We start from the raw sequence: 72,089 nt of genomic DNA, 5'->3' as shown, positions 1-72,089 counted from the left end.
TTCTTGACCTGCATCTTCACACACATCATCTGTTGCAGCTGCAACGTTATCCTCTGTGTCATGGTGTATTTCATCCTCTTTTACTTCTCTCACAGCTTTGACAATAACGTTTCCTACAAGTGTTTCTGCTGCTTTTGTTTCAGAATCATTTTCTGAGTGAGATGTACAGTTGATTGCCTGTGTATTACCTTTCATCATTAGAACCCTCTTTAGGTCAAAGTCCATGATAACAGGTGCAATATTGATAACTTCTGCAGGCCTAGATGTAATTTTTTTCTTAATGCATGTTTCACATGGACAGCCTTCATCATCGTTTTCATTGCGCTGGTCACTGTAAGATGTGCCTGTTGCTGAATCATCACTTTGTTCTGCTTGGAGATCAGTTGATTTTTTGAGCATACTCTGCAGCCTTTGTCTTCTCTCTTCGATTTGTGTTGTTGAAGCACGGGACATCCCTTCTTTAGGAGGTCTTGGTAGGCCCACTCGACCTTGAATTCTCCTCATTTCTTTGTCTATGCTCTTTTGGATTCTTTTGTGGACCTCAGTTTTGAGTTCACTTATCATCATATCAAGCTGCTCGTTATCATCCAAGCTCCATCGAACTTTGAACTCTCTCATGGCATTGATATAATGTGTCATAAACTGCTTTTCTATTTTAGTTAATAAAGTTAAGACCCAAACAGGATCAGGATCTTGAGAAGTGCTTTTAGCTATGTTTTCTCTTTGAATGAGGGGAGGACTCTCGGAACTGGTGTGCTCGTGACATTCTGTTTCAAGTTTTTGGCCGTTGCTGTCATTTCCTGAACTATTGTTTGAGGAGGGCGGTGTTTCAAGGAGTTCTCTTGGACTATCACTGCTTCTAATTGTTTCATCTGTAGCTGGATCATCTTCCTTTTGTTTTTCCTCATACACTCCTACTTCTATGTCACGTGTCCATTGAGCATCTGCTTCTGCTTCACCTTCACCAACTTCTTGTACTTTCTTTAACGTATCTTCATTGTTATGTGGTTGAGACGCATCACCATTCACACCATCACTGCTCTTCCCGGAGCCAGTGGAGCCACTGTTGACATCTACACCGGAGGATGATGTATGAATGAACTCATCATTTACAGAATGGTGATCATCTTTCTTTAACACATTTTGTGAAGGATCACAAAGCCAAAGAGACTGAAGAATATTCATTAGCTCTTGGTATCTTTCATTCTTTTCATTTGCATTTTTAGGATTGTGGTCTATTAATTGCAACTTCACAAGGCAATCCAGAAGACCTGAAGCTGAAGTGCTTAATTTCCGTCCATAGACTGGAGAAACTTCCGGTAAACTATTACATCTGTCAAGCTTTGGATTTAAAAGTACTTTCATTACTTGGACGGAGGAGTTAAATATTTTTGAGGCATCATCTCTCTGAGTGCAGGTGTTATCTGCATTTGGTGCTTCTGTGCTTGTTTGGCAGTCATTAGGGACAGTGGTCATCCCAACTCCTTCATTTGTGTCTTCTGTATTTTCAACAGCAGAGTGTTCATTGTTATTATCCTCCATTCGATTAATTTCCTCTGTTGTGTGGCCAATTTTTTGTCCATCACAGTTTTCATTCATTTCCTCCATGTCATACATATCACCGTCTGCTGGTATTGTTTTCAGCCATTCATTCACAACCTCAGTAGGGGATGCATTTGGTAGGCTAGATGGGACCAGCTCAGAGTCATCAGCATTCGAGCTTTTGCTTCTGCGTTTGCTGCTATTGTCACTTTTGTTATCAGTGACACTACCAATGTCTGTAGCTTCCAGTGGACCATGTGTTATCCTCTTAGACACACTGGATGTTGATTCTCCAGTGGCTTGAGTCTCACACATCTCTTTGACAATATCTGAACTGGACAGTGTTTGTGACAAATCGCTTTCATTTGACTCTGTATGATGAATCACATGACGTTTATTTCCTTTTGGTTGTGCATTCTGACAGAATTCTGACCCAGCAGAATTTTCAGCAGACTTTATTTTGATAACAACCTCTGCGGTTGCATTTTTTGTGCCTTGCCTGCTAGACTTGCTTGTATTAGAGTTACAACTTCTCTTATCAGCTGGATCTCGCTTCACATCTTCCCCTGCATTTACTGGGGAGACGCTGCTCTTCTGCTCACCAGGAACATCAATGGCTGTGGACGTCTTTAACTCCTCTTTATTTTCCACATATTGATCTGTTAAAATATCAGCTACTTTAGATTTTCGAGATTTTATAGACATGTTTGATTTGACCGATAAAGAACTTGGTATCTGCCCTTCACTTTTCTTTTCTTTGCCCTTTGATGTTGTTGACGACTTTGACCGTGCTGAAACCTTAGACTTTGATGACATGTTTGTAGGTGGCCTGTCTTCACTTTCTTCAACTGTCACAGTAGGTACTTCAGGCGTACCTAACATTTCAGATCGATTGCATTTTGCTGACACAGGGCTAAGTGCTCTCTCCTCCTTTTCGTGAGTATTTTCATCAGCAGGAACATCGGATACTTTTGATTTCTTTGCTTTAGCTGATATATTTGACTTTTCTGACATGGCACTTGGTGCTCTCTCAGATTTCTCTTCAGCATTTCCTTCAGGAGGAGTGTCCGGACTTTCTACAGTAGGAATTTCAGGCGTTATCGATTTGTTTGATTTTGTTGAATGATGTGATTTTGCTGATTTAGTTGACATTGCACTACATTGCACATGGCCAGTCCTTTCACTAGGGGTAATTCCAGATATGTTGGATTTCATGGTTCTTGCAGAAATGTTTGACTTCACTGACAAAACACTTGGAGTCTTCTCTGTTTGATCTGCCTCTTCAGTATGTGTGTCAGCTGTCTGTTCAGAAACGTTTGATTTCCTCGACCTCAGAGACAGATCTGACTTTAATGATTTAATTGATATGGCGCTTGGTGCTCTCTCTTCATTTTCTTCACAATCAGTGGCATTTTCTTCAGCTGATATTTTAGTGGTTTTTGAAGTACATGATTTTCCAGTAGACTTTAATGACATATTTGACATGGCACTTAGTGCTCTCTTTTCAGGTTCATTACCACCATTCCCTTCATTGTTTACATTTTGAGGACCATGAGAAGTTTTTGATTTTGTAGATAGTGATGTTACATTCGACCTCACTGATTTGGCAGATACGGAACTCATTGGTCTCGTCTCTTCTTCAGTGTTTTCGTCTAGATTAATGTTGGCACCATCTTCGGCAGGGATCTCAGAAGCTTTTGATTTCTTTGATACTGCTGAAGCATTTGACTTTCTTGCTGATTTGATGGAGGTACTGCTTGGTGCTCGCTCCATAGCCTCCTCTTGATTTACTTCCTCTGGAGTATTAGAGGCTTTTGATTTACTAGACTTTGCAGAAATATTTGATTTGGCTGATTTAGCTGACAGGGTGCTTGCTGGTCTTAGTACAGTTTCCTCATCATTTGCAGTGTTGTCTTCTGAAGGAATTTCACATTCTACTGTACTCCTTAATGAAACAGAAATATTTGACTTGGTTGATTTGGCTGACACAGTGTCTGGTGCTGACATAGCACTGGCTGCTCTGTCTACAGTTTTGTCATGTTCTGCAACATATTCTTCAGTCTGGACATCCGTGACTTTTGACTTGCTTGATTTTACAGATTTGGATGACATTGCACTCTGTGCTCTTTCTTGAGTTTCTCCTTCACCATTCCCTTCATCTGAAATGCTAGTAGCTTTGGAACAGACTTCAGAACAATTAGATTTAGTAGATTTTGCTGATTTAGCATGTGACTTTGCTGATTTAGCTGACAAGGTGCTTGGGGCTCTCTCTGTAGTTTCCTCATTTCCAGCCACATCGTCAGTAGTAACACAAATATGAGACTGAACTGATTTTGCTGACATGCAGCTTGCTGCTCTTTCTTCAGTTTGCTCTTTGTCATTTTCTTTATTGGGGTTCTCAAAGCTTTTGTCAGCTGGAACATCAGAACATTTTGTCTTGACTGACTGAGCTGACATTGAGCTGATTCTTCCTTCATTCTCAGCATCAGCGATTTCGGATCCATGTTCAGGGGGGATGTTAGAAGCTTTAGATTTTTTAGATATTTTGGAAACATTTGACTTTGCTGATTTGATGGAAATATTGCTAGAAGCTCTTTCCACATGATCAGAATCATAAGCATTTTCTTCAGCTGGGGCAGATAACACTTTTGTCTTATTTGATTTTGCAGAAATAGTTGACTTTGCAGACTCTGTACTCTCTGCTCTCTCTAGAGTTTTTTCCTCATCATTTGTCCACTCAGGGGTATCAGTATCAGGAGGAACTTCAGAAGCATTTGATTTCACAGATACTGTAGAAGCATGTGACCTAGGTCTGCCGATGCTCTCTTCAACTGGAACATCAGCTGGACGTTTTGACCGACTCGATCTTGCAGAAACATTTGACTTGACTGAATGGACAGACATTGAACTTATTGATCTGCTTTCATTGTGCTCCGCCTCATTTGCCTTTTCAGGAGAATCAGCAGTATGATCAGTCGGAATGTCAGAAGCTTTTGAATTCTTCGATACTACTGAAATATTTGACTTTTCTGATTTTGCTGATCTGGCTGACATATTGCTTGGAGCTCTGTGGTCCTCATGATGAAATGTATATTCTTCAGCTGGTCCATCCAGTGCTTTTGACTTTGTAGATTTGACAGAAATCGTTGACCTGGCAGTTTTGGCTGACATTGCACTCTGTGCTCTCTCTTGACTTTCATCTTTACTTTCTCCTTCATCAGGAGTCCCAGTAGTTTTGCCTGAACAAACTTCAGAAGCATTTGATTTGATTGATTTTATAGAAGCATGTGACTTAGCAGATTTAGCTGACATGCAGCTTGCTGCTCTTTCTTCAGTTTGCTTGTTGTAATTTTCTTCATCAGGACTCTCAGCGCTTTCTTCAGCTCGAGCATCAGCTGAACATTTTGACTTTTTTGATTTGGCAGAAATATTTGACTGAACTGACTGGGCAGACATTGAGCTCATTGCTCTCCCTTCACTCGCCCCTTCAACAATTCTTTCCTCAGGATTGTGAACACCATCTTCCAAGGCAACTTCAGAAGCTTTCGATCTTTTAGAAATCGTAGAAACATTTGTCTTAGCTGACTTTCTAGATCTGGCTGACATATTGCTTGGAGCTCGCTCTACATGTTCCCCGTAATCAGCCGTATTTTCTTCAGCTGAACCATTTAGTCGTTTAGACTTAGTAGATTTTGCAGAAATAGTTGACTTTGACGTTTTTGCTGACAAAGCACTTGGTGCTCTCTCTGTGGATTTAATAGATATTTCAGAAACATGTGACTGTACTGATTTAGCTGACATGCTGCTTGCTGCTCTTTCTTCAGTTTGATTATCATTTTCTTCATCAGGACTCTCAATGCTTTGTTCATGTGGAACACGAGCAGAACATTGTGACTTATTTGACCTTGTAGAAAAATTTGATTGAACTGACTGAGCTGACATTGAGCTCATTGCTCTCCCTTCACTCTCCCCTTCAACAATTCTTTCCTCTGGATTGTCAACAGCATCTTCTAAGGGAACTTCAGAAGCTTTTGATCTTTTAGATATTGTAGAAACATTTGACTTTGCAGATTTTCCCGATCTGGCTGACATATTGCTGGGTGCTCTCTCTGCATGTTCGCTGTGATCAGACATATTTTCTTCACCTGGACCATCTAGTTCTTCAGACTTTGCAGATTTGATAGAAATAGTTGACTTTGCAGTTTTGGCTGACATTACACTTTGTGCTCTCTCTTGAGTTACATCTTCACCTTCTCCTTCATCACGAGTGCCAGCAGTTTTGCCAGAGCGAAATTCAGAAGCATTTGATTTGATTGATTTGGTAGAAGCGTGTGACTTTGCGGATTTAGCTGACAAAGCACTTGGTGCTCTTCCTGCAGACTTAATTGATATTTCAGAAACATCTGACTGAACTGATTTTGCAGACATGCAGCTTGCTGCTCTTTCTTCTGTTTGCTCTTCATCATCATCGTCATCAGAGGACTCAGAGCTGTCTTTAGCTCGAGCAGAACATTTTGACTTATCTGATCTTGCAGAAATATTTGACTGAACTGACCGAGCAGACATTGAACTTGTTGCTCTCCCTTCACTTTCCCCTTCAACAATTCTTGCCTTAGGATTGTCAACACTGTGTTCTAAGGGAACTTCAGAAATGTTTGATCTTTTAGATACCGTAGAAACATTTGACTTTGCTGACTTTCCTGATCTGACTGACAAATTGCTAGGAGCCCTCTCTACTTGTTCCTTCTGATCAGATATATTTTCTTCAGCTGGACCATCCATTCCTTTTGACTTTGCAGATTTGGTAGAAATAGCTGACTTTGCAGATTTGGTAGAAATAGCTGACTTTGCAGATTTGGTAGAAATAGCTGACTTTGCAGATTTGGCTGACAAAGCACTAGATGCTCTCTCTGCAGACTTAATAGATATTTCAGATACATGTGACTGGACTGATTTGGTTGACATGCAGCTTGCTGCTCTTTCTTCAGTTTGCTCGTTGTCATTTTCTTCATCAGGACTTTCAACACTTTCTTCAGCTGGAACACGAGCAGAACATTTTGACTTATTTGATCTTGTAGAAATATTTGACTGAATTGACTGTACTGACATTGAGCTCACTGATCTCCTTTCAGTCTCCCCTTCAGTAACAATATCTTCAGAAACATCACCACAGTTTTCAGAAGGAATGGCAGAACCTCTTGATTTCCTAGACATTGCTGAAGCATTTGACTTTGCAGATGTAGCGGATGTAGCTGACATACTGCTTGGAGCTCTTTCTCCATGTTCTGTAGCATTTTCTTCAGCTGAAACATCATTGTGCTTTGACATATTTGATTTGGCAGAAATGTTTGACTGTGCTGATTTCACTGACAATGCACTAGGTCCCCTCTCTTCCTCATTTTCAGTAGTATTTTCTCTATCTGAACCATCACAGCGTTTTGACTTACTTGATCTTGCTGAAATGTTTGACTTGCAGGATTTATCTGACATGCAGCTTGGTGATCTCACACTGGTTTCCTGTTCAGCATCTTCTGCATCACAAATATCATCATCATCATGTTTGAGAAGAACGTGAGAAGCTTTTGATATTGTAGATACTGCAGAGGCATTTGACTTTGCAGATATTGCTGACATTGCACTCTGTGCTCTTTCTGCCATTTCATCATCATCATTGTTTCCCTCCGACCTACCTTTAGAGACTTTTGACTTACTGGATATTACAGATGATTTTGACTTGACTGATTTTTGTGACCTGGCACTAGATGCTCTTGTGTCAGGTTCATCATGTATGACAGGATTTTCCTGAGGTGAAACATAGGAGGAGCGTTGCGTGTCCGCAGCTTCATCCTTGCAGCTTTCTGCTCTTTCTTCAGTTTGCTTTCCATCATTTCCGTCCTCATGACTTTCTTCACTTTCTTTGCTATGAATTGAAAATGGTTTAGATTTGTTAGAGTTTGCAGAAATATTTGACTTCACCGACTTTGCTGATTTGACTGATATTGTGCTTTGTGGTCTCCCTTCACTTTCCTCTTCAGCGTTTCCATCATCTGAAATGTCAACAACACTTTCTCTAGCATGGAGGTCAGACCCATTTGATTCTGTAGATCTTGCAGATGCCTTCGACTTAGCTGACATAGCGCTAAATGCTCTCTCCATTGGTCCTTCTACATCTTCAGCATCTACTTTATTCATTTCTTCACTGCATTTTGACTTTCTAGATGTTGCAGACACACCTGACTTGATGGAACTAGCGGACATTGCACTCAATGCTCGTTCACTTTCTTTATTTTCAGCCTGTTTTCCCACAGCTGATAAATCAGACACCATTGACTGTTCAGATACATTAGATTTTTCAGATTTTCTGGACCTTGCAGATGCATTTGACTTAATGGATTTTACTGACATTGTACTTGGAGCTCTCTCCACTGTTTCCACCACATCCTCCTCACTGTCAGCTTTATTTGATGTCACTTCTGGTAAAGCACTAGGTGTTCTTGTGTCTGTATCTTGCACTTCATCCTCAATTTCAGAGGTTTTAGACTTTGCTGATTTTGCTGAGATGGCACTAGGTGCTCTCTCTTCTTCATTAGCATTTCCCTCATCTTGAAACATAGATGCTTTGGAATGTGTGGAACTTGCAGAGGTTTTTGATTTGGATGACATGACGCTTGTCACTCTCTCTTGATCTTCTCCAGCCTCTTCAGTTCCCTCTTCTTCCTCAAGATTCTCATCAGCAGTTTGTGACTTCACTGACACAGGAGAATGTACACTCTCCTCAGATTTGTCATCGGAATTTTCTATGGGTGGAGCTTCAGAGGTTTTTGATATTTTAGATGTTGCAGAAACATTTGACTTAACTGACATTGCGCTTTGTGCTCTCTGTCCAGTTTCATTCTGATTTTCTTCAGCTGGATTTTGAATACTTTCCTCTGCCGATGCGTCTGATTTTGATTCTGCAGAGGCGTTTGATGTAGCTGACATGGCACTGGGTGTCCTTTGCTCCGTTTCCTCCTCAGCTTGTTCTTTATCTGGGAGAGAAGAGACTCTTGATCCCTTTGATTTCACAGAGGCTTTGGATTTTGATGACATGGAACTTAATGCTCGTTCCTTGTCCACGTCCTCCTCTGATTTATGCTGTTCAGCTGCCACTTCTGACTTTATTGATTTTTCAGATTTAGAGGATTTAACAGACACACTACTTAATGGTCTTTCTTGTGTTTCTTCGTCAGCACAGGGTTGTATTTCTTCAACTGTACCATCTAAAACATCAGATTTGGATTTTGCCGAAGCATTTGAATGAACTGACATGGCACTTTTGGATCTTTTCTCCTCTACATCTTCAGACTCTGTATTCTGTATTTCTTCAGGCGTATTTGATCTGCCAGAGGCATTTGATTTGACATACATGGCACTTGATTGATATCTTTGCGTCTTACCTTCTTCAGGATGGGCCTTGATTTGTCCTTTTGTGTCATCCTCAGGATTATTAGACACTCTGCAATTACAGGTGTATGATTTTTTGGATTTTCTTGATTTTCCTGAGTCCCCTGAATCATTTGATGCTCTAATTGTAGGGCTCAGGGATAAATGTTGCATAGTTGGTCCTGTATCCAACACTACACTTCCAGTGGTCTCTTCCTTTTCAGGTTTACTATTCTGAGAGGATGCTCTTGAAGCACTCGGTGGGACATCATCATCCTCATCATTTTGATCCTCCTCATGGTCTGTTAATACTTCAGAGGAAGCACTAGGACAATTGTCAACATACAGATCACAGTTGTCCAGTGCAGAGGATTGCACATAGCACTTTGGTGAGCAACTCCTGATGGTGCAGTACTCTACAGTTTCAGCTGCCTCAAGAGTCTGCTTCACACAGGTTTCTCTCTCCACCACTTGTTCTGTATGCTCATCGCTTGATCTAGACATAGTTGTCGTTTCAACCACCGTCTTTCTAGAGACCATTGTATGTGAAGATGCACTTGAACTGGAAGTTTGAATGCGGCGACTTGCTCCATGTGTCCCCGGGCCATTTTTCCAGATGTCATAATCCTGACAGTGACTGCAGCAGTGAGGACAGTGAGGCTCCTCTGTATGTCTTTGATAATGCCTGGTGATGTAAGCCTCCTCTTGCTCACCAGCAGAGATGTTTTCAGATTCTGAATAGTTTCTATCACTAACCTGTGCCAAGTAGGGATTATTGTGTCCTTGGAGGTACTCATGTGTCCCGCCTGTAGTCTTTTTTACCTCTGTCGACCAATGTAATGTTTCATCATTTTGTAGCCGGAAGCGCACTTTCATTTCCATAGACAAGCTGCCGTCTTTATTAACGCGAACTCGTTTCTCTATATCATCATCTCTCATTCCATCACCAGAGTGGTGGTAGGAATCCACATTATCTGGAGAGTCGGTTCCATCTGGTAAGGACTTGTCAGGGGACACTGACTGCCTGGAGGTTTTGTTGTCAGATTCCAGTTTTGGATTGATGACACTTTTCTTTGTTGGAAGTCCTTGGTTTACCATAAAGACACGGAAAAAGACAGAAGAAACAACTCTTAGTCTCTTTTGTATACAGAACAGTTATAATGTATATTGCAGATCCTTTGGCAAAGAAACAGTGCTTAGAATGCATTTTATAATGTATGTTAAAAAACACAAAAATGAAGTCTGACTGTTTCTCGTACCCTCATGTCCTTCATTGCAGCGACTGGAGCGTGACTTCACACTCAGCTTCGGAAGTTTGTCATCCGATGTTTTCCAAAAATTCTCCACGATGGAAGGGTGAGAGGGCTCACGTCCCATACAGACAAGGACACTGGGGCACTGCACAAGACTCTGAACATTGTCAATCTGAAACAGAAGAACAGAAAGTGTTAGCTAAGAGTGAGTCAGTCTGAATGTTACTGAATGAAGTTTATAGCAAAAAAAAAGATAATAGGCGGAGGGATTACAAGCCCTTTGCATTAAATCCCATGGCCATGCAATGATTTGAAGTAGATGGGGAATTTTACCTGGTAGATTTCTGCCGTATTGATGCAAAATTGCAAATTTAAAACGTACCCAACCTCTCACCATATTTTATACTAGATGCATTCTCTTTCTTACAAAGAGATTTCGCTGGACCACTTTTTAAAAATTGTTTGGCTATCAGTCCATGTCAACCTTTCTAGGCATTTACTACCTATTATGTTCTAAATTATAGAGGTCTGTTCTTTTGTCACACTTACCAATCAACTAAAATCTAACATAAATTTGGCCTTTAAGAAGCCTGCTGTATTCATGGGGACAACTTATTTACTGTTGTCTCGTGTTTCTGCTGTTCGGTGGACAGTTGTAACCTACAGCTGAGTTCACATTTTTTAAACTGTTGTCATGGTGGGGGTTAAACGCTGCAGTGTTGGTGCTGTTCTACCCACCGAGCTACAGAACCTCCTTTTAATGTAGTTATTATTTGACCAAGATTGAAGCTGCTGTGGCCACTTTTCATATGACTTTAGTTACTCAAATAGAACCAAGTATGGGTTTTAGGTATCTAATATAGTTTTACATTAAACAATATCCACTAGATACTCCTCATTTTAAATTGTCCAGTATACAAGTTTTAAAACTCTAATGTGTTAGTCTGATGGTAGTTTGTTGTAATGATTTAAGTAAATGGTCTGTTCTTTGAGTAAACATATACTGCAGTAGCAAATTGACAGTATTCATTGGGAAATATTTAAGAAAAAACTGTATTTTGTGCAACTGAATGCTCTAAATCCCTGCAAAAAAGGCTGTGTCAAGCAGTGAGTCAAGACAAGATAAATATCCTAATCCTAATCCATGATATGAAACTTCACCAGATGACGGCGCATTCTTGCAATGGTGAGCTGCCACTGTCAGCTGCAAGAGTGGGAATTGCTCTGCAGTATTTCAAGCTTGCTGGTATAGTGGTCTGAGCATTCATTAACACAATACTACTAGATTTATTCTTTGTTTTAGAGCACCTTGTACTCCTAAAATGTATAATGCAACAGAAATACTAAGTCTGTCTTTATGCCTGTTAGTGTTGCAAGGTTATTAACAATAGTGGATGGCTAACACCATGCAAGCTAATTATCATCATCATCATCATCAAGTATTTTGTCTCATAGGTGATTAGCCTGAATGTTTGAATGCTAATCTAGAGGGTGAGTGTGTACTGACCTGTTTTCTCCATACAAATGCTGAATAAAAGTAGCTATATTATTTAGCTTCCATACTGACAGACACATATTGTCGTCAGATAAAAACATGTATCTCCAAGTTTGGTAATTTATTTTAATTTTTTTACATTTTCAGAGCATGTCACTATCCAGGTTTTAGGATGAAACTCTTTTTTTCTCTCTTGTTTTTTTTGCTAATTATTGCTCATTACTGCTTTGTTTAACATGGTCACTGAGGCTAAAAAGACAGTTTGAAGATACAGGGTTTACCGAGACCGTGACAATAATGCTATTAACTACTTCTACATCTTAAAATAACAAGGAAACACAGATAATACGATATGAAATCAATATGTATATTTTCTATTGCATATTTTTATTCTTTATGTGGTGAGGTAGTCTGTAGAGCAAATAGATTATATAAAATACTGTTATTACATTTTCACGACACTTTAATATTGAATACATTCACTATTGACAATTATGAAACTCAGAGAAATATGTAGACTAAAATAGTGAGAGCTTTGTTGATTTAATTTTGTTGAAGAGCAGCCAGTTTTGATGAAAGTGCAGTTTTGAATTTTGAATCCAGTGTCGGTAAAGGCAGATGAATGGCTTCATCCGTGGTCACACGAAGCCCAGGTGAAGATAATTAATTGCCACTGTGGAAGACACATTTCTGAGACACCTCTAGTATCAGAGTAGAGGGAGTGGAGTTTCAACGTTGACCTGTTTTTCCTCTCTCAAAAATAGCTCTGATTTGACCAAGATTAATGGGGTTTGGAGAGATACCCACAATCTAAATGTGTGAGTGTGTGTGTGTAAGGGAATATCCCTGTTTCATTCCCTCATGCACACACTCAAATTGTTATCCCAATAGACTGTAGATTAATTGCAAACTAAGTGAAACCGTGTGTATTTGTTGTGTAAATGTTGAAATTTAAACTGCACATATCAAGTTACAGTGGTGTTTCCTACTAGACAGAATAAACTTTCCTGTTTCAGAAAATGCTTTGGCAAAGTATGGAATAATTATGTATAGATGGCAAAGGATTCTGTAGTAAGCATGAATCATCTTGTTATTGTGAAAATAAAGAGGGTGGACCTTTTTTTCCCAGAGGGTTTTAACAATCCAATGTCCATATATATTTCTATGACAAAAGATGCAGTGCTTTAAAATCAATGTTTAGTGTACTGAGGAAGAGTATGTCGTTCATAATACAGCCAATAATGCACTACTTAGATGGCATGCATATTATGAAAATCCACCCAGGACATACTAATCTCAATTATTAATAAAAAACAGTATAAATACTAGTAGTATTGTGATCCTTTCACCCTGTTGTTTTTTGTCTTTGACAATTGCATTCCATATTGCCATTTGTTCATGTTCAGTGAGCTACAATAACATATTCTAAGGTTCAAGGATCTACCATCATAGTCATAAAATAACTTTTTGAAGTTGTGTGTTTGCTGGTAGATGACAAAGCTCTTTACCGGCATTTAGTAGGGAATCAGTCTGGTCACTTAAGGCCTCCCTTTCACTGTGGTTTTCAATCTAAGCCATCTATAACAGCATGTGTAACAACACTTTAAACATACTTTTTAGAGCACTTTTTAAAAGCCAAGTTAATGTAGACAACAGCTCATAGTACTATTGTTCATTTCAGATTCGGCCATCCTTTTCAATTCATTAAAACACAAAGGAAGGTATTTAGTTAGGGTCAAGCACAGACACTTCCTCCTGGAAAAAGAAGTTTCCTGAACACATAATAGAATAAAATCTCAAACAACCCGGGTACTCCCAAACTTTGTGCAGGTTGTGTAAGAGAAAAAAAGTTACATTAAAACTAAACATAACTTTACACACTCTTCTTGTCCCAGGTGTTTATGACCTCACCTTGCGGCCCTCCGGAGTGTACAACTTCCTGATGTGGTACTGCATGAGCTCCGAAACTTCCTCTAAGAAAAGCCCAAAACTGCGTAGACTCTTGCTGTGCAAGACGATGGTCTTCCTGAATGAGGGGTCGCTGTTCTTCACCAGCACCACCTTCTTATTGTACCTGTGGTGATGTTGAACGTGCCTGTTGTGGCTTGAATATGCCACAGGGTGCTCCTCGGGCCTGGTCGGTCTCCTGAGGACATACTGGTGTGGATGATGGTGCTGATATGGTGTGTGAGTGTGACACAAAGTTTCTAACGCCTCCAAGGCATGCGCATGTCTATACTCTGAGCAAAGGTAGCATTCCTCCAGAGGTTCATGGTGGGTCACCATGCCATGTTGGGGGATCCTGGGAAGCACGCTGTTGTGTCGCTCATAGGAGAGAGCAGACTTGTGACCTTCACCATCTACAGCATTAAAACACTGGAAGTTGCGTTTGTGGGACGACATTTTGGTGATGGTCTATCTGCTCTGGATGAAGGATGGTGTCAGGTCAGCACAGGCAAACGGGTAAAGGGGGTTGTCATGTTTCTCCTGCGCAGCCTAGGAGAAGGTGCTGCATCACACATCTGCATGGCTCCCACTCCGCACAGGCTGAACGAGAAATTAAAATGGTGAAAGAGGTGAAAAAACAGAACGGCTAGAAGACTAGAACACAGCTTAAAGTGATTAGTTAAATGTTCAAGGCAAAGCAAAAGAAACAAAAACATGACAGAAATAATCCTAGGCTTTGTGCAGACAGTGAACTTGCACTTTTATGCACATTTTAGCTTTTAAAACCCAACCTGGCTCCTCAGCATCTTCTTTTAGGTACTTAAGTCTATAGTAGTACCTTAACATGTTTGATGAGGGCTGACATAAAGCTCACCTAAAAGAGAAAATCCGTACAAAGGGATGCCTTTAAGGCCGTAGGTGTAACCAGCACAATACTGTTTTACATTTATCTTGAAGTACTAAGTCAGAGGCAACTGGATTCATTTCTTGAACTCATTACCCTTACTGGACATTGGGCTTTTGTTGACATTATAGGTCAGAGACTCTCTTACACTTTTTATTATACTTTTCATACTTATGAATAGACAAATGTATCCAGACTAAGAATAGATTTGTTCACATTTTAGCAGCTGTTGAAGACACTGGCCATTGCAAATATTTTAAACAGCTAATACATACTGTATGTACAGACTGCTGAGAAGATCAAAGGGTAAATCAAGACGGGGATAATGAGGACACAGCCACAAATAAATCCTCCAAGTGACTTTAAATAACGAGCTTAAGTCTCTGCAAGCAGTGAAAGTGGACATTACCTCTGTTATTATCACTGAAGAAAACACATTCTTAGCCAGTTTTTACTCCAATCAATAATGCAAGGATTACCTATAAAAAGCGGCAATATCTGCAGTAAGCACAACGCATTCTTACTGTAACAATACTTGGAGGTAACGATAATTCATTGTAGCCTGATGGAAAGGGATGCAAGCCCACTAAGAAATGCAAATAAAAAAAGAGTCAAATTCTGTGATTCAAAAATAGGCTAAGCTTGACTGACACATATAAAGAACAGGTTTGGCTGTTGTCCTTGTTCTTGTATTAGCAGTGTTGTAGACACGCAAGTAAAGCAGCAAGTGTTTCCTCTAGCTTAACATTTTGGCAGAGAAAAGAAAAGTAATGGATTGCTGTAAATACCCTTATATGTCATGTTGCCAACCTCGGCCTTTAAGTCTTGAGGTTGAACCAACAGTATACCCATTTATAGCTTATTTGATTGTCTTATCTTACTAGCAGAAAAGGTCCCCTTGTCCTCCATAATCCATGATTATGAATTCTATTTCAGTGAATTCAGAGTTTTGAATACGTGCTTCTGTCAATGATTTTATAATATCAATCATATCATTTGTGTCCTACAGTAAAGTAGCCCTGTGCAGCCACACTGGATGCTGACATTGGCCAAGGCAAAGCACAACATCAAATTGAAAATTTCAGAAATGCAAACCTATTGATAGAAATGAAAAAAACAATAATAAAGTCTGTTTGGGTCATTTGAGAGATGCTTCTTTTGCAGGATGCCAACATTACAGGTGCCACAGCAGGGTTTGTGTTAATAATAAAGGTACAGGGAAGGTATATAGTTACATTTACTCATTTGACAGATGCTTTTATCCAAAGTGACTTACATTTGATAGACTGTAACATATCGTACTGTATGGCAGTATTGTCTACTCCAGTTTGCAAATTTGCAGAATGTGGTAATTTAAAAAAACATTACAGAGACAATTACTCTAAACTCAAACTAGCTATTTCTACTCAGTGGAGTGCAAATGCAAGTATTTCTCTTTTTCTTTATTCACCATGACCAGGAAACATATGTGGCCTTTGATCCCTAGAATAATGCCATTTATCCCTAAGGTGTCATGTTTGCCAACTGAGGCTCCTAAAAGGGTTCAAACAAGGAAAATAAAAATCACATCCTGCATACACACCAGCCTGAGTTCATCCAGTTCAACATGGATTGTTGCATCCTTTCTTTGTGCTAATCACACAAACAAACTACTACCCAACATGACTAAATTCTAATTTAATTTGATCTCTGTTAAGTGCAAGTGCAGTTTCCAGTGTCACTGTTGATTTAGTTACTAATGCATATTGCAGTTGCTTTGCAAATAACATTGAATGGACAAGCAATCCAGCCACAATGCAGTGGTTAGAGTAATAACGACTTAAGTATGAATACTCACATGATCCACAATCATAATCCAGACAATGAAAGAACAAAACTGAAAATGAATAGTTCCACAGCATGCGGCTTCCAAATAAACACCAGAGCTATTGCAAGCGGAGAAACGAGAAAGCAGTTCAAAAGCCTTCCTCCAGACGCGGGCCTACTTGCTAATCAGATACATGGGAAGCTAAGGATAGAATGAAAAGCCTTGCTAATCACTCTGAGATTGGACTGAAATCTGCTGAGGCTTTGGACACATGACTTGGACTTCACCATTGCATAAAGGGAGTTAACCACGCTTTTAGAAAGCAGTTGAAGGCTCAGCCACAATCTATGACTCGGCATAATATCCCTTCAGCCATCATTATATGACTGTAGTTTTTGCCGCGTTTTGTCTCCAGCACTATATATTGGTTCGGATTCTTGTTTATGTGGTATACCTGAGCAAAATACTACAACATGCACATTATGAAACAATCTTATCACATATCAACTTTTCTTGTCATAATGTGGAAAGATTCTTGTTAAAATAAATTGGTATACAAATGAAAAATAAGTGAGTACGTCAATAATGAGGAAAAAATGTTATAATTAACAACTTCTTAAAAAGCCTTTCAAGGAAAATTTGTGATTTCGACTATACAAATAAAATTGAATTAACTTATAAATGACAAGGATTGCTATTGGAAGCACAGATTTCAAAATTGTTTGTATTTTTTATTTTTCCATTACTTCCTACTCCAACAACATCCGCAAACCTCACCTGCATTTTTTGCTTTGTATGTTTTCTGCTGCTGAAGAGAATTCTAACCATTAGCATGTGTCACAGTGACACACAAGATAGCAACACTTTCAAGCCAATGAAAAAGCAAATTCAACCTATCACTGTCAGAACACTTGCTGTGGGTTTGTCACCTATTGTCAAAAAGAGCTAAAGTGATACCTCTGCCTCTTTTATGATAGATTTCTCTCTGTGTGGCTCTTGACATACTTCACTTTCCATTCTCAAGAGCACAAAACCTGACATGTTGTATCTTCATACATGTTGTATGTGTCAGTGAGTATAAATGTGCTGTGTTCTAGTATTCTGTTGTTTTATTTATTATTTATTATTATTATTTATTTATTATAATTTTATATTAATTTTTCATGCTCTTATCTTGTTTTTTTGTATTATTCTTTACACTTGTTAAAGCACTTTGTAACTTTTTTTTGAAAAGTGCTCTACAAATAAGGATTATTATTATTATTATTATTATTATTATTATTATTTAGCATCTCTGAATATCTTGCAAAACGTACATTTTTCTTAGATTTTTGTTATTAAACAAAATAAGTTGATATTTCTTTTCTCCTTCTTTCCTGTTGCCGGAGTTCATGTTGTGTTTCAGTTTTGCTTAATAAAACCTGCTATCTTGTTTTGTGTTACATTTAGCATAGCCATCATCCAAGGTGCCACCAGCTCTCCTAATTGCTGTGTCATGCCGTGTAATCATCACCACGAAAACCAGGCAGATACAAATTTACATATAACAAACAACCAACAGAAAACAAGAGCTGTCTCAAGGGTCATATCAAGATAAATGGGCAAAGCTGGCAGCTTTTAAATTAGCTATTTATTTTCCAGGGCACTGTGATACTAATAAGAGAGGCTAATTAGCCATGTCAACCCAGCTGCCTGGTTGGCAAAATCTCCTCAAGACAGATTGTTGTTACTGAACATGTGAAATACTCACAAGGCCAAAAACATCTATTCACGTTTCACCTGCATTTTTGTTTATATGTGAGGAAGAGTGCATAGAAGCTATTTTAGAGAAGGTGCTTTCTTGTTCAAATATCACTCAGGGTTGGCTCGCTTTTTTCAAGGACAAAGGAATTGCCACAGTTTATGTGAGGGGTTACCCTTATCAGAGTCTCACAGGCGGCATGCCGATCCCTCCCTATGATGCCAGGAGTTTCAAGAAGTGCTTCATCACAGGAGCACCCACTCCCACAAAGTCTACAAACACACACACAATGGGGTAAGCCCTCGTCCTGCCATCTCCCTTTAGTCTTAAGGAGCTTCATGGGTCATGGTGGGGTGGAGTTGACTCGAGGTGGGCAGATTTATGTGTCCTGACTCATGAGAGAGAATAGCAGCGAGATCCCCCTGCTGAGTCATGACGGTGAGAGTGACTCAAGTGACTGTGGTGATGGTGATGGTGATGGTGAAGGTCAGTGACTGTGGGCTCTCCTGTGGGAGGAAGGCACCTCCCCTCACTCCTTATAGTCAAATGAAAGAGGTTACAATCAGTTTGAGTCATCACAAAGAGACTTTATTTTTTTTCTAAATTCTGTGTGAAACAAACTACTCCACCAACCACAAAGCCACAAAGAAATGAATTCCCAGAGCCTGTAGTCTGCATTAATGTGCATTAATGAATTAAATATGATTAGCAGGCATTTCAGTCTCCTGTCAGCTGCCTAGCCTCCACCATGTGAATCGCACTGTCACAGCAGGACGCCATGAAGCTCAGCATCCGTCAAGCTCAGACGCCTGCGCTGATGCTCAGGCTTAGCACCCCCCTCTCCTGGCTGCAGTTAAAATATCAGGGCTAATTAGCGTGCAACCTGCTGTGCAGCAGGACTCCTGCTATGTTAGTCACATTCCTGCTGAAGCTTTACACGGGAAGTTGAAGCCTTGATAAATGGCTGCAGTTAAAGGAGATTTTAACCCAAGTTGAAAGTTTGATGGGATAGGCTGCATAGCAATCAAAAATGTCAACTTTTGCCACCAAAAATAATAAAGTAATTACAGTTAACCTTTTTTTGATGAGGTATTAAATAATCAATAAAATTATGGCATGCAAGTATACAATAAATAGAAGCAAAATATGCGATTAAATACCAACAATACAAAGTTCTAGGATTATTATTATTCATTGCAAGTGCCTATCTTAAGTTCATGAAGTGATTAAAAAACCTGAGGAAGAACAAGAGAGCACCTGAATAGATCACCTGCATGTTAAATAAAAGATGATCAATAAAGTTATAGATTGTTAAATTGAAGATATAGCCTAAATGAAAAATGTATGTCACTAGAATTTAATCTATACAATAAAGAGCCAGTCTCATAATGATGCCAGATAGGCTTTTACCTCTGCCCAGTCTTTAACCTTTACCTGTCTGTGAGGTCACAGTGAGGATCACAGGGAAGCAGTATAAATATAACCAAGAGAAGGAGCCACATTTACACAATCCCACTACAGCAGCAGGCCCAAGCTCTGGATAAATCTGACTGTATTTACAGTCTCCTTTGGAGAATTTTAATTGAAATGTCCTGTTACATTTATACATTTGCAGTTTTGTTTGATCTAGGCCTATTTAGTTGTAAGTGGGGTTTACCCAAGCAGTATTTTACTTTCATCTTGGTAATGAGGTTGATGTCACATCAGAGGTTAAAACACAGTATTATTTGTGTTGTGTTGTTGTTATGTGTTTAACGTGACCACACTAAATTCAGACTGCAGTGCATTAACAAATGCAACAATTCATACCTACATTTCAGGAAAAAAAGTCACTCTTTTTGCAACCTGCCAACATAAGACATGAGGGTTGGCAATCCTATTAGTGAGATCTAAAAGTACTCAAGCAGCCTCTTGGCATTACGTATGACTACATGTAGCCTAAATATCTCCATAACAGGAAGTGTAATCATTATGCTGTGTTTAATATTATTCATTGAAATTTCAATGCCTCTAGCTGCATAAACAATGTAAGTGCAAGTCTATAACACATGTCTGAGATAAGGCAATCAGTCTTTAACGTTGGACTGTATAGGTAGACACATGCCGAAATTGTGTATCTGGCAGAAGTGGGATTCAATCTTGCGCCTCCAGAGAAGATTGCAACCTGAACATAGCGACAACACGATGCAGGCCAATCGCGCCGCAGGATGTTTTATGTGGACTTGGATTGAGGCCAATCACGGCGCTTCTTCCCAGTCACTCCGCCACTGAATGACTATGGACATCAGTAGAGCACGAGGCAATTTGTCAAAGTAAGTAACGTCAAGCAAGACAACTCCTTTTATTTCGTAAATAATCATACATAGGCATAAACGTTATATTGCCATCTGTCACACAAAGCCATTTAATCATGTTGTCACATAACGTTATAACGTTATTGCAACTACACTCAGCATAGCTAGCAACTGCTAACACTAATGTTGCTAACTCCTACATGTAAGGTGTATTAAGATGAGCTGAAACGGTGAGTACTTAACAGAAACATTAACTATCTGTTTAAGACAGCAGTGATCATACAGCTGCTGTAAGTCATTATTATGATTGCTATTGTAAACAGCAATTGTTATATTAGGAAATGAAACACATGTCCTTCTTGTCTCAGAAGAAGGTGACTGATCAGTCACGCAGTCCTGCTTGTTATAAGCAGAAAATAAAGTTTGTCAGAAGTGGGATTCGAACCCACGCCTCCAGAGGAGACTGCGACCTGAACGCAGCGCCTTAGACCGCTCGGCCATCCTGACATTGGAGATACACGGTTCCCATAAGATGAGAAAACTTCGACAAACCTGCATAGTGTGTTTATAAATGTGAAAATCTGACGACAATAATTCATACATAAGTTAAAATATAGATTAAAGGGGTAATGATTCGTCTTTTAGCTTGGCATGGATGTAGCTAAAGGAAACTAACATCCAGCATTAATTCCTTTGGAACGATAGGAAACCGACAGACTTGGAATAACTACAATATAGGACCGGGGATTTCTGCCTCGTGGGTGGACCAGAGTGGACCGAAGTCAGGAACACATGTAGTCCTACCTCTGCCGTCGCTTCGTGGTGATTTTTAGGCTGCGGCTGCAGTACCTCTCATGACCACTAGATGCTAACACCTAGAAAACTGCATCAAACATGAGGAGGAATTCCAACTTCTCTTCTGAAATCAAACCAAAAGCCAGTTATGCACTTTTCTAGTGTAATTCCTTGTGTGTTTGTCGTCATCCCCTTGGCACACTTGCCATTTTTGTGAATGACAGAAGTCAAACCAAACTATCTGCCTGTTTAAAAAAAGACATAAGCTTTTGATTGAAAAGTCGGCATCAAGTTTGCATCTAAAAGTAAATGAGCCACTGAAAAAATTGGGCCTACTTGTGAAAATATGCTACATTGCTGGACATATTCTGCCAAAAATGACCTAGTTTTAAGAATTGAGTTTTATGTAATTATTATATCTGTGGTGTCTGAATGTAATTCATTGACATTACGTACAGTTGGGATCTATCTTTATGTCTCTTATTCTTGCTGGTTAACTAATGGCAATGATAGCACTTGCATAGAAATAAGTTGTGATTCAAACAGAGGTTTTTAAATGAACACATGCTGTTGATGGTGGTAAAGATATTTTTATAGTGTTGCCTACATATCTCATGTTGATGTTTAATTTATATGTTTTAGAGGCACTTTTGCCTGTAGGATTATTATCCCACACCTAAGCAGAAATTGGTCAGCTTATAAATGGCATGAGTTAGCCTATAAGGTCATGGGCTATTGTAATGAATGGGTTTTATAGAGTCATCCAAACACCTTGGGAAAACTGCCCTGTGAAAGTGCTAACTGTGTAATATTTAGCAGAGGCAGAATTGACCAAGCTATGGGGTACAGTCTGGGTACAGTGTGTTCTTAAAAGGGTTGAGATTCTGGAAAATGTTTTGACACAACTTTATTTGCAAACATGTGCTACATTGCTGTGTGGCTATTTTTGGACTGGAGAAGCAGTTAATGTGTCCAGGGAGCCTACATGTGAAAAAAACTGTCGCCTATTTATTATCAATCTATGTGTGAATGTTAGTCTTAATAATGTAGCTTCTGTGTTGGAAAATGAATAGCACTCGCACTGTAAGCTGAGACTTTTAGTGCTAATGGTTAGTGGGTTCAGTCTTTGTGTGCCTACTTATAGCTCACAGTGAATACGTGACTGTAGCAGCTTGATTTGCTTATCAGTGCTTTCAGCTATCACTGCTCTTAAGTATTCCACCATCTGTAATAAACATAGACCTATCCATCTCATATCCTGTTTTGAACCTATCAACATGGTACTTTAGTTGAAGTGTCTGAACTCTGGGGACGACTGTGTGAGTCATTTCCATGTGTCTCATTTTTGATGTTGAGTCTTTAAGGAAACAGGGCTGAGCATCTAGCAGGAAGGGATTCCTCCAAGCTCAGACATCAACAACATCCTGAATATTACACTCATAACGTGAGGCTGGAGGAATGGGAGTGAGCATGGAAATAATGCACGACTGACCCATTGCCAAGGTCAGTAAGGAGCGTTTACCCAGAAATTCTGAGTGTAAACAGTGAACATCAAGGCAGCGGAAATGCTGTATGTCACTACTGACGTACTTTATCTCTGAATAAGCAGCGGTAGATGAGGTTTGTTGTTCCTGTGTGTAGGATCTTGCATCACTGATCAGTCTTCTTGCATAAATCTTACACTTTAGTGTAAAACACTAAACACAGTACACTTTAAGTTTTAAGGCCTCTGGGCACAGACATAGATTATAAATCCAGAGATGAGGGCAGGATGTATTTGATTTTTTACTATACTGATAACTATTGATGAATTATAAATATGAATAAGGGCTGCAGCCAACAAATATTTTCACTGTTGATTAATCTGCCGGTTATTTTCTTGGTTAATCAAGAATCTTTCATCTGTAAAATAAAAAAAAATATAACGTCAAAAACTAATGAAAAATACGAATCACAATTTTTCAGAGCTTTGACCAACAGTCCGACACCCAAATATATACAGTTTAAAAATCAACAAATTCTTAGTTTTTAGAAGCTGGACTTTTGCTTGGAAAATTACTGATAAAGATGTTGATGTCTATTGTCTATCAATTGACTAATCATGGTTTCAGCTCTAATATTACGAATAACAAAAATTCTAAACCAATGGCAGTATAGAAATTAAACAATTGTGTGTAATTCGTCCCTTACCCTCAACTTTTCCCCCAAAATATGACAACCAAAATTCAACATTTCAAAGTCTGCATAAAACAGCAGTACTGTCAAAATATAACAAAGGGCTAATATATAAAAAATAATAATGAATGAATAGTGAAGACAAAGAAAACTCTGAAACAGGTAATACCTCATACAAATGTACATTGTACCATTTTTCAAATATGAAAGAAAAGGGTCCAGAAATCTTGAAAGATATGATCACATTTTTGTTAACCTTTAAAAATATTTTTTCTGAGACTAATACATTCTCAGTGTTATTGTAAAATCAGTAACTTACCAGACAATGTTACCTTATTGCTTTACCTTTAAACACTTATTTTATGAACTTTGTATGTGACTGTTCCGGACTCTAAATAAAGGAAGCAGATACAAGTAATAATAATATAATAATAATAATAATCCTTATTTGTAGAGCACTTTTCAAAAACAAGTTACAAAGTGCTTTAACAAGTGTAAAGAATAATACAAAAAAACAAGAGCATGAAAAATTTATATAAAATTAGTAAAATACAATAAAATAAAAGGGATAAAATAAAGTCAAATAAGATCGGGAAAGGCTCTCCTATAAAAGTATGTTTTAAGAAGGGACTTTAAAGAGTTCACTGACTCAGACGACCTGATTTCCTCGGGCAGGCTGTTCCAGAGCCTCGGGGGCCCTGGCAGCAAAAGTGGCCATACTACCAACGATTGTATATTATTAACTGTAAGTTAGCTAAATGCTGTGGATGGCAGACACTGTAATCTGACACTGTAATCTGTCTGTAAGGTTATTGCAGCCATCTCTGTTTTTCAGTTGCTCTTAAAGGTGGGGAAGATGAGAGGACAGTTTAACTGTACGAGGCACACATTTTTATGTGTGGGCTACTGATGCAATATAGATTTTGAAAAAATAGCTTAGAATCAGTTAGAATCAATAGATGTTGACAAACATGGCTACTAAGCGATAACAGGCTGTTTCCTTTTCTAATCACATGTATTTTTTTATTGTATCTAAAAGCTGCTGTATTTTTAGCTCCAAATTATCTTGATGTCTGCTTGATTTTGAAAGTTTTGTTCAACAAAATTATCTTGTCCCTCCCTAACTATGACAAAATAGACTAAGACTAAGACTCAGAGGTCTGTGATGTATGTTGACCACCGACCCACCAACTGTAGTAAAAAGTGCAGAACACTAGCTAACTGTAGAACTATTTTGTGCTTTTCACATATAATTGCTGGTCGTGTTAGCATTAGCAAACCTTATAAGTGTCGGCAAAAAAACTACATCGTACATGGACAAGAAATATTCCTCTGCATTCCTGCATGCCTTATGCCATGATCAGACAGGCAACAGTGTTTGCAGTGAGAGGTGTCTTTCTTTCAGTTGTTGGCAGTAAGCATTTTATATGCTGCTCACATGCCCTGGGTTTCTTGCTTTTAGGCACTCGGAGCTCCTAGTGTTTTTGCAGGAGCGTTCTGAACGCCTTGAGTTGAAAAAACTTTATTTTCCACTGTCCAATCAGATCAGATTTGTGAATTTAAAAAATCATGGTTAGACCAAAGTAGGAAGGTCCTGCCACTCGGCAGCCATCCTGGTCAAAGCTTCTGGCCAGTTATTTTAGTCTCACAACATTATGCTCCTATCTGAATGAATGGGGAGAGAGCCATAACTGCACTTTTAATGGTCACCAGGTATGTATAGAATCACCAGTAAATCAGTATCTAATAAAAATTGCTGAAGAAGTTTGATTACATTGCCCCAAGTATTTTTCCCAACGGGTTATACTTCTACTACGAATGCGTGGATCGGGGCCTTATTTCTCTATATTCAGAGACAAAATATTTTGGGTTGACAAACAGTAACAGTAACTGTGATTAAACAGCAGGGCTACGGTTATGTATTGACACTCCCCAACAAAACACACACACACACACACACACACACTGGAGAGCCTCTCGTAGTAGAGATTCCTGCCCAGCAACAACATGGGTACCCACACAGTAACTCTCTCAAAGGGCCATAAATGTACTTTTAGTTACTTTCAAAGCTCCACCAGGCTCCCAGCGGAGACATGGAGAACCTAACAATAGCTTCCCATTGCAGGTTAGGGTGTTAGTTGAATTTAAGGATGATGTAACCCCTTGTTTGCTATGGCTACCGACTGCACTTGTTGAAGCAGCAGCCGGTAGCTCCTTCTAACTTCACTACACTGTTGTTTTTCATCAGTTTTTTTCTGGCTTTATTGCTGAAACACGCGTTAGCTATGACAGACATTGGAAAAGAAAGACAGTGTTTTTGGTTTAAAACGCAGCCAACCACGATCCACCCGGCCCGATCAAACGGACTAGGCACCACCGCGGGCGTGGTGATAAGTCAGAGAAGAGGAAAGGATAGGAGCCATGTTGGATGAGCTTGGTCCTAAGGGTGCTACAAATTGGGACTTGGCCAAGCATCGGTAATCAGAGACTGTTGTGTTAACATCTTAACAGAGACCTGCACCATCAACATCCCAGATCAAGCACTTGGCGGGCAGGCCGTGTTCCTGGCTGTCAGTGCAAGACTCCTGCAAGATGAGACGAGGTGGATTCTGTGTATTACATCGATGATGCTTGGTGCTCAAACACAGTTAAGATGGACGCTGTTTCCCAAATGCCACACTTATTAATGTTAGGATGAAACCATATTATCATCTTGTTGCAGCTGTTTACATTCACCCAGGCGCAATTTCAAAAAATGCACTGTGTATACCTTTATGTATATATGTATATAAATAACTGCATGTTTTAATTTATTTTATTTTATGTTACCATATATAAAGATACACTTTTATTATGTTAATTTCTGTGTGTGTAGCATGAAGAGACTACAAACGTTGGTTTCATTATACAAACTTGTGTTGTATTCATAGTTCTCACGTGACGTCACATTCCAAGGAAAACGATCCCTTGGAGGGCAAAAAAAGATGTGATTTTCCGCTGTCCGCCAACCAGGAACCAAGTGACACACTGTTACTTTGAGTTTGTTACTTTTGCGTTGGCAAAATACTGGATGGTTGCTTTCGGATGAACTAATCGACGAGTAGACAAGCCTGAGCTGTGTTAGGTGACATACTATGAAATACTTTGAAAGGTTACATTTAAGGATCATCAGAGCAGACTGAATCCTCTTTTGGAATTCTGAAAGTTCTGATTGCATCACAGTCACAGTAAGAATTTATATTTTCACCTCAGACCAGTCTATACACCTACCCACAAGGATTTGTTTCTGTGATCTTTCCAGTGAAGATGAACGGACAAGGAGACAGACACTATGTGGTGCAAAACATCTTCCTCAGGCAACCAATATTCGGAGTCCCTGGACCGGTGGACATGAACTTCCCTCAGGAACACCGTGTGGCTGCTGATGGGAATCCGGGTCACCCTGACCATAACTATCCTATTGTTGAGTATGTTGGTCCAGGTGCTGAGGTTGATGTAGGAATCAACCAGCATATCGAACAAGAAGACCCACTGCCTGGTGGATCCAGGTGGCGGTCTCAAGAGGTTGATGATGGGGATGACAAGAGCAATAGTAAAAGATTCAGGTGGTGGGATGAATGCGCATACAGCGACTGGGACAGCTGCACTGACAGTGATGTCAGCAGCATTACAAGTGAGGACAGTGATGAGGATGATATAGTTGGAGAAGAAGAAGAAGAGGAGGACCCACTTCCTGGAGGAACCAGAAAGAGGGAACGGGATAAGAAAGATGAGGATGATACAGTCAAAGAAGAGATGGACCCATGTACTGGAGTATCCAGGAAGAGGGAAAGAGATGGAGAAGATGAAGATGAAAGAAGCACCAAGAAGTCCAGACAGTAAGACCATCAATCATCAACAGACACTGTCAGAGTCTTTAACGCCTCCTCTACCCGATCTACAAAACATCCCCAGCACCCACCATAACATGATCAGCCTCACCCCAACATCTTCTATATCTGTTCTATACCAAACTCTAGATCTACGTCCTGGTAGAGAACAGGTTTAAGACACAGACAGACGGAATGATTGCAGTCCCCACCAGCAGCCCACTCTTGGCACCCTTCTTTAGGGAGTTTTTCCTTGTTCTCAATAAAGGTAAAGTTTGGATGGGTGTCATATTCATCTAATGTAGATGCTAAAGCCCTTCTAAAAACAAGAAGAAAGAAACATACAACTTAATTTGACAGGCTAACTCTTTGCCTAGAAACCAGACAGTATTTTAATAACAGTATCGTCACTGGAAATTGTACTTTTTCATGATTTGTTGGATATGCTATCTAGATTGTTGGTTTTTTTTAAATCAACACAATTAACGAAGCTCCACACAGCTCCTTTCACAATAAATGTGGTTATTTGATTCATAGTTAAAAGTATTATAAAAAATATAGATGAATGCAACTTTAAGTAATGGTCTTCTATAAAACACAATATGATACTCGAGGGGGTGAAGTAGTAACAACAGGAACTAATGTTAAGGAAGAAATGATTAGTTATTGGTTGTACCATTTTAGGCAAATAACAAACTAATCATAGAGAAAGTGGTCATTATGCAAATTCACATATATTAACTACTATGTGGCTGTTCATCAGTGTGCAGTACTTCTGATTGTTTTGTTCCTTAAGGATTATGGGTACTTTATTAAATTAGTGATGATGTTTCCTTCCAAAATAAGACAGTCTTGTGTTATGTTGTATTATGCAAGTATTCTACCTAGTGTAAGACCAGATATGACTTTGGACATTGTTCAACACAGATCTTGTAAAAAGATATTCCAAAAAAAACACTTTTCACACTGCCAAAAAATGTTCCTTCTGTAATTTTACATCGGGGACATTTGGGAGACAAATCTTTGAAACCTTGTGCATTCTTACTGAAACAAGCTGGAATTTATGAATACATCTGAAATTAGCTTCTTAAGTTGTATTGGCTACTTTATTGGAAAATGCCTGGAATTTTTTTATTGGAATTTCAACAACGGAGAAAGAGAAGATTCACAACATATAGACAAAATAACAAATTTTACTTTGTATTGAAATGGCAGACATCACTACATTCACTGTTCTCTGTTTACATACATTTGATTGTAGATACACAGATACAAGATATTTCATGATGCGTGTAAAAAGTGTTGTAATTGGGGAAACAACAAGAAAAAAAGCTACAAAAACGTAATATAGGTCAAGGACAATGATTTAAGATCTAAATCACTGTTTACAGTTGAAATAAGTTTATCAAGGAGCCCTTTTTATTGCCATTGATTTGGTCAGCCAACATTCTGCCAAGCTAATCAATTTCACCGTGGGATAATAAAGTTATTTAAGTCAATGAATAACTTTCTCTCATGGGGAATGATCATATCTGCTTTGCAATCTGATATAACTGTTACAGTGTGTGCACACTAATTTTATGAATCATATTTGCTGAAATGTTAATGTTAATGGCACTCAGTGTGTCTCACACATTCTGTCATCAGGCAGCCTGGTGGTTTGCTTTGTCTATATCCTCCACAGTAGCTGTTAAATGGGGCTTTCTCACACCGCTGAACTTATAACATCACTCATCTAAATGATTAGTGTGTCTGCTTTTCAGGATGCGCACCGAGTAAACTCTGTTGGTGCTGGATGACGGGGCCAGAGACAGCATGTGAGCCCACTAAAATGGAAAAGACGGGGAGGGACTTAGGATCAAAGCCCTTTTAAAGACCAAACTCACTTAATGCTCGGACATGTTTTTAGCTGATGCTTTCCCACAAGTATAAATTTATAAAAAGAAAATGCAACAGCTTAAATTATGACCAATTTAAACTTTCCGAACTTTGCAGGAATTAGCCTTATCCTTTGCCGTCTAACTGCATGTCTCACCCCAGTCTGGCCTAAACAGAGTTACCAGAAAATTAAAGCATTGCATGAAATACTGTAATTATCTCCATATTAAGACATGAATCAAAACACATAATGCCTCTTCTAGTTATTCCCACAGTAGGAGATCACACACGGAACAGATAAGGATGTTCTATCTGTTAAATGGAACAACCACATTGCAATTAGGAAGCACAATAGGAACATCCTCCTCCACATTGAGGTGAAGAGTTACACCACCCCAGGGAGAATCTGCAGCAGTCAAAAACAAGCCAGATAGCGCTGCAGCACACACAGACCAATGCAAGCCATGCTATCATAGAAAGAGAGAGAAATAGACCAATGCAGGCCAGGCTGTAAAAATAGGGCATGCACCACAATTATGTATCACTTTTATTAAAAATAATAAATCTGCGCTGGTATTTTTTTATATATATCCTGACTTTTCAGTGCTGTTTCTACTTTGAGTAGAACATTTAACACACAACTAGAAAGCTCCTATTAAAGTGGGGAGTTTGCAGAAAAATGCACATAGTTTTGGAAGAGAGCACATTTCTCAATCCTGTTTTGTACATACTGCAGCAAAGCCTGTGCCGATTTGGTAATCAGGCTGCGCTTATGGGTAAATGGAAATCTAGCCTTCTCCTTCCCCGGGTTGGCAGCCATGTGCTGGCCTCCCTCTGTGCTTTTGCTGGTCGCCTGTATCTGCTTAGAACAGGTGCCGGATCCCGTTCAGCTGCAGCATTCACAGCACAGGTACGGGTGGGAGGCCCTTGGCTGCTCGTACAGTCCCCCAAGTTTTCCAGGGGTCCCCATCTGTGTCCCCGCACATCCTCTGCCACATGGCACCTGTCCCTCGACGAGTCTGGTCCATTCTTCGTCCGGCGACGTACACGCCTGCCTGCCACCCCACACTCTGCCTGTTGTTGAGCCACAATGAGATGAAGAATAGCTGCACCCATAATCCCTTGCTTTGAGATGTGTGTGTCTCCCCCCCTTCTTTTCCTCCTTTGGCCAGATTTAGGGCCAAGTACAAATTGTAAACAGGTTATTATGCTGCTGTAACACACTCCAACTGGAAATGCACTCCAACAACATTTAGTGTTTACTGATGTAAGTGTGTCTTTATCCGTCGCACAGACTAGTTTAATTTGGTGTAAAGTTCACTGCATTTACTGTGATGAGGATGTTGTAATGAGTTTGTTGTTTTCTATTTGCAAGGCTTAACAGGAAACACAAGATTATTCCTCCAGAATCACTTGGAATGATAACTTTGCTTCATCCAGTTGCAAATAATGACTTGTGATATATGCAGCTGCATATATTAGATTTTATAATAGTAAAGTAAGCAATATGTCAAACTCATAATAACTTTGCTCATGCAGCGACAATACAAAAGCTAACTCAAACACACCATAACACACTGTATCTACAGTATGTAGGTTTAAAGGGCATCTCCTTCCCAGATATTGATATGCCTTTGATAGTCACGTAGTTCAAATCAGCCACTTCCTCTTGACCTATAGTAAACACGTCATATAGCACAAATGGTCGACCTCCAAATGTGACGCGATTGGACGCTCCCTCACTGGCTATACAATGGACGCCGGACCAACCAGACAGTCAGCCTCCTCCGTGCCTCCGGAGGACACGATATTTAAAGTGATCACTGCTCACCTCGGTCCCAGCAGATGGATAATACTTTACACAGCTGTGCAAGCTCTGCGTCTGCTTCCACGCACACGAGCCTTACGCCGTTACCTTGACAGTCGGTGTAGAGTTAGACTGCCGAGTTGTTTGTTTGCCGAGGGAAGTGACATGACGGCAGTGGAGGAAATAGGAAACATAACAGACTACCTGACAGACTCATTCCACGGGCTTGACCTGAGACTGGAACAGAGCCAGTCAGCAATCAGAGAGAAATAACAAGAGCAGGCTCTTTTGTTTGTTCAGCCTATATCCTTATATTCGCAAATATTGTAAATCTGGTGATCTGGCAAGTGTGTGAAAGGTTCAATTAGTCAAATTAAACTGATTATGCACTCCCCTCTCACACAAGAGGGGGCCTTACAGACAAATCTGTGAAAGACAGCAAAGTGTAAAGTTTATGCAGTTCACCACAGTGTCATGCCTCGGTTTGTTGACACGTTATTTTATCTTTCCTCTCTTGTTGATTTATTGCAGCGAAAACACCAGCGATGGCTGTCTCAAGTTTTCAGCAGAAGTCTCTGACTAAAGGTTAGGATGACGATGAGTCATTTTGCAAGGAGGAAAGAAGTGAGGCTGACAAGTTGATTGTTTTGCCCTCACTTTCTCGAAAACGTAAAAGTCACAGGATCCACAATTCTCTGTAGCTCCTTTAGAGCGATTTTGGTGCACTAATCATAGAAGAGTGTCATTATCCACAGGAGTGGTCAATACATATTAGTTTGTAATTGAAAACTACTGTATACTTAAGTTCAGACACCAAATGTTGTTTATTTATCACTGCAGAGGCTTGATAGGTGAAATTTGATCACATGTAAAAATAAATAAATAAAAAAATTAGCAGCATTATATATTATTTTGGTAGGAAATATATATCACACCTTTACTATGAATTGGCTCTGTATAATTATGTAACATATATTTGTCATTTGATCTTGACTGTGTTCGCTGTCCAGTAAAAACTATCTATCTCCAGTTTTGGTGATTTGATTTGGTGTTCCTTTTATGGTTTAAGAAAATTCTCCTACATGTCTGCTAAATAAACTGTTTAAAAAAACATTCAATTATTCAAGCTGAGAACAGGACTGGGTTTTGTTAGCTCATGAAAAGTTGACATTTTGGTGATACATTGTTTTTATGTGACATTTCACTGCATTTTATCTTTCTGGTATATTTATTATTTGCCTGTCATATTGATTTTTGGAGTCCTTTGGATGTGAAATACTATTCAAATATGAAAGATATAGGATTAATATGATGTAATGACGAAAACACTGCTTTATTCTGCAAATATCTGCTCAAGTACAGTCTTCTTGTGTGTACTAGTCTAAGTTGACGAAGCTTTGTTGACGCTGGAGTCTTTGTCCTTGTCTGTGTTACAGTGTCCTACCCTGAGGAGGTGGATGTGATTGTTGAGACATTGCAGGGCATCTTTACCAGGGGGAGTCTGCAGCAGCACCATGAGCTAACCCTGACAACTCTCAGGCCTGGGGCACCACCCGTCTGGCTACCGCAACCAAAATATGGTCACACTCAAATGGACCCTCCGCCGAGTTTTGAACCCCTGCAGGCACAAAGGGTAATGATCTAACCCCGAAGAAATGAGCACAGCATCGGGCAGCTGCAAACACTGGCACTTGATGAATGTTGTCATTCTGGTCAGTTTAATCACATTCACAGCGAGGTGTGTCAAAAGCACACGATCGTGGTTGAATATGGGTACAGAGAAAAGGCATTTTTGGTACATGTTCACAACAAGCATTTTGTTTTGGTTTCAGATTAAGAAACCTGCTCATTGCTGTGTGGATGTTTTGCGCTGTGTCTGTGGTCAAGGTACAACAGGCCAGGTTGACAAAGCCTCTCATGAAAAATGGTGGGTAAGTAAAGACGGGTAAGTAAGATGCTAATCAGCACGCCAGTGTTTCCTCCCGCTTGCTGAACAGTGGGTTCCCTTCCCTCTCTCTGGCTCTTTAATGCAGGGCCCAGCCAGGCCCAAACATCCTGACGGAGAGAGGCTTTTCCCTTATCAGTCAGGAAACACCGCTCCTCCGCCACATCCTCTTTACAAGAAGCACGACTCAACCGTTCCCAAAAATTGCAGGAAGACCAGCCAGACTCCAGGATTTGTCAAAAGCCCCCTGAATTCCTTTTATCGAAAAAGAAAAATTCAAGAGAACAGAGAGGGTGAGAGGGGAGGAGTGGAGAGAGAGAAGGGGGGGGTTGCGAATATAGAAAAATGAGGAGGGTGTAAAACAGTCAACGAGGGCCTGGGATTTCTTTTTTTATTTATTTTGCACAGATTACGAAAGGTCTGCATCAGCAAGATAGAACACGGGGTGAGGGGGGGGGGGTGGAAGAGGGGGGCCCAGAGTGCCTAAGAATGGCACCCAGAATAAGACTCCAGGAAAACAAAGGACGGTTGCGATGGAGGCGGGTGGCGACGGCTGTGCCTGTTTTACACTAATCCTCTGAACCGGGATGAAATGAGAGCGAGAGGAGACGGATGGATGGAAGGAAGGATGATGTGATGGAGGGTGGAAAAAGTGAGCAGGGGAGTGGGTGTCAGAATGGGCCACTCACGGTACAACAACTAGACAGAGACAAAAATAGAAGAATACATGGTGTGACACTGAATTCAAAGATGGACATATAGCACACACCAATTTTTCCCCAATTGTGTATGAAAACCTATAGTGTAAAAAAACAGCTACCAAGCAGGAGTCCTACTTTCTTTTATTGTTTTCATTCAGGAATCTGATGTATTAATTGGGTGCAATATGAGAAGTAATGTGTTTCATCTGCTATTGCATAATGCCTTTTAAGTGGTGTATCAGTTATTACCAATCTCCCCCTGTTTAGGTGTAATAATTGAAATAATAAAAAGTAATTCTTTTGTTGTTATAAGTTGTCTGTGGGCACATTATCCAAGCAGCAACTGCATTTATATAAAAATTGAACTTTATTTTAAATTATTGTCTTTCACAAACCTAAAATCAGCATACAGTTATAGTTACCCTTATTATTTTTCATTGTAGAGGTTATGATTATATATTATTAAGTACTTGAGAAGTATAAACGCCTTTTTTCTTCATTATACACCGTCTTGTTAAATTGCATAAGAAATGTCCAACTAAAACCTCATTCAATTACAACTACTGAGGTAAGACTCCCAAGCTAATGAGAGCGAGAACATATAATACAAACATTCGAATGGAAAGCGTTGATAATAGCATTACAGTTAGCATTTATGCAAAACATCAAAGGACTTAAATTAGCTTCTAAAGAGCATCTGTACATGCCGCAGTGGCAACAGTAACTGGTGACATTTACAAGTGGACGGAAAGTCTTTACGACTGTTCTTCTGGTTTAGAAATTTCATGACAACTGGAGGTGGCATACTATAGTATTTTGTGTCTGCATCCCTGAGTTGTCCATCTCCTTTTCTTAATATTCCTCTTTGTTCTTTCCTCGGCTCCAGACAATCATATTGCTCAGTAATCAGTTCAGGTTTTAATCACGGTGGGAGGAAGTTGCTCTTAGATGCTAATACGGGATTTGAAATTACAGATGAGGGCACAGAAATATTTCCCTTTACTAGCACCCAGGTGCAGCATCCTCCCAAATGTCTTTGCCCATGTTAAACCCTGCAGTGTCTCTGATCAGTCGCAAATGTAATGGGCGCTGTAACCAAGCTTACGAGATACCATAGTTGTTGTAGTAGGCCGCCGTTGCGTCTGCGAGCACGGAAATGAGGCTGGTTTCTGTGGTGCTGCTGGGGCACGTAGTGACTGAAGCGTTGGCGGCAGACGCCACCTGTATGTGTCCTGTAACAGTCATGCTGCCGCCCTGCTCAGGGTGGAACCCGGCCCCGGTGGAGTTCAGGTACTGGTCAAACTCATTGCGGTCCACCTCACCCAGAAGCTCAGCCTGGCTCAGCTGATCTAGGGTCTCCAGGTGACCCTGTGTCTCTGGTGGGGGGGACAGCTGACCCAGGTGGCCCTGGTGGAGCCCGTGGTGAATCTGGGTGAAAGATGAGGTACTGTAGTAAGACAGCGGATGGCCAGGGATCAGTCCACCGCCACTTCCAGTTTGGGACATGTGAGGGATGTGACCTATATGTGTGCCCCCACAGTGGATCTGGGTCTGAGGGTAGTCAGTGTGATAAGGGGGCGGGCTGACCATGTGTGTCTGATTCTGGTGGTGCTCATCTGGACAGGAGGCTGAGGAAGAGCAGGAGACGGAGGAGCTACCAGATGTCGAATAATAAGAGGAGGGTACATGCTCGTGGTCCATGGCATCTAAGGGGGACATCTCAGGAGGAGTGGGCAGGCCATAGGGGTAAGTGTCAAAGCTGCTGTTGGAACCGGCTGGGTCTCTGAAGCTTCTGACACTCGGCAGAACAGGGCTGGGGCTGGAAAACCTGCTGCTGACACCATTAGGGCTGCCCTCGTCTTTGTTGAGGGGGTGACAGAGGGCCCGCTGGTCGGGCAGGGCGTTCTGATCAGGGGCCAGCCCGCTTAGGAGGAAGCCAGGGTCCACTCGCTTGCAGATGCGTTTCAGCTGCTTCTTCCGGCGAGGCCGATACTTATAGTTGGGGTAGTCCTGCATGTGCTGCACCCGAAGCCTCTCTGCTTCCTCCACATAGGGCCTCTTCTGAGGGGGAGTCAGGGCCTTCCAGGACTTGCCTGCAAGAAGAGGAGACAGAAGAAGTTTTTAAATTTTGACAAAGAATCCCGAGCAGATTAGTTTGCAGTTTACATTTGCAACTTTTTTATTTCATATTTGAAGTCTGTTATATTTTCTCACACTCTAACAATTTCTACAACTTGTTAAACATCCATAAACATATTCTCAATCAGTTTTTGCAGGAAGTTGCAGGAATACACCTCTTTATTGGATAATTCAGATATTAAATTCATATGCATAATAGTGGGATTACAACCTCTTTTCCTAAATTAAACAAAAGTTAAACAGCTTTATAAAACAGACATAACATTAACACATTTTAAAATAAATCTGACTAAGCTTATAATTGTGATTTACAGGTGTGTGACATTTAACTTTTAAAATTAAAGAAAAAACATCTAGGCTGTATTAAAACTTTCACCGTAACTCATAGGGTATTGTTTTGAATGGATTTACCTTCAAGTAATGAATACCTTATTTTAAGATAAACAGAAGTCCCGATTTTACCTTTATTTATGAAAGCATATTTTGCATGTATTGCTGTTCTCTAATTGGCTTTAAGAAGATTTCTGATGCCAGAGTGCCAGGTTTGGGGGCTTAACATTGAGCACGAATCCAAGAAGCTTTAATCCAACGCAAAAATAAAACATTTCTGTCTTCTTCTATTTCCACAGTCTTAACGAATAGTTCGGTTCAGTGACATTAACTTTGAAAGTCATGGGATTTGGGTGACGCGCTTCACAGGCTATAACATCTGCGAAGTTAGGTGATTCATTTACTTGGTTTAATTTAGGATCAGCTGCGATTAAAATAAAAAAAAATTGTTGTATTATCTCTAACATATTTTAAACGTTTATTTATTTAAATTAAGTATATTTTGGCGTTTGAAAGAATATTTAAACTTTTGTAAAACAGCCGAGGCCTGAGGGGAATTACACGTTTGTGGACGGTTAAAAAGTAGCAATAAAGATAACAATAATAATAATAGCAATAATTATTAATAAAACTTGAAATAACTTTTTCATCTCACCCAACATTTTGCTGAGCTCGGCATTGTGCAGGTCTGGGTTTTGAACCGCCAGCCGCTTGCGCTCATCTTTGGCCCACACCATGAACGCGTTCATGGGCCGCCTGATCCGGGGCTCCGGCGCCTTGTCCACGGGGTTTCTGTGGGGGCCATGTCCGTCGGGCACGTCCCCGTCTCCCGCAGGACACTCGAAGGACTCCGGCCACGACGAGTACGCGCTGATGAGGGCTGCCATCTGCGCGCTCTCTCCTCTCCGACCTGAAGATGCGCTTCTCACTCTGTCGCCTGACAAGTTGTGTTCTCTGTCGAAGTGCACTGCAGGATAATTTAAAAAGTTGAAAAAACTTCAGACACTTCTTTTTTTTTGCTGTTTTTTTTTTTTTTTACAAACCCAGCGGACTGGATCACTTGAGCTACAGGCTACAGTCAGATGTCACTACAGGTTTGAGAAGAAACCACAGATGTACTCAGGCAACGGCTCCGCCTTCTGAGTTATGATTCCGTCTTTCCTGGTGGATGGGGGGAGCGCTTTATATTTGAGGAGCAGGTTCCAGGAGAAGCCCCGGCGGATTCTCGGCTCCTCCTTGATTGCAAGTTGAGCACCAAAGGGAAGAGAGAGAGTTGCAACATTTCAACACTACTAACTACTTAAACTGGCCTCGCAACAAAACAACACTTTCCACTGACCGATAACGTCATTCAACGTACTCTTTTTTTTAAAATACAAGTCACTGTGCAGGTAATGATTGTTTACTGAAGGCTAGATTTGATTAACCAACAATGTATCTTTATAGGATCAATTGGGTTAAAATCACACGTTTGTCAAAGTGGATAAAAACCATCAGAGAAAACCCATCTTTAATTTGACATGTAGGCTATGGCAGGGTTGCTGTGATGACAGTGAGAGATTTGGCAACTTCAGCTTTTTTTTCTAAGTCAACAATGAAAAGCAAACTGATCTAACCTGTTCTGCATATACTCAACAACATTGCACAGCTAAGTACACTGGTTAAGCAGCGTTTTCAGATTTCTACTGAACACACACGCTACCAGGATGTCACGGTGTTGGCATGCCACTGAAAACACAGCACTCCCTTTCAAAAAACCCCTTTCTTACTCTATTTTTAACAAACAGGTGCTGTTGAAAAATTACCATCATATATATATATAAAAATTTGTCCTAATTCCTGCTAAACATAATATTCAAATCCCTGTATTCAGATGAGACTCCCTCAGAGAAGGAAAGGCTCCTTTTTTTTTTTTTAACAGTTTGGGTGCCGATCAATTTTTGGAACCTCTGAACACATCTGGGAGTGAGATAAAAAAGCACTGAACACACACTACAAACAAATCAGTTTCCTTCTGTGGCCAGCGGCTAGTGCATATCAAATCCAGGAGTTCCTGTTGACAGGATACTCTTGGGCTGCAGCCATGGAGTAGCTCACACTCTCACACACAAGGGCACACAAAGGCACACTGCTCAAATAAAGCTACTGATTACGGGTCAGATAGTATCTTGGCTTGTAATATTTATAGAGGAGGGAGTAACCTAAAGAGTTGACTACAGAGACTGTGATTTTAACTCTTGAAATTGAAGAATTTCCAACTTTCCTCCAGGTTTAATCTACAGGCAACATGGATCTTAAGTTGCAGTAAGTGCCTCCCCACCCATCAAACTGAAGTGTCAGCTCTAGCTTTGTGTGACCCACCACCACCACACAGGAACAGGATACAACACCTGAAGCCACAGATTGTGCACAGAGCAGGCACATCAGTGATATATAGAGCCACACTTACTACTCTTGCTGTCCTGACATTGATGTGAAGCTGGTGAAAGTTAGCACAACAGAGCGAGTGTGAGCTGATGGAGGCACAAGAATGAGTGAGTGCATGTGCAGTACAGGTGGCAGACTTGTTTGAGAAAAGTTTCACTTCATATTTACAATTTGGATTAAAGCACATGAAATCTCAGAGTTGAGGGTTTTCTGAAATGACTAATAGCTCTGTGTGTGTTAACCGCTGTGTGGGTGGGAGCTGTATCAGCCTGCTGTCGGTCGCCTTTTCAGTGTGAAAGATGTGGCTACTGGAGACTCTGCGTATGAGCTTCATGAAGGGAAATTTCACTATGGCAACACAACTATTTCTTTAAGCAAGCACACATCCAAATCAGTTTATTAAAGAATGAATTCCAGTGAAGAGCACCAGCAGGCTAGTCTTAACCTTAATCACTTTCGTCCGTCATTATTTCTCTGTCTCACAGAGCCTGCTGTTACACATTTCAATGTCTACTTTTAAATTTAATTATTTTAAAAATAAAAGTGAGCACCTTCATTACATCAATGTCATCATATGACTGATTATTATAATCATAATATTATTTACTTTATTAGTCACTTTTTCTTAACATAAAACAAAAAATTAATAGCCACTTAAGTTGAATGACACATTTTTGGTTTGCAACAAGGTATCCTATATTTATAAAATGATACAGCTTCCCCTGTATCTTTAATTAATAATAATAAATTAGATTTATATAGCCCGTTTCAAATTACTCAGACACTTTACAGAGGGTAAGATTAAAGTAATTATCAAAGTAATTAACTGAAAATGACTCAACATTATATGAGGATATGGAGAGAGAAAATCGCCTGAGCTCCGGAGATGCTTACAGTGATAGTGGGGCTCTGAACCAATTGAAGTCGAGACTTTTTTCGCAACTTCTAATCCAAAAGAGTGACGAAGAAAGCTGCATTGTTTTGACGTGTAAGACTGGACATGTGGTTTCCTTTTTCCTCCTTTGTCTCATACCATCCACAGTCACTGCTGAACAAGACTGCCTTGTTAAAGAGTTCTGTCAAGTCAAAGAAAAGATTTCATAACCTCATGAATCACATTTGGAAGTGGAAAGGGTGACTGGTTATTCAGGGAACCTTTACAGCTGATCTTTACAAGGAAGTAAACCCATTTCTTCTCGCCACTCCTACATTTTATTAACCTATGAAGGAAAGAAAAACAATCAAACATGGCTATTTGGATTTATTCAAAAAGTGATCTGATCCTGTTAAAGCACCAACATTTGCCTGTTTTCTTACAGCTCATGAATGTGTCAGACAAAAGTTTTCCAGCAAAACATCACCAGAGTGCTTCCATTCAGATTTGTAAAGTCATATAACATCAAAAAGACTATTAATTTCTGAATGCTTCTGTTTTTACAAAGAAGAAAAAAATTAAGGGCTTAATTTCACAAGGAAATATCTATTGTCCAAAGAATTGGACAAAGATGGTCAACACTAACTGCTGGCAAAATAATAAAATCCACTATGAAATTCTACTTAAATAATTAGTAACGCTGATGCATATTAGATGGTAAGACACAAAAGTAGTAAAACACATATAGATATATTGTTTGCATAACAGAAAATAACCCATATGTCTTAAATGGTTTGGTAGTATTTTGGAATTTGGACCACTTTTATTCACATTTAGACACATGCCAGCTCTAATTATTTGTAAATTTGATGGACACAAAAGCTCATTTAAAAAAGTATGTCAACTTCTGATGTCTGTATTAATACATTTTACAGATTGTGGAGTAATATATAGAGAAACTGATCTACTAGATTAAAGGCATAGTTCAACATGTGCATATTTTCTTCTTTACTCAGAGTTGGATGAGTAGATTGATACCACTCTCACGTGGGGGGGTGGGGGGCACCACCTCTAAAGCTCACTAATTAACACGTGATGTCATGTTTGATTAAAAATAGGAGTATTACCCAAAATGTCAAACTTCCTTTAACTCGAGGTATGTTAACATCTGTTGCATCAATGCATCCCAGTGGCCAACAGTAGCGTCAAGGCTTTTAATGTGATCAAATGTCTAACCTCCCTTTTCTCCTCTGAACAGGTTATTAGATCTTATATATACATAAGACATTTGATTTGCTCATGAAGGCAATTACTCAATTCATGTGTGGCCCCCATGATCATGTTTATGGGAGTACCACGTCCCCTTGAAGGCTAAAGGACTGATGTGATTAGAGGCCCAATGATATTAACTCCACCCTATTCTTGATGTTTCTTTTTCTTTTTTTTGTCTTTCTTAGATTTCTTCCCAACCAGCTGCTCTTTCTCCTCTTTTACTACATCGTCCACCTGCTTTCGCTGTTTCTTCTTCTTTTTCTGACCAACCTCAGATTCAACATTTTGGTCCTCAGTTGGCCCATGTCCGTTTAGTAGCTCAGTTTCCTTATTGTGTTTTTTAACCTTCTTCTTGGACAGAGGCAGCTCCTTGCAGTTCTGGTCTACACCGGAGGTGGCGCTACAGCTCTCATTTGTAGCTCCTTCGTTTTCAACCACTTTCCTCTTTCTCGTCTTTTTCCCCGGACGCTCCAGCTGTTGGTCATCATCGTCCTCTATTAGAATGGGAGCGGTATCGTTCTCTTCTGCCACTTCCAGCTTATATGCAGACTTTTTGTTCTTCTTCTTTTTCTTTTTAGGCTCTTCTGAGTCATGGTTGCTGCTGCGGATGGGAGTGAGTTCTTTGGATGGACTTGATGTCTCACTGGCCTCTGCCTCCACTGAGGGTGCTGTACTATGGGCCTGTCCACGAGCCTTCTTCAACTGAGCCATTCGCTGTGCGAAATACTCCTGCATATTGAGAGTACTTTTCACAGTCTTGGTGATGGACTCTGTATCCAGCTCAGAAGTAGCAGGAGTAAAACCCTCCTGTGGCTCCTCCTGGGAATCACTGCTGTTGCTCTCCTAGACCAAAAACAAACAAAAAAAAAAAACAACAAAAACACATACACACACACACACACACACACACACACACGAGAAGACGGCGTTAGCATTTAATACAGCATTTAGAGATTCCACACAGAAATAGACGGCACACAATGGTGGACGGAGGAGCTTAAGTGATCGTCAATCATCATGCAGAGATTAACCAGGCAGATTTGGTGAGTGAAAAGAGGCCAAAATAGGATGCTACCAATGTAACAATAGGTGTTAAAAGGATCACCTTAAAATAAGCATTGCGGACCTAATCGTCACACATTTGACATTTATAATCATCTGCTTACAACACTATGTAGCACCACACATCCAGCTGTGCGTCCTTGCACACTCAGCTCCTTAACTGCCATCCCTCTGTGACGGCTCCTCACTAGTAAAGCTTTCTTGTGTGAAACAATTTTATGTGCGCCTGTTGAAAGTAGTTTGACCAGAATATAAGTGTTTGCAGTGAACAGGAGATTTTATGTTAGTACACACTACAGCACTGCTTTGACATCAAATATAAAGAATACAACTATCGGAAATCATTTCACATCGTTAAGGATTTATTCAAAATGATTCAATATCTTACAATTAAATGTGTGAAACAGCAGACAGACTGACCTAAAGCTGACTTTAGTATTCAACAGTCAGTTCTCAGAAATGCTTATACTAGGCTGAGTAAACGTTAATAAATGGTGAATTTAATTAGAAAATCAACACTCACCACAGTTCATGCCTTACATAGTCAGTACTTTTAGGGAGGCAATTGAATGGTAAACAGCTTTGCTGATTTAAGTCATTGTTTACCATTTACCGTTTCTCAAAGGATCACTTTGTTTAGCATTTTGCCTGTATTAGACAGTGAAGCTGTAGATACAGACAAAAAAAACGTAGAGAGCATTCAACAAAGATCCTCCGCTGGAACTGAACAAGGGAGATTACGGTCATATGAAACCTTAACCACTAAGCAACCAGCACACAACAGTTTTTAAAAAGTTTGCTGCGTCGTTAGGCCACCATCTCAAATATCTCTCAGGCAACTCTGGCGTGAATCCACAGCAGGTTTCTGGGGTTTTGCACATGTAACTTTGATTTCAAAATATGAGACTTCCCCCCCCCAAGACATTACATAATTGTGCAATGTTTGCGAAAGATGGCATAACAATTCAGGCAGGTCTTTGTTAATTGTTAACCTCCTCTGTGAGTGTATGCCAATAAGCAACATCAGATTCACAGATTCTTTTGTCAGAGAAGGACCCTTTCAAAGTGGAAGCAACCCAGAGAGCAGTGCTCATTCATTTGCTTTGGTTAAATGGTCCTGAATCTGAGGACATGAGTCACCAACTCATCTCTCCAATCTTTAGGCTGCATTATTAAGCAGGACGAACTTTATAACTCAGGTACAACAGGGTCTAGATTTTAACTCTACAGCATGAACAATTTGTCACCTCACCCCTGCGGCCCATTTGTCTTCATTTTCCTAATGGCCTACTCAATGCATAATGATTTGTCCAGAAGAATATAGAAGCTCCTCCTGAGAATCGCACTAAACAATACCGCCGCCCTGTGTATTACCTCCGAGATGCTGAAGCGGACGGCATTTTTCAAACCCTGCAGATTAGAGATGAACTGAAAACACCGTGTTGTGCTGAGTCACCTCATGCTTTGGCCTTTAAGCTTTTACGTTTAGATTACAGTACTCTGACCCTCAACGCTGAATGAGATAGACAAGCTAACTGATGGGTTAGTAAAACAATGTGGATGTAGATCCGAACAGGCCTTGTGGGAAGTTACTACATGTGCACTGGGCCTCCTCTGGGGTTTGAAGTATACTGTATCTATATATACACACACCAATCATTTCTTTTAGACTAGCCACTTCAAAGAAACCCAACAAGCTATTAGTCTAAACCCACTAAAAGGCTCTTCATAGTCAATATATATATCCATAAGGGAAATAACCATTGTTTTCACAACCTAATATATTGATTAATTTAGTAAGAAATGGTTGCTCCGCAAATACAGCCAAGCTTCAAATGTTCCTTTAGGCTTTAAATTCTGCATGTAAAATGGGGATTTGGGGAAGTATAACATACTTGATTACATAAGTTACTGCATATTCTGTTGACTTTATTACATCTAAAAAGGATGGATTTAGAAGCCATTCACACGGTCATGAAGCACATGATTGAGGGTAAATGACAAGGCAGGTGTTCAAACGGACTACAAAGCTTTCCACCACCTCAGACTAGAAAGAACCCTAACTTCTAACAAGGGGGGATAAGGCCCTTCGGCTGAGGTGCCATTAAACAAAACTTTCCCATTTCCCAGAGAAAATCTATACTCCCTGTTACTGCACAATGGCATCCTCTCTGCTTGGGAGAGTCGAGATGGGGCTTAAGAGCTGACAGCGCCAAACAACATGTAACTGGGATTTGGGAAGATGGCTGGGGGCCACTTTAGAACTGCCTGTGAAATTACTCTCAAGAGAGGGACAGGGTGAATGAGCGAGGGAAAAAGGAGAAGAGAGTGACTGAGAGAGAAACATCTCCTTCATCAAGGGAAGTGGCTGGAACTTGGTCTGTGGTTCTTCCTCACTGCCTGGGGATCTCCATTAGACCCTGATCCGACAGGAGGGGAAAGTGCTGTGCTGAGCACAGGCTGAACACACACACACACACACACGTACAGTATGGATATAAACCTACAGATCCCGTCAGCATTACTAGCAGCCCTGGAGATTTTTGTGTTGAAGACAACATGTTACTAAGAAACAACTCTGCAGTAATGTTTGAGATCTTGTTTCCCTATTTCCAGGTGTGTGTTATTTTCTCTGGCCTGTTAATATCAGTCACCATTTCTGTGCGAGTGCCATAGCATATAGTATACAGCAAGCCAAATGAGTAAAAATGAGAAAAGCAAGCATGAGACTACTCCCTCAGACTAGAATATATGTATCCTGATACAAGATTTATGATATAAAATTTTAACGAAGCAATAGTCACAAAATATAGTAAATCACAAAAGGCCATTTCTTGGATTATATAAAAATGTAAGCACTACAGTATCAATATTTTATCATGCCTAATTCCATTTCATTAAGAAAATTGTTTTTGTGTGTTGCATTAACACATAACGAAAAAATGAGAACGTTTCTGCTGCAGTGCTTTTCTTCAAGACCAGTGACATTTTCTTCTTTAAGAACATGAAAATGTTTTAATGCGTTTATTTTGTTTTATTATTATTTTATTGTTAATAGACAGTGACAGCACTTCCTGCAGGTGGCTCACAGTGAAAAGCCTCGCAGCGAAGAGAATTACTTTAGACTTTTAGTATAAGCAACTGCAGAAAGTCTTTAGTTACAATCAAGTGTAGTTTCATGAAGTTACATTTTTCAGCAGGGGTGTGCAGTCCATTTCTACATTTTCAGTTTGTTTTACTCATTGAACTGCTTTGGTGAAGCCCTGGCAACAAAAACCTTCATACAGTGCAGACTGAAGGTAAGTAAAAACTTTCTCGTGCAGATCCCTAAAATAGAAAAACAACTTTACTAAAATGTTTAACTAAAACCATATTTTGAAGAGCAAAGTTTAGTTCCCTATAGTAGGAAATGCACTTTAAAAGGGGCTTTGCTTTAAACACCTAAAGCTCAAGAAGGGACACAACCAATTTATAATTTAGAAAATCAGTTTACGTAATTGCTGGAACTACAGAAAAACGATTGAAAAAGGCAGTCCCAGGTTACAACACAGTGAGGTTGAGGAGTAGAGGGTTGGAGAACACACCTATAATCCAGCCATGTCTACTCCTCCTCCTCCGCCTCCTCCCGGACCCAGAACCCCAGGAAAAGGATGCGCTCAGTGCACTGTGTGCAGTTCTGAGATAAGGCTCCTTCAGCAGAGGAGCGGCCTGGCTGGCTATCGGGCCCTTCCTGCTCCGCACTCTCCCCTGGCGGGGGCTGGGGCTGGGGCTGGGCAGGGAACACAGGGAGGGCCCGCAGAGGGTCCCAGAGAAAAGGAGAGGGTGGGAAGACATTCAACAGGCCGCCTCCTTCAAGACACTCCAGTTCTATCTGTCCCTGCTAAGGTAGCCGATGGAAAGCCAACAGTGAGACATGTGCTGGGGTGCCAAGACACGGAGGCCAACATATTCAGGAGGAGAGTCAATCAAGCCAGCAGAGGGATGGTGGAAAAGGTTCGCTAGAGTGCATGTGAAACTTTGAACCAACAAGATCAGCAGAGAAATATATTGCATAAAGTACATTATATATACTTTATGTAATGAAAACCTTTACTGAGCAACCACATTTACTTTGTCTTTATTTCAGAAGAGAGAATAAAATTCCAAAATCAATAGTTTCAGGGATGTCCTAATTAAGTTTTGTGATCCCAGTCCAAGGCCTTTTCTAATACCAGTGCAATCCAATTATTTTAATCTCCCCCCACATTATTCAGCTTCAGAGTGTACAATTAAGTACTTGAGTACACAAAAGTAAGCCTCCCTAAATAGTGAATCAGTAAAACAATTAAGGTTTTTGTGACAGTCAAATGGTTCTTTCCTTTAGTATTTTTATGGTATGAATGTTTATCTGTAGAGTGCAAGTATGGATCTGTTACAGTTTGGACCGGATCTGAACCTGCAAAATGTTCCTGAAACATAGCTAAGCATTAAACTGTTGACTCTCGCAGTCAGTGTGGATTTCATTAAATGACACTGATGGCTGCGGTTCATTTGTTTGTAATTCTGCAACTCAATCACTTGCAATGCTGAGCATCAACAAACTGTTCCAATGTTTAACAGAGTGCAATGGAGCATTTCCCGGGGCGCAATGGGCCTTAACAAAGCACGGTAAATAGTCTATGTGGTCCATTAACGGCCTGGATCGGTCCATCTCCCGATCCTGCGGATTGGCACAGCACATTCGTACCATCTGTAGTTGTCATACTGAAGGCTATTATGTGGAAACCATATGGCTCGACATCAAACTTTTGTTGTTTACAACTGTTGAAATGTGAGGATGAATTCTTTGCTCCGATTCTGGCAGACTGATAAAACCGATACAACCATGTAGTTGCTTACAAAATGGGTATAAACTGGGACACCTAACTCTGTCTGCAGTAGTGGGAGTTTATTTATGCATTTATTAAAATTTCTTGTTAAAACCTGGCTAATACCACAACCAGAGGGTTCTTTCTTGTTGACATTTTCAATTGGCCATTTCACGGTAGCTCCGAAACAAATAGTAATGAGGTCAGCCTTCCCACGCACTACTAGCCCCCTTCAAGTCCTTCAAGGTGTGGGTATGAGTTAAAAATAACAGAGAAGTCATGAAAAATGGTGTCTGGTTATATTGTGCATCAGTCATGACAAATCTAAACTTCATGCAATAGTGTAGAACTGGATGGGACTCAATTGTAAGGTTGGGAGGTTTACCCGTTTTAGATTTACTGAGAGTTATTAAACCAGGTAAATATCAACACTTATGTCGTACCAATCAGCAGTTCAGACGTATAAAGTCACCTTCTGGCTCGCATCTTAATTAGCATTCGACAAAGCTGCAGTTGCGCTTTCTTTCTTAAAAAAAATAAAAATGACCTTTTGCATTACTTGCTGTTTTTTTCAATAATTTCTAGCCAATATTGGTTGGGTCTGTAATTGCATGAGTGTGCCCTCATTGTCCTGCCACAATAATAAATTTGGCGATAGTCAGGGTCTATGGATCAGGCCCTGATTAGCCAGCTGTCTCTCCCTGATGAGCACACAAGTCCAGTAGCCCATCCTTCATGAGCCTGACGTGGGTGGACAGAAAAACAGGTGGATACCTTATTCCCTGGTAAATAAGCAAACCCTTCGGTTGACTATAAATATTTTTTAAGTAATGTCACTGCCTCAAAAGTGATACAAATATTTTCTTTGTCCTCCACAGAAATAATATTTCACACATACAAAGAAACAACGTTAAAAACCGTAAAATCATGCACTGCAAGTTCATTAAATACCACACATGGAAGCTTCCACAAAGCAATGGTTTTGCTAAAGGCATACTTTCTGTGTGTAGTTAAGACAAAATACAAAAAAATGGGTTTTGAAAAATTGCACTTTGTGCGAGAACGTTTATCATAAGTAACAAATGAAGACAACATTATGCATGCAGCATGACTGCCCTGTTCTTGTTCAACATTGCAAACGCTTGCTGACAATGCCCCCCCCTCAAGAGCATAGGGTTCTCCCCACCACAGCCCCAGAAAGGGAAGATGCAGTGATTATTTTCCCCAGTTGTGATTTATTAGATTAAAGAGTCAGTGATTAAACGGTACTCTGTGGCTGTAAACAGCCGAGAGGGCTGGAAATCTTTGGGCGGTTAGCTTCACCAGGCGGTAATTACCCTTACCCCATGTATTCTAGCTTAGGACCGTAACTAAGAGACAGACGCCCTCTTTTTCTTTTTTGTCCTGCGCTAATCTGTAAGTGTCAGCGAGCTGGCATGGCCAGGAGGGAGCAGTCCACAGAACTGCCAGGGAGGTAGGTGGTGCGTGTGTGTGTGTGTCTTTGCGGGGGTGGGTGTTACTTGGCGGGTCTTGATATTTTCAGCGGTAGAAGCCAAACGGCCTGTCAACAAACATGCTCAAGACAGGAGAGCTTTTGCTTGAGGCAATTAGATGTTATCTGAGAATGAATTAGAACTCCTCAGCTTCACAATAAGCCCGGCGCCCTGCATGAGTGCAGTGGCCCTTTCAAAGTGCAGCAACCACACACTGCGACAACGCACATTTACATCGGCATCTCCTTTCAACAGATCAATGCTGCAAGTAGAAGGACAACTGAGCCGAAAAGAAATTGTCTACTTTAGTGGCATATTTAACGCAGTGGAACTCTACAGGAACTAAAGAATAATCCTATAAGTGTACTAAGAGTGCAAGCAGTAAAGTGAAGAATATAAGTTAACAATAAAACAGCTTGATCTAAACAAGTGCTTAAATATTAACAGAACTAGCCATATGCAAAGTTATCCAAGTCAGTCTTTATTCATTAATGTACTAATGATGGAAGTCAACATGTAGAAAAATGGAAGACATATAGTAAAGCTGTTTACAGTCTGCTTTCTTGCATGGAGTCAAGCTGAAATAAAACACCTTAGTCACTGATTATAGTTACTAATGTTGATGGAACAACTCGTGCCTTATCTAAAACAAACCAGCCCTGTTACTATGAATTGGGAAACACATTTGAAATAACAATTCAACTTCACGGGCCTCAGTAGCAACCTGTGAAACCCAAACTAGAGTTGCAGACAATTTCTATACTGAAAAGACATTTTGCATCTGCGCTCTCAGCAAAGTTTCACTGCTCAACTCCACCCATCGGCTCCCTGGCGCCTTGCCGACGCATCTGCCAAACGCTCGAGCCGAGCCCCCAGCCCGTTCCACCCCTGTCCCATATTCTTTAAGATGGTGGTATCGGGGGAGCCCCCGCTGACGTGCGATCCTTCATGTGGACGACGCGTGGGCAGGAAAACCTTGCAACAGGTGCCACCCGATGAGGCTTGATCCTCGGCCCTTTGTGCCTGAGCGGGAGTGGGAGTGGGAGAGGCCGCAGGGGTCATGCTGACCCGAGAGCAGGGTGCGCCATACCGACCGTCTGACTGGAGGGTTCAGACATCAAAACAAGCCTTGTACCAAATTACACTCAACCATTTTTCTTCCCTGATATTTTTAAAGGAGTACAGAACTAATGAACAAGTTGATATTGTAACAGATTGATGCTTCTAACAGTGAAATCACTGTAAAACTTCAAAAATGATGTTATTTTTTATTGTGCTGATTAAGAGGCTGAATCAGTTAACTGAATATTCAATTCAGTGATTGCATTTATCAAATGTAAAATGATGAGACTAAATGAAAAAACAATATATATATTGAAGTCTAATTTTATTCTAACATTTATAACAATGATAAAGTATGAATGTCAGTATCAAAAGCATGGCCACGCTGCAGTCATGATATAAACTATTAAAATATATATATTTTAAATGTAGCTTTAAAAGTAAGAAAACTAAACAAGAAGCAATAAAATAGATTTGTCTTTTTCACTCACCCCCCCTCCAAAAAAATAGAAATGTGGAAGATAATGTAGGTGGAAAAAATAAAACCACAGCTTGTTTCCACCTTTCATCTGAGCTGGCAGCTTTAAAAAATGACTAACTTTTGTTGATGTATGAATCGGCGGGGAGTCTATTTATCAGCAGGCCCTCTGCGGTCGCCCGCTTGGGTCCCTCAAGTCACAAGCCGCGTCGCTCCCCTTTGACTGATTAATTAGCCAATCAGAGGACATTTTTCACTGGGCGGCAGAATGGTTTATTTCAGCTAATGCCGGGCTTTCGAGCAGAGGCCCGTTGGAGCCTCGTCGGCTCTTTCGGCCTGCCTGAGTGGCCGGGCAGAGGGGCAAGGGAGATAAATCAAGCCGGGCTGGCCCTCCATGTGGCTCCCCTAACTAAACCCCCTGAGGAGGGCACCGTGGTGGAGAAGGAGGGGGAAGTAGAGGGGGATGCTAGGACGGCCAGGGGCACTGCTCGCCCGCCGATAAGCACAGGGAGCGCAGGGCTGCCAAAGTGCCTTCATTTAGAAGTGGCCGGGGCTTTTTGATATCTCGGCAGAGAGAGCCTGTCGTTTGTCATGCCGTGAGTAATTGTGTTGAGGTGCACAAGAGGAGGCAGGAGATGGAGGGGGCTCGCGAGCGTGGGATGGGTGATGGATAACAGAGAGCCATGTAGATGGACAGGTGCTCCACCACAACTTGATAACCCTAACAGGTCAGGGAGTGTAAATAATGGTTTTAAGCATACATTTTTAGGTGGCTACACGGTAAGGTGAAATGCAGGTCATCAATTTATCCTATACTTAACAGTTTGTATTTTAAGTGTAACGAACGTTTAATTCAGGCACGTACCGTCAGTGGCCACTTTATTAGGTACGGCTGCAAAATCTTTAGCAATTTCATATACGCCACTGCCAAGTTTTTAATGTTAAAGGATAATGTTTAATGTTAATGTAAAGTTTTATTTAGCTGTTGTGTTGTACTGGGATGCAATATGTTTATATGAAGTGTTTCTAATTTGTCCTGCCTATTTTCATACATGACATATTGAAAATGCTTCTTAATATAAAGCAGTCCAGTACTATGACCTCAGTGCTAAAACATAAGTGAATTGACACACTAAATGACAGTATGAAAAAAACTAAACTAAAAGAATAGCAGACTTTATGGAGAAAAGTTGCATGGGATTGGTTTATGTGTTCTGATTAAAAAGATAAGTTTGATATTAGCGCTTAATATCCCTGAGGTGTCACACATCCCGAAGAAGGAAGGAGTTGATATGCGCTTGTTATGATTTTAATGCTTTAGTTCTCAATACTCCATCTTCTTTTTTGGGCCTGGGTATTAAACCTCAAAACATTTTGAATATTGTCTAAAATCTGTCTTCAGCACTGATGAATAAAAAGTGTCACATCTAAAGTTGACATTGGCATGCTGGCTTATTAATTATTAAATTATTTGACCAGATATCTGATGATTGAAATCAATAACTGAGTGTTCAGACCTGGACTTTATGGTCTTAAAGTCCCCCCCCCCATGCCTTCAAGTGCAATTGTGGCTGTTTAAAGAATATCAAAAGCACTCCTACTTCATTTTAGTTCCAACTTAAAATTATGTTTTATAGAAAATACATACATTAAAATGTGAAATGTTTAAAAATTTGGATGTCATCTAAAAACACACCTCTGTTCATGGGACAGGGTGTAACAACGAACCATAATTTAAACAACAGCAGTTCAGCTGAAACTGTTTACAACCAATTAATATGAAGGGGTTAATAATCTGTCTCATGCGCTCATGTGGTCTTTTGAACACATCCAGTGCTGCTTTTGATGAACAGAGGCATGTGGGACAGCCGAGTGTGTGTGTCCGCCTGTATGGTTTCAGGGAGCGTTGTGAGCAGCGATAAGAGGCGAGCAGGAAGCACATCACTGCGGGAGGAAGGAAAACCCCAGCAGTGGGGGACTGGTGGAAGGGAGGCTGGAGACACAGCAGTGGGCGGTGGGTGAAGTGCTGGAAGATTCATGAGCGGGAAGGAGGGCAGTTCTGGAGGAGCCGATCCAGATTTGGTTGAGTCTCCCAGCCTCACCTTGTCAGGATTCAGATATGGGATAATGCGACTGGTGGCTGCATGTGCAAACTTGTGCAAATCACCTCCACCGCTGAACCAAAGCTCCTAATATCACTGCTTTGGAATACAACTCTTTGGGGTTTTGAGATTATTGCCTGTCTGTATATTGTAGAGCGCATTTTGTGCTGTAACAGTCCTGTAAGCACTGATCAGGGTGCACCGAGGGCCACGGACACACTCACAGGAGATCCCGCACAATGCCCAGAGCTTGATTGGTCCATCACCCTCTTTACCTCTTCTCAGCAACCTCAGATGTTACTGGGCTTCAACACAAGGCCTCGTGGGAAGCCATTGTAATTGTGTTCAGTGTTTGCGATATGGTCAATGGTGTCCCTCCTGGCTGAAAAATAGCAACCCATAACCAAACGATTAGGGAGAAAATGACGGTGTGTATGGCTTGCATTTCCAATGTTAATCAGCTAGGGAGCAGCAGCCATTGTGATGCTATGGCTCAGTACCTGCAGGGGAATAGAGGATGTTTTTCTCCTGCAATTTATGGATTTTAAGATGCCAATTTCTTCAAGCTAAATGCTTGAGATAAACGGAGGAAGCCAGCAAGAGGCTTTTCTATGTCCAAATACTACATTAGTCATTGTCCTTCTGGCTCTGTATGGGGTCAGCAGAACTTGTGACACCAAAAATACCAGTTTATAAAATAAAGATTTATTAATTCATAATAAAATACATGGACGTTCTGCATCTGCTCGTGTCACTTCTTTAATCCGACAGTTAAAATACACAAGTCTTTTAGCATCCAAAACATCTAATATCTAAAAATGTTATTACAAATCACACTGGTGGGATTATTGTGATTTTAATCATGCAATACTTATTTGACCCAATGATTTTATTTGTCAGTATTTTCAACTAAGTGAGGAAGATAATGGGTGACTTAATTATAGTCCTTTTAAAAATAATTTAAAAAAAATTTAAACAACATTTGGTGCACACCAAATAATAACCAATAATAACTCAAGGGCTGTTTTTTTCATTCCTCTAATTAAATAGACCAAAAAAATGGAAGCGACCAAACACAGGTTAATTTAATAATAAGTAGGGCTTTGATTTGATTAGCAAGCCAAATGAACTTACTGGGCCTGAAATGCTACTTGCATCTGTCTGAGCCTTTAAGCTACGTTTCTAAAGCATGAGAGCCAGCATAACGCCAAATGGCAAAGTGACGTTTGAAGTGACCAACCATCAATGCCAAGAGCAAAAAGAGAACTTTTTTTGCAAGCGTCATCATTTCCAATTTCTGCACACCTCACCCGGATTTTGAATTGCCTTTAATAATGCCTGCTGGCATTCTAACTACCTGATGTGAGCGCTCCAAGACAGAAGACGAGAAGAGAGAGGAAGTGCAAAGAGAGGAGTAGGGGCTAAGAGTGCAAATCCTTTAACTGGATTTAGGTGCTCTTGCCGCCATCAGTGGCCTTTTGGCGGTGTTAAAGCTGCATGCTGTGACATGGCTAATCTAAGGCCACAGGCTGCTCAGGAGCTGGGCCCTGTAGAAGCAGAAGGATCACATGATACTGCAGCGAGTGATGGAGGCATCAGCAGCAGTAGTCATCCTTAATTACCAAAACAGAGGCAGATAAGCTAAAGCCACCTGGCCAGAGGTACGCCACCTCATCCCCCCAGGGCACGCTTGACATTGACTGGGCTGAGGAAGATCACAGACCTGCCCTCCCAGTTTGGAAAACTACTGTTTCACTGCAAAAAGAGTCATGTACACCTGGAATATTCTCTACAGACTGGATATACTGCATTTTGACATGATAAAACTGACTGACTGGAACTAATGTAGTTTAATCATATATTATGTGTTACTCATGATAATAAAGCCTTACAGACGGGTGCATCTGATCATAAACTCTGTGACTGTGAAAGACCCCAAAAATCCATCACACTTCACTTGAACGCACAACAGAACTAAGGAACTAAGCTTTTTTAAATTTTAGTTTTTTTAATCAGTTGAAATTGCTGCCTTACCTTTAAGGCAAGACAGATTCCTCCCCCCCCCCCACACACAATTGTGGATCATAATTATCTACATATCTCTTACCTGCTCTTGGTCGTTCGCAGATCTTCCTCTCTTCCCAAATATACAGTTAAGGTCTGTTTCAGTACGGGAGGACAGATCCTTCCCTAAAAAAACAAACAAACAAACAAACAAACAAACAAACAAAAAAAAAAATCACACAGCAAGTTAAAACTCACTATAAGACTAAGTATGTTTTCTGGGATCATTATTCTGGCGCATAGAAACAAAGCTAATTTAAACAGGATAAAATGAAACAGAAATTGCCAATCACAAAAAATGATGATGGCATATACTAGCACATTTTTACCTTTACCAAAAAGTGAACAAAAACTACCACATTTTCCCTAACACACACCGTCCCACACCAAAAAAAATATCTCAACAAAAAATCTTAAGGAAAACTGTTTTACTAAGGCAACCTGTAATGTTTACAGTTACAGCAGGAGTGTGCGTGTGCGTGTGTGCGCGTGTGTGTAGAAGGTAAGGGGAGGTGGTCTCTTGAGTAAAGAAAGGGGAGGTTTGCGTGGTTTGCTTCTTGCTCCAGGGATAAAACAGCAAAGAAAAATAAACCGACGACAACGTCTGCCACCCCAGGCCTCCGGATTCCCATTTTCAAGGTGGGCCTCAAAGACTCCTGAAGCACACAGTCGTCTGTCTCAAGCCCGGGTCCTGTTCGTACAGCTGCATCCTCTTCCTTCAGCGGGGCTCTGATAACATTTGGTTATTTATTGCTTTTAAAACTCTATCTTCCCTACTCTTGGCTTTGAAAGTCACTGCACATGCAGGTCTAAGATGTAACCAAGAAAGAATGTTGAAAACTAAAAGAAATGCAGGGGGGCTGTGGTGTTCGTCATCTAGTGAACTTGGGTCAAATGTAAAATTATGCCCAATCTGACCTTTCTGCTGTTTGGATGAGGAAGTATCCGTCAAAAATTCTCAGGCTTTTCATGTGAAAGTGCAAATAACTGTGTTCTGATAAAAAATAACTTAACCCTAATTTTCCCTAAAACATTCAAACGGTGGCTGAAGTGCAATGGAAAGTGTTAGTGAACACATGCTGGTTACAATGGATGGTTGACGTGGCAACAACTGTCAGTACAGATAACTAGTCAGACCAGACTGGCAAATCACTGAGGCTCCACAGAGAAATACACAAATCTGACAAATTACTAAATAAGCAAAATAAGACTGATGGTGTCCAGTCATATCAATGTCACTGGTATGAAACATGGATAAGGAGGGAGATGTGCTGTTTCTAAATGAACATATGAACACCACAACTTGGTATCTGTGGCTCTCTGCTCTTTAGCTTAATAATATACTGTAGTTTACATGGTCTGTCATGTTTTCTCAAAATCCTTAAATTTACAAACACTTACTAGCTAAAATGCAAAAACAACTGTTTTGCTAAAACCCCAAAGGCGATAAAGCCAGCCTCACAGAGCAACGGAGGGAGAGCTGTAGTTAAATTCTGCATCAACCACCCTTGCTGCCGTGACAGGTGATAGATGGAGGCAGCAATTAAAACTGGGTTACTGGTTTATGCTGTGGGCCCCGCACCTAAGCAGCGGAGATTTTGGTGCTTTTCCCCACAAACAAAGGCCATCAATCCTCAGTGCTGGTAGTGAGGGAACCGGCCTGAACAGGATATCAATAAAATTAAAAAATAAAAAGAAGCAGGAGTGTAAGGAGGCGGCCTGCACGGAGATGGAGATGTTTGGAAGGTTCTCAGATGCTGCGGTGGCCACATTTTTGCAATTGTATAGATTTAATGTCAAGGGCAATCAATAAATTACTAGACAAGACTAGTATTTTAGTTTACTAACCGGTTCTAGACTAAGCAAATAATATTCTTTTAAAGTCTCTTACAATATTTTTATCTGACTGGATATGAAATCAGGTATTTAATGTTAGATTCAATGGTTGACCTTCACCTGCTCTCAGAAGATCTCTGCACATCCAGAGCTATGCGGAGTAGTATTTGATTTTGTCAACCTCCCATGTAACAGGCTTAGCAACACTAAATCTATTACTAAGCCTTAACTTGGCAACAGCTTCACAGGGAGGGGAGCCGACATCAAGAGCAGTCAGTGGAAGCATGCAAACAGGCGTGGCAGGTCAAATGTTACCAGGTACCTCTTTGGTTGTTCATGCTGATCCGGATCGCAAGCTGGACACAGTAGGGTAAAGTCAACAGAAAAAATAACAAATAATTCAAGTAAGACTTCCTGTAGCTGTCGCCTACCACTGCGAGAGGACCACCGATATTTCTGACATTTAAACATCTTCAACATCAAAACCGAAAGTTCCACAGTCAAAGTTCACTGAAGGTTTATGCCTGTCAGACCACTTAAGGCAGGCGGAGCACTCAACTCTCAAGTTGCCAAATATGTCATTTAAGGACAAACAAGTAGTGCCAGCGTGCCTTCTGTTGCATGACAACGGTTGCATCTCTTTTAGAAGAAACAGGTTAAAGAGGTGTTATGTTACCAAAGACAGTTGAAATGACGTGTACTGCCTACCGAGTCCCAAGCTGGCATACAAAGTGTCCTTGGGCAACATACTAAACTCTTGAGCAAGATATTATTTACGGCCCTTTTCAAGGAGTTAATGAGGCTGTTTGGGGGACAGTTAGTGCCTTTTCGAAACCCTCGCCACTTCCACTCCGACATGGAGTGAACTCTGGTCGGAGTCACCCTCACAGCCAAATCGAGCTCCCTAATCCGCGTAGTGTATAAATACAGCGGTCAACTTTCGGACGAAATACCCTCTCCCCAGCGTAAATAGGATCTGACGTTACCACTGCAACGTGGATCAAATAAACAGTTGCAGGCTATTAAGATTCCGGATTGATGTTGATGAAAAGTGTATTTTTTACAATAATGAAACTGAAAGCATTTGTCACTTATTTTTTGTATGTCCAGGAACCAAATTCTTTTGGTTATATTTCAAATATTATACTAGGACTTTAGATATTTACGAAAAAAGAAATATTATATTCTTTTATGAAAAGATTGATATTCATTGTAAAAGAAAAGCCTATTTGAACCTCTTATTTAAAAAAAGATTAGGCCTACATTCACACATACATTTCAAAAGAAATCAAACATTACATTGAAGCATTATATAGTCTGAAGAATTTAAACAGCTAAAATGTATAAAGAATTCACTATTTTTCTTTGTTGCTTGTTACCTGATCCCCCTGTGTATCTTGTTGTGCCATGTTCTATTATTCTCATTTAACGTTGGTTATTTAGTTTTGGATGAAGATTTTCGTATTAATATGATTCAATGAAAACAACAGTTGTACTGTCTATCAGAAAAGAGCATTTTTTATTAAACACAATGCAGCCTAACTTCTCAAATTGAAAGAAAGGTCCCCCATCGTGCAGCAAAGGGTGTTAGTTCGTTTCGGATGGCACTCAATGTGGCGGACCCTCCGCATGAATGCGCAAACTGAGGCGAAGTAGGTAGGGATAGGGTGTAGCAAGCAGTTTCGGAAAGGCCCTTAGTGACATTTAGCATGGATGCATTCATGACCAAAGCAGCAAACAGATTCTCACAGACTCACAACATAGGACACCAACTAAGGCAAAAGTTCCTCTGAACTTGAGCACAAATTCACTGTTATACCGAGTTATATGACTTCAATAAAGTATGCATAGAGACTGAGGGCAGGAAAGCAGAGCATCCGGAAAAACAAGAGTCATCATCACACCCCTAATGTCCGTGCTTCATGTCTTAAGTGTGCATCTGACCCATCAGGGACAAGGTCTTTTTCTGGCTCCTGCCACAGTAAAATCACAAAAACAGGGGGAGGGGGTCTGAGGGACAAGACCGAGGCCACGTTTTTTTGTTTTTTTTTATCTGGCAGGGTCATCTAATGGGTCGCAAAGCCTCTGGGAGGTGTTTTTTTTTTTGGGGGGGGGGGGGGGGGGGGGGAGCAAATGGACATGCCAGATGCCCCAAACAGGAAACAGGAAGTTGCTATTGAATGACGTAAAATATAAAAGGCTCTTCCAGGTGAGGCAAAAGTTGAGATATTTTGTTTTCCCATGTATGCTGACCAGATGAGCTACATTTGAACCCAATCACAAAAGAGATTAATTACTTTAAAACATGGTAGTATTTGATGAGCTCGCACTACTGTCTTACAAAAGGACTTGCAGAATTATTGTAATAAAACGGTATGAACTAATATCAGCTAGGTATTGCAAGTGTAGTCCAACACAAAACACCATTACTAATGTAAACCCTGACAATCTTATTAAAAAATTGTGCCTGTAATCACTCAACTATGCCCCACGCTCAAGTAAAGCGACTCAGCAATAAAACATGGTCTAGAGGTTATTCTTTTGTAACCACTGGTCCTGAACACTAAAGTCCTCCTCATGCCTATCAGTGTACTGGCCTTGACCAGCAAATCTTCACTTCCTGACGTGTAAAGGAGTAATGAAAGTAGAAGGAAGAGTTATTAATAACCTCCCCTAGCACTGACCGGGCAACTGACCCAGCACAGGCTGACAGAGCTCTGATCAGCATCTGTGGTCTGAGCCAAGTGCACAAGGCTCAACCAGGGGTAAAAGGAGGCTTTCTGTGTGTGTGTGTGGACTGTGTGAGAGGTGGAAAACAAAAAAAGCAGAGGCTCGCTCTTGAGTTGTTGCTTGCAAAAACAAACAAATAATAGGTGCTGAGCTTAAATCAGTGCACGGTTGCTGTGAAACAATTTTATTTAAAAAAGGCAGATACATTTTCAGGGGATAATTTTTACTATGTACTGTATTAGGGTGAGTTTGAAATGCTACTACAGAAACAGCTTTGCATGGTATCAATGTAATGACTTCTGGAAATGAGATAAGAAGTGCACAATTAGCACCTTTATGAACCATGTTTATCCCTCTGCTGTAAAGATCTGTCGGCTGCCAAAAGATAAACCCACCTTTTGTGAACTTCATGTAATGGACCCTCTTTCTGGATGTCTTGGACTTCTCCTCCAAGCTGAATCCTTTCTGCTCCTCTGGTGGAGCTTCTATAGAGAATAAAGATGATATAAAAAAAAGACAAATAGTTACAAATTAGATGGAAAGATGTTCAGTATAATTGCACCTCTTTACCAACTCGATTTAACATATGTTAAACTGCTTCCCAGTGATAGTAAAGATGTTTATTGTATGACAGTGCTGTATCCATGTTTTCTCTCCTAAATGTTGAAGTGCAGCTCCCCCTACTGTTTTGAACAGTACCACTCCAACCACCCCAAGAAGTCGACCACTATAAATAATTTCTCACCCAGTTTGTAAACAGTATATTACACAAGACAGACTGCACATCTATTGCTGCCGTATGTACATACCAGTGCTGGGTTGTTGGTTGTTTTGACCATGGCAGTTGTTCAGCTGAGCAAGAAGCTCATTGAAATCATCCTGGTGGGCGATCCAGTTATCCTGCGAACACAGCAGATCTTAACACAACAGAACCCCAAAGAACTCTGTTTGACAATAATTATTGTTTCAGAAGATTTCAAAAGTAATGTGGGACATAAATATAATTTTGTACACTTAGTTTCTAGTTTATTATTATTATGTAACCTAGCTAAGATGAACGTAGTCGATTACAACAGTTCTGCCATGGGCCTCCCTTAGATAAGGAACACTGAGCTGTGAATGTGTCAGCTGTGCATGGCTCATAATTTGTGGTTAAAATGTGTGCAATCAACTTAAAGCAGAATTAAAACTTTTTGAAATTAGGTTACTTGTAAACATTAATAATAATTAACTTGAACTGTGGCATCAGTCCTTACAAAAATTACTGTAATACTAGTGTATTACTTTGGCGCACTGAAATGAGTATTATGGTCTTAGTATTTGTATTGCATCACATAAAATTCACTGTTCACACTGATCTACAAATAACCTTGTGAGTAATGCTGATTACATGGGTTTTTTTGTTGTTTTTTTTTACACTTGTTAAAGCACTTTGTAACTTGTTTTTGAAAAGTGCTCTACAAATAAGGATTATTATTATTATTATTACATTCTTTCTTGGTTCTCCTGGAATATCACCTTCAAAAATAGACTTATTTGTATTTAGTAGTGTGTCAGGATTAACAGAAATACTGAAAACAGAATTACATTCAAATGTTAAATGTGCTCACCTCATAGCTGGCACTGGTTCCAAGACCATAGTTGTTGTTTTTAACTTTTACTTTGATATGGTCAGTGGAGCCTTGCTCACTTCTGCCCAGGCCCTTTACAGAAAAAGAGAAGACATAACAAGTGACAGACAAGTTCACCAACTACCAGCCTCTAAAGAAATAACCACTGTTGGCCCTGCCTGAAACAGTAGAGATCCATCTTAGCACTCACCTTGCCTTTGGACCAGCCCATTCGCTCCAGCATCTTCTGGCCAAACTTGGAGTCATCTTTACTCCAGGCGCTGTTCCTGGGGTCAACAGACCACTTCTGTTTCCTCCGGGCTGGATACAGAGCAGCAACATCATTACAGTCATCCAGCACAATGTAATAGTTTACTCTAAAACCACTGTTAACACACAGATAGATATCAGATTCAGCCCCATCACGCCGCTGGTACGCTGTGATGCCGTTTCGCGTCTTGTTCATTTAAATATACACATTTCAAACCCACATACTGTTTGTACTTTATCAAATAAATCAGGTTTCTAATACATCCAATACGTAGAACCAGGCTCCCCATTTACTCGATAACCAACCAACAAAATAATCAGGACAACGGGACAATGGCGTGTCATGTGCATGTCAACACAGCAACAGCCAGCTGTCAACATTACGGGAATCAGAGCAGTAGCGATGCTTTTCACTACAATTACCGACAATGAGCTGAGAGAACCTTGTCACGGCTTACAAATTTACAAAAAAGACAGACTGCAGTTAAATAAAACAAGTTCGGCCATTAAGGACAATACATTTCGCTAAATATGAGCTGGGACAATTACACGCAGTTATTACAAGAGAAAACCGAAACACGTGTTACAGACTGGTGTAGTTCATGCTAATGCTAATGTTAGCTATACGAATTGTTGAACAAGTACGAAATACTGAATGTTTCCGGAAGAAAGTCTTTTGGCAGTTGGTAGCGGTGATTTTTTGCGAACATAAAACATATAAATGCATATTGTTACATTGAAAGAAGCTAGGAAATAACCATTAAAACTCTTGACTAAATGTACTTACGCTCAGCAAGCATGGACATCCTGTGGTCCTTAAACAGCTTGACGAAGATCGAGTAGGGTTCCCAGAAAGTGCCTGAATACATTATGTGAACACGCTAGTTGTTTGTCGTAAACACATGCTTGTAAAATATATATATATAAATATAAAAATCTCATGTGTCGTATTCTATACGGATTAAAGCATATTAACTTTCTGCATCATTTTAACTATTGATATTATCGTTATTTTTATTGTATAACTGCAAATGATTCTCTTCGCCAACAGAGAGCGCCACCGCCATGCAGAATAAAACCACAGTCTATGCATAAAACAAACGCGTGTAGGATCACGCAGGTTCAATGAACCCAAGACTGCAGCCCGACTGATACTGGATCTCTTAGTTGATACTAATATATCAGTGTAAAGAAAGTATGGCTAGTACCAAGAATATTAGGAATATTTTTTATTTATTTTTTTTATACACATAATTTTACAAATGAATGAATATATAAACACAAATACCACTATATATATATATATTTTATTCTTGAGACAAGAAAAAGTATTTTTAAAATATAGACTAAAAGAAATTTATTTACTGCAATAAAGTATAATACTGTATCTCACGAAAGTTAAAACACCCCTCGCATTTGTGTAAATATTTGAAAATGTCCTAAATGGGCCCAAAGTGTCAATTTTTTGTGTGGCCACCATTATTTTCCAGCACTGCCTTAACCCACTTGGGCATGGAGTTCACCAGAGCTTCACAGGTTGCCACTGGAGTCCTCTTCCACTCCTCCATGACAACATCACAGAGCTGGTGGATTTTAGAGACCTTGCGCTCCTTCCGTTTGAGGATGACCACAGATTCTCAATAGGGTTTAGGCAGTAGTCATCCTGGAAGTATGTTTGGGGTCGTTCGAAGGGAGGGGATCATGCTCTGCTTCAGTATGTCACAGTACATGTTGGCATTCATGGACTGTCTCAGTGAACTGTAGGTCCCCAATGCCAGCAGCACTCATGCAGCCCCAGACCATGACACTCCCACCACCATGCTTGACTGTAGGCAAGACACACTTGTCTTTGTACTCCTCAACTGGTTGCCGCCACACAAGCTTGACACCATCTGAACCAAATAAGTTTTTCTTGGTCTCATCAGACCTCAGGACATGGTTCCAGTAATCCATGTCCTTAGTCTGCTTGTTTTCAGCAAACTGTTTGTGGGCTTTCTTGTGCATCATCTTTAAAAGAGGCTTCCTTCTGGGACGACAGCCATGCAGATCAATTTGAGTCAGTGTGCGGCGTATGGTCTGAGCACTGACAGGCTGACTTCCCTCTCCTTCAACCTCTGCAGCAATGCTGGTAACACTCATACGTCTATTCCCCAAAGACAACCTCCAGATTTGATGCTGAGCATGTGAACTGAACTTCTTTGGTCGACCATGGTGAAGCTTGTTCTGAGTGGAACCTGTCCTGTTGAATCGCTTGGCCACCGTGCTGCAGCTCAGTTTCAGGGTCTTGGCAATCTTCTTATAGTCTAGGCCATCTTTATGTAGAGCAACCACTCTTTTATTTTTCAGATCCTCGGAGAGGATTCTTTGCCATGAGGTGCCATTTTGAACGTCCAGTATCCAGTATGAGGGAGTGTGAGAGCGATAACACCAAATTTAACACACCTGCTCCCCATTTAAACCTGAGACCTTGTGACACTAACGAGTCACATGACACCGAGGAGGGAAAGTGGCTAATTGGGCCCAAGTTGGACATTTTCACTTAGGGGTGTACTCACTTTTGTTGCCACCGGTTTAGACATTAATGGCCGTGTGATGTGTTATTTCGAGGAGACAGCACTGTTATACAAGCTGTACTCACTACTTTACATTGTAGCAAAGTGTCAGTTCTTTAGTGTTGTCACATGAAAAGATATAATATATAAATATTTAAACAAATGTGAGGGATATACTCACATTTGTGAGATACTGTACAAAAACATGTATATGTGATCAGCTAATATTAGCTGATAGCAGCAGACTAATTTACTGATTTACTAAAGTACAGTATGATGTGCCTACTCAAACAAAGCATTGCATAATGTGTTCTTGCTACAGTACCTGAAGCCAGTGTCGTAATGTTTTTACTGATGCATGTGATGAACTAAGCCTCTGCTGTGCAAGATCACATTTCAGCAGTTTTTTGGTGTGGAGCCTTCCTGTTCTGACAGAAATTTCACAACCATAAGGGATCACGAACACCTCGATATGGTGCAAAGAGCTAAGGAGCAGCTTTAGATTACAGGAACAAAGGAGTTCTCTGTAATTTTGTCCTGTATTAACGTGTTTGTTTTGTTTGTTAAAAGCTCTTTTGCAAAACAAAAACACATTCAGGCAGCAGCTTTAACCACCAGTAAGCAGCTGTAGCTGAGATGTGAACCAACTGAATTCCACAGGAATATTAAAGTCCTGTTATGCAACTTGTAATCAACATAGAAGACAACATACTAACAACCAGTAACCAAAGCATTAGTTAGAAGCTATAGTTTGTAGGATGTTACTGGATGGTTGCTTTGGTCTCACTTATACTTGTTGTAAATGCCTAAAATCACTCTAATAGTACACTGCAGACTCCACGTTATGGGTGGTTGCTTTGAAGTTATGAGTGGTGGCTGGGACTGAGTGTCCTTGAGTTACGTATGGGTTGTAAAAGCTTTCTGGGAACATTTATCAGCTCTATCAGAAGGAGAAAACTTCGTCTTGATATAAGCCCAGTGTTTTCAGTTCTTGTGTGCTTAAGGCCAATAAATAGATACAATATTTATTCATGCTAGAGTCCCAGGAGATGTTTGTAGCTTAGTTCTTTGAAATCATGCCCAGGATTTAAAACAAAGTCTGACTTGGGTCACCTTCAGGAGTTGTTTGCCTTGGAAAGGAGCCAATATTTTAAACTTATGTAAACTTTTTTCCCCTCTGAATTTTTAGGGAAAATTTATTTCAAATGAATGTTAAACACAGAATAAATAGTGAGAAACAGTGACAGTGTGATTGTGAAAGCTTTAGGCAAAAACTACAACATTATTATGCTTCAACATGTTATTAGTTCAGAGTTCCTCCCTTGGAAACTGACACCAATCTGGTCTCAGTGACAAACGTTCTCTTCTGAAATGCAATTATATTTATCTTGGCGTTGCTGGTCTGTACAGCAACATATTGTATGTACCATACTGCAGCACTCTACATAAGCACTACTGGACATATCTATTTTTACTTTTTATTTTTCTAATCTAACTCTAAGTCTTGTCAACACTATTAGAAACAAAATAGAGAAAAGCACAATTTAAACCCCTAATATATTAAATCCATCCTTGCCCACATAATCTTAAACTTGTTTGTTTAGTTGTTCAACATAATAACTTTATTTTTCTGGGTTGGAGTGTACTGAAAATTGGCAGCCACTCCATCTCAAATAACATACATTGATACATCAATTCTGTAAATAGTTTTGGTTAGCATTAAAGTGAAACATTCACTATATAAGGTAAGATACTGACAATCTTGTATGCCACAGAGTCCAGCCCTAATTACAAAGCTTTATCCGTGGGATTAAAATGAACAAGATCATCATCTGCTGTTCCAGAGTCAGACATCGATTTGTTTTTACAATGGTCAAGGCTGAGCTGAGTAAAGCTCTAATCTGACCCCAAATCTGTGGTTAGAGTTACTACCTCCTCTACCTGGAGGTAGTACCTACCTGGGGATTAAGGTGAGGTTGTGTAACAGTGTCAGAAGCCTAAAAACGACCAGCGACAGTGAATATTGTCAGTTTACCAGGTTGTCCTACAAAGACGCTGAAATAGCACTCTGTGGTGTCACTGCACCTGATCTTGCCATTCCTGTTTTGTTGGGGGCGGGGGGTTGTTTCCTGTTGTGTTACAGCCATTCTGGCCTGATTTAAAATTACAAGAAAAATGCTTCAGCATGCACGTTCATAATGTGAACCTACAATGCAAAGGTCAGATCAGGTCAAACACTTCATTCACAATTTATAGCTCAGGGATCATTGAATCGTAGAGCTCATCAATGCAACCATGACCCCAAAGTCATCATTGATTTTAGTATAGGCTGTTCCAGACTGTTGGAGCGGTGCGAAAGCCATAAAAATAACTTCAGTTCTTTATTGTCCCACAAGAGGAAGTTATTTTTGCAGTGTAAAAACATAAAATCATAAAACATGAAGACAAGAAAACCCAAAGAGGAAGTAGAAGATATTAAAAGCATGAAAACTCTGTAAGTGCCAAAAGTGTTTAGGCATTTTTGATGATCACCTGCCACTTCTGTTGATCTTTAGAGAAGCCACACGACTGTACTGTAACTGTGAGGGAGTGACGCACAGTAGTAGGTTATTATAGACTCTGGAGGCTAGAGGGTCGGAGGAGGGTGGTGGGGGGGTATTGGGCTCTATTGCCATGGCAACAGGTCTCCTTGTGGAATAACAGTTGCATGGCTATGAGTGCTATGTTTTTTGGCCCACTGCCCAGGAGCTCCCTCCCCCAGTCTTCTTTATGTCTCGTCCTTCACTTTCTGCACCGGTCCCACTTAAGCTGCTGCACGCTGTCTGAATCTTATTACACGATGACGAACAAAACACTGGGGCCCAGGCGACCAAGGGAGCTCTCTGATTGGCCGGTGGGAGGCGGGCCTGCAAGTATGCGTGAACACTCAGGGAGGGTTCTTACATAAGAGGCAAGGTTTCCCTTACTAGAGAGAGAAAACACACATTCAGTCACATTCACACACACAAATGCAAAACAAAATGTGTATGTGGGAATATTTGGCCCCTGAAACAGGCCTACTTGTATTCATTACATTTGCTAGTACATGTGCATGTATGTGTTGTAATGATTTATGGTGTTTTTTCAGCCAGGTGCAGCCGGGTGCTCTCAGTTCTTTCAAGACCATCTCACATTTGTGCCTAAATGTCAGCAACAAGACACGCTGTTCCCGGCGGTAGGAAAAACTAATAAGTTATATTTGGATTTCAAATCCACTGCAAACATTGATTGTCATTTGCAATTCAACATTGCTTCCAAGCTCCTGAAAGTAGACAATCTCATGAAGAATTACTTAAACAGGATTTACCATCACAGCCAACTCGTGTGGCCTGTTTGGATCCCTGTTAGTTGTCTCATGTGTCTTTATGAAACATAAAGCGTGCATTTTGCATTCAAAGGAACAGGACATACTTTTGCATTCAGGCTACAAAGTAGGGTTAATGTACTTTACGGTTCATTTACATGAGGTGTTAGCATTGTTTTGTCCCCTGGTCATACAAGAGATGACATCTTAGGAAAACAAAGATAACATTATTTGTAGAACGTCTGCTGGGTGTGCGCTCAGTGTGAAATCATTCCTGCTTGAGTTACAGGGTGCGTGAAAAGGCCTGCACACAGTTTCCGACGGTTTGTTGGGATTTGTAATGAGAAAATTACGATTTTTTTCATTCCAGCCAGAGAGCACACCTGCAGTTTTATTGGCACACATTCACAGAGGAGAGGTGCTAATCACTGACGGGAGCTCACAATGAAGTGTTTGTAGCCTGCGTGCTCTTCAGTCTCAGTGGCTCCTGATTGAGACCAAATGGAAAATGCACCTCACCTCACTTAATATTGAATTTCAGCTGAATGAAGTGAATCTCTCTGTGCACTCTGCCTCCCCTCTGTGTTTTTTTCTCTCCGCGGCACAACTGCAGAGCAAAACCAAACGAGGTCACAGGGAACAGCTGCAGTTACTGACACAGAGAAATTGAAGACAGGCTATCAAGCGTGCAGTGAAGGACATTGCTGTTCTCAGGGTTTAGGTTTATTATCCCATTTGGTGAAGAAAATACAGCAGCTTCGGTTTACTGCATTTATTGATGTGCTGAGGAGGACACCTTTCACATCTAGGGTCACTTTATGAGCTTACTGACTAGACAATGCCTTAAATATTTTCACCAGTATATATGCTTGCTTGCAATATTAACCCTACTGCTCTGTACTAAATCATTTTGGGGAAATAAATGTGTATAACAGTCTCAGGAGAACATTTGAACCATCTGTTTGACTCACTTTGCAATACACATGAATAGAGTATAGGGTAAGATTTAATTACCCTAAATTTGCTATAAATATTGTTACTCATCTTCAGTGATCATCCACATCCAGGATTAAAACATATCAGTTTTTACACTCCACGCTGAAATAAAAATGGCAAGACAGCAAAACAACAGATTCTGTTATTTGTCACGGCCTGTCCACACTACATTATTTGAATCTGCATTGTCATTTTGTCTGTACTCAACGACACAGTCATTTAAGGTTGCACTTGCACAAAACAGGAATTTAAGTTTGATGAGGCACAAATGTCACCTGTCTAACTGTAAAACTGCATTAAGACAAAGTTTAAAGCTTTAACGTTAAATTGCAGTAAGGGCACATTTACAACTGTACAGTGACAGAGAAAGACAAGTAAAATGGGTTCTAGACAGCTGGATGCACTTTCTCAAATTTCCACGTACGCAAACCCAAGCACTTTGTCTTTGAAGTAAATATAATGCTTTGTGTCACTTTTGGTTTGGACACAGTTATTTATGGATTAGGGGAGACCAGGTATGGTTGTAACACGTCTTGCTTCAGCAACTACAACTCACTGACTTTTTTTGCTAGAGTTCTCATTTAATACAAAGTGTCCACATTTGTTCACTACAAATGGCACCAATTCAATCCTTTGCAAGAATATCACAGACCTCATGAGTTGACATCAAATACATGGTGTGCCTTTGTTACAACCTGCCCCACTACCTGGGTAGGTGGTTACACATGCTGGGGTAAGTTGTAACAATAAGACAAAAGAAGCAAAAATGGATGCCACACTACATGATATGCTTCAAAAACAGGTAGTGATATAAAATAACGATGTTTCTCTCTCTCTGTAACAGACTATGCCTGACTGACGTGTGTGTGTGTGTGTGTGTGTGTGTGTGTGTGTGTGTGTGTGTGTGTGTGTGTGTGTGTGTAGATTTGTCTACTGGGACAAACTTACTTAACAGTATACTAAATAAACACTACTACAATGTGTTGAAGTAGGCCAGTACTGTCCGGTACTCAGTACTAGCACTTCTACATTTCACTCTTTGGCGTCTTGGGGCTTTTTCTTGCGCACCAGCACTTCTCACAAGTTGCCGGTACTCTTTTCAGCCCTCTCCACCAGTGGAGACTGAGTATGGAAAAGATCGGGTCCTGATATATACACCAACATGTGAACTACATGTGAAAGGGTCACAGAGCTGACAAATGAATGCTTGTAACCCTGGAATGCGGGCTTGGTGGGCCCAGACTGCATTGGACACTCTGTAAAAAATGATAATCAACAAAGTCCCTAGATGTTACAACCCACCCCACCCCTGTCAGCCAATGTTTAACTAGCTGTATTAGCATAGTGGTTTAAAATGATCAGGGTAAAAATGCACATGTTGCCTAAGAAACTACATTTTAATCTAATAAAAGTCAAACAATTTTATCTGCAATACTATAGAGACTAAACAAAATATAGTCTTGGTCAATAAATTACTTTCTTACCCCAAAATCACTTTTTTCTCTATAAATTCTGATTGTAACTGTTTCCTACCTCGACAACCACCATGTGTGATGGGGAAGGAAGTAGGTAAATACTGAAATGATCTCATGACTCCTATCTTATTCTAATTGTTGGAATTGGTGTTGTTACAACTCTCCCCATGTTTCAACCATACCTGGTCTCCCTCTGCATTACAGGTCTTAGCTGCCCACAGCAAAAGCTCAAACTTTTACAAGTTGAACTGGAACAGCATACACCCGAGTGATTCTGACGATTCCAACAGATCAGCTCAATAAAGAGGTCTAATTAGAGGCGAATCTAAAAATTGCATTTTGAGTGTGATTCTACATATCACTGCATTTGAAGTTTTTCTCTGCCAATGACCATCAAGATCACTAAATGCATGCTCTGGTGCATCTAATCTGCTGTGGGTTACACATTCCCAGCAATACTGTGTGATTTCCATCTAATGAGTCACAACTTGCATAACTCTTGATCCAATAAGACTGCTTGGCACCTTTATGCTGCTTTATCCAAAATGAGAGGAATTTCTTTAAAATGTAACACATTTAAAACTCTTAAGAGTTAATGTCAAAAGGATTACTTTATTACCACGCTAGGTAACACTGTCAGTAGCTCGTTTATATAAGAGAGTCTACCTGAACTTGTTAGAAATTAAATTGTGAAAATGACAACAGAAACAGGCAGAGGGTACGTGGAAAAGGTTTTATTGCCAATGCTCGATGTGTGATTGAAAGAACAGAACCTGCTAAGACTTTCACACGGTAAACCATATCAGCATTTCTTTTACAAAATGTTGAAATACAAACCACCAACTATGGCATACAGTGCCACATTTCCTTTGTGTGAAAACAATCCCACAGAGTTGATGAAAAAAACAAACAAAAAAAAAAAACAGTCGACAGAACACTTAGAAATAAGTGTTAAGAAATGCTTTCACTGGATGGAGCTCCCAAATTTTAACAGACAGAATAAATAATGATACATGGAATAAACAGAAGAGCTACTGTTTAAGAATCACTGCTCCGCACGGCTCAGAATACAGACACGCTGTATCAGAAATCACCAGGCAGATTATTAGACTCATTTACTGGTCAGTATTGAATTTACAATTGAAGTTACAAAATCTGCCTAAAGCGCATCAAAGGATACAACTTGTGCATTTGCACACCCCTCAATCCAAAGTCACTTGATTTAGCCCCAGGAGCTTTAGGCCCTGAATACCTGAATTTTAACAAATCCTTGGAAATTTAGAAACCAAAACCCTGACCGATTTGGATTTCCAAAGAAAAGCTGGTAGAAACATTTATTACACAATGCAACATTCTCAGTTTGTTAAATTAATTTTTGCAAAGAAAACATTGCAGAATTTTGCGCAGTTCATCAACATGCAAGACAATTTTCTTTTTCACCAAAACAGGTTTTCACAGGCCACATCGTTATCCCTGATATTGCGGACAGACATCAGCTCCTCATCAAACCTCCAAGGAGAAAGGGGGGAAGATTGCAAAGCAGGGGCAGATAGGCAGGAGTGGGGCAAGACTGTCTAGCCCTGCACTGACCTTTACATTCTGGAGACATGGTAGCCTTGTGCCAGGCAAGTAGAGGCCTTCTGATTTTATAGAGACAGAGAGAGAACGAATATGTACAGCCACATTTCTCTATTCTCTTTACTCAGTTTTTACATTATTTACAAAGAATGATTGGAAAAACATTGTGCACCCCTCCCCCCTCAGTTAGCACGAGCCATGCGCGTTTCTGTGCCAAAGAAGTTCAGCATCGTCTGGACAAGCTCTGGTAGATCATAATCGTGCTTCCAGCCCCAGTCCTTCCGTGCGTTGGAGTCGTCGAAGTTCATTGGCCAACTGTCAGCTGGAAAGAAACAGATAAGAGTGATGTAGACTCACATCGGTTTGTGATTAAAGTTCCCTCCCCAGAGCTTTACTAACGACAGATCTTTATTTGCCAATAGCCTCTTTACCTTACTGCAAGACTGGGCTACATTGAAAGACAATAAATTCCTCTTACAAATGAAAAATAAAATTCATGAGAAATAAGCACACTTGCTCAGTTTAATACACTGAGGGGTTTTGCCACTTCTGCCTTACTTAGTCTGATATGACCAGTAGCTTATGGTGGCTAATGATAGCCAACTTTAAATAGATACGTGTGTGTAACTGACATTACGGAGTCAGTTTATTGACATTGACTTTATATCTGTTATACTACTTTTAGCATGTCACAGATAATAAATGATGAGGTCATTAAAGCGGCTGACTCAAGAGATGTCTATTTGTCCTGTATTTATACGGCTACAGTATTCAGTGTTCAGCTAAAGTTTCAAGGTGGCACATTAACAAAAACCAAAAGGGTTACTTACCGATGGCCTGTCGCACATGGTCAACGTCATACGTGACCTCCAGCTCAGGCATCTGCTTCTGGAGCTCTTGGGACAGCTCCTCGGGGGTGAAGCTCATGGCGTTGATGTTGTAGGTCCTCATGCTCAGCGTGTCAGCTGGCGCCTCCATCACCTCCAGCGTTGCACGCAGGCAGTCGTCAATGTACATCATGGGCAGCCGTGTGTCGGGTTTCAAGTTGCACTCAAACTTGCCGGATTTGATTGCATCGTGGAAGATCTGGACGGCATAGTCTGGTCAGAGACAGAAATAAAAACATTATGACGACAATTGTGAAATATACCCTTCAACCCATGAACTATATATATTTATATAAATTTTCAGAAAGGGGGGCGGTCAACGATGGGGAAATAAGTGAATTAAAACATATTTAGCAAAACTACGGTTACAAAAAAACTCCAATCTCCAAACAACAGATTGTGGGTATGGAGGAGGGTGTGGCAGCTGTTCAGCAAGTGAAACTATGTAGATATTCCAGACCTGACTTGTGCACTAAGTGGGTTACATAACAAACATGTGACATGATGGGTACAGAAATAGACGTCCATTAAAGTTGAAACCTTGTGGTTTGAGTATCATCTCTCTCACCTGTTGTGCCACCCCCAGGCATGGAGTCAGCAGAGATGATTCCTGGGTAGCGGAGACAGCGGAAGTCCAGGCCGTAACGGTGGTGATAGTACTGTTGAAGAACATAAAGGAGTCAATTGTTAATTACATTAAAAATGCAACAATTTAAATATGGGACGAGAAAATTAATGTCATGTTAAACTGCCAGTGCATCCAGTGGAGTGTTTGGTTTATGCGGGGTATTGTTTTGGAAAGGCAAAAGAAAGAAATCTAAAGATCTAACCTCTCCCATCAGCTCAGCATGGACTTTGGAGACACCATAGATGGTGCGAGGTCTCTGCACACAGAGATCTGGCGTGGGGTTGCGGGGAGAAGTGGGGCCGAAGGCACCGATGGTGCTTGGGACAAAAAGACGCAGGCCGTGCTCTGCTGCAATGTCCAAGATGTTGTGAAGCCCTAAGAAACAGACAAAGAACCACACCGTGAGGATGCCAAACTTCACCTACGCTCAAGGGAACCATTGTTGTTGCTTTCACAAAT

The 72,089-nt window shown here is 40.4% G+C and overlaps 4 protein-coding genes and 1 non-coding gene across 13 annotated transcripts in view; 1 reads left to right on the top strand and 4 right to left on the bottom strand.

Annotated features, from left to right (window-relative positions):
* The first annotated feature begins 20,296 nt into the window (after positions 1-20,296).
* LOC123977590 lies at positions 20,297-38,596 on the top strand. 9 transcript variants are annotated; one of them, XM_046060394.1, is made up of 6 exons: positions 20,297-20,423; positions 22,557-22,703; positions 31,461-31,514; positions 32,366-32,562; positions 32,762-32,860; positions 32,963-33,291. In XM_046060394.1, the coding sequence occupies exons 3-6, from the start codon at positions 31,475-31,477 to the stop codon at positions 33,221-33,223; spliced, it is 597 nt and encodes a 198-aa protein (XP_045916350.1). In that variant the 5' UTR covers positions 20,297-20,423; positions 22,557-22,703; positions 31,461-31,474; the 3' UTR covers positions 33,224-33,291. The 9 variants fall into 9 exon arrangements, 8 of the variants coding, with proteins under 8 accessions (XP_045916350.1, XP_045916353.1, XP_045916351.1 ...); XR_006826707.1 differs by lacking the exon at positions 31,461-31,514 and having other exon boundaries at positions 32,366-32,641; XM_046060395.1 differs by lacking the exon at positions 22,557-22,703 and having other exon boundaries at positions 20,373-20,423.
* Positions 20,830-20,912, bottom strand: trnal-cag. The gene has a single exon. It is a non-coding gene; the product is annotated as a tRNA-Leu (tRNA).
* Positions 33,700-37,189, bottom strand: sox7 (SRY-box transcription factor 7). Its single transcript, XM_046060390.1, has 2 exons — positions 36,700-37,189; positions 33,700-35,668 (listed from the first exon to the last, which is right to left on the bottom strand). Exons 1-2 carry the CDS (start codon positions 36,929-36,931, stop codon positions 34,677-34,679), a joined length of 1,224 nt encoding a protein of 407 aa, XP_045916346.1. The 5' UTR covers positions 36,932-37,189; the 3' UTR covers positions 33,700-34,676.
* A 1,121-nt stretch (positions 38,597-39,717) lies between the features above and the next one.
* On the bottom strand, positions 39,718-61,109 carry pinx1 (PIN2 (TERF1) interacting telomerase inhibitor 1). The gene is made up of 7 exons (XM_046060389.1): positions 60,959-61,109; positions 60,113-60,222; positions 59,902-59,994; positions 59,101-59,191; positions 58,687-58,776; positions 53,769-53,851; positions 39,718-41,460 (listed from the first exon to the last, which is right to left on the bottom strand). Exons 1-7 carry the CDS (start codon positions 61,038-61,040, stop codon positions 40,762-40,764), a joined length of 1,248 nt encoding a protein of 415 aa, XP_045916345.1. The 5' UTR covers positions 61,041-61,109; the 3' UTR covers positions 39,718-40,761.
* An 8,147-nt stretch (positions 61,110-69,256) lies between these two features.
* tdh (L-threonine dehydrogenase) overlaps positions 69,257-72,089 on the bottom strand; it is a 6,700-nt gene continuing 3,867 nt past the window's right edge. Inside the window, exons 6-9 of the mRNA XM_046060583.1 lie at positions 71,833-72,005; positions 71,571-71,661; positions 70,946-71,215; positions 69,257-70,437 (exon numbers count right to left, since the gene is read on the bottom strand). Coding sequence (XP_045916539.1) covers positions 70,298-70,437; positions 70,946-71,215; positions 71,571-71,661; positions 71,833-72,005 — 674 coding nt within the window. The 3' untranslated portion in view covers positions 69,257-70,297. The remainder of the gene's footprint in view (positions 70,438-70,945; positions 71,216-71,570; positions 71,662-71,832; positions 72,006-72,089) is intronic.

This window comes from Micropterus dolomieu, linkage group LG10 (genome assembly GCF_021292245.1).
Source record: "Micropterus dolomieu isolate WLL.071019.BEF.003 ecotype Adirondacks linkage group LG10, ASM2129224v1, whole genome shotgun sequence".
Taxonomy (NCBI): Eukaryota; Metazoa; Chordata; class Actinopteri; order Centrarchiformes; family Centrarchidae; genus Micropterus; species Micropterus dolomieu.
The sequence above is the reverse complement of the archived record's forward strand: the minus strand, read 5'-3'. Positions and strand labels throughout refer to the sequence as shown.

Excerpts from the sequence above, each read along its gene's own strand:
- sox7 (XM_046060390.1), bottom strand. The coding sequence starts at position 36,931 with ATGGCAGCCCTCATCAGCGCGTACTCGTCGTGGCCGGAGTCCTTCGAG. Across the intron at positions 35,669-36,699 it reads CGAGCTCAGCAAAATGTTGG|GCAAGTCCTGGAAGGCCCTG; the intron begins GTGAGATGAAAA and ends CTCTTCTTGCAG.
- pinx1 (XM_046060389.1), bottom strand. The coding sequence starts at position 61,040 with ATGTATTCAGGCACTTTCTGGGAACCCTACTCGATCTTCGTCAAGCTG. Across the intron at positions 59,995-60,112 it reads TGGGCTGGTCCAAAGGCAAG|GGCCTGGGCAGAAGTGAGCA; the intron begins GTGAGTGCTAAG and ends TTTTCTGTAAAG. Across the intron at positions 58,777-59,100 it reads CAACCAACAACCCAGCACTG|AAGCTCCACCAGAGGAGCAG; the intron begins GTATGTACATAC and ends TATTCTCTATAG.
- LOC123977590 (XM_046060391.1), top strand. The coding sequence starts at position 27,440 with ATGATTGCAGTCCCCACCAGCAGCCCACTCTTGGCACCCTTCTTTAGG. Across the intron at positions 27,513-31,460 it reads TTTCCTTGTTCTCAATAAAG|CGAAAACACCAGCGATGGCT; the intron begins GTAAAGTTTGGA and ends GATTTATTGCAG. Across the intron at positions 31,515-32,365 it reads GCAGAAGTCTCTGACTAAAG|TGTCCTACCCTGAGGAGGTG; the intron begins GTTAGGATGACG and ends TCTGTGTTACAG.